Genomic DNA, 72,089 nt, shown 5'->3' with positions numbered 1-72,089 from the left:
TTGCTCTGTTGATTTCAAGCACTCGTCTTCTCTCCCCTATGAATACTGAACTGCCTCTTGTGGAGGAACAGTTCAACTATGCCTGAGACCCAAGATAGCAAGACCCATGATATCTTCTTGAGCAGCCAGTGTGCTATACTATGTCATATGCTGATGTTAGTTCAATGAAAACAGTGCCTTTTTTCAAGTTTCTCTGGAATTAATTTTCAGTGATTGTGGTCAGTGTATTTAGTTGCATATGCAATGGCCTCAGTGAAAGCCGGATTAATCAGAGGTCAGAATTCTCTCCATGTTGGATAATGCACACTGTAGGATCAAGAGCTAATGTGCCTTGAAGCACACCAACAGTGATGATATAGGACACTCTTGGCTTGATGCATGGCTTGGATCCTTTCCAGGGTTTGGGAGACCAATGGATTTTGTGGTGCACAAGAAAAAGCCAAGCACGGAGGCCAAGGTACTTCAGGAATTCTGAAGATATGCTGTCATAGCCTGCAGCTGTTCCACACTTGATGCTACCCAGCATCTGTTCCAGCTCTGCTACAGTAAATGGTACTGGCCATGGTAATGACCAGCTACCTACTTGAGTGTCACTGAGGGTCAGCTGAGTGCTGCACCACTCCAATGCATCAGAGCAGACTCCAACACTTGTGGCTGGAGCAGACAAGCATCCTCTCAGTCATCCCATCTGGCTCATCAAGCAGTATCCTATGATTCAATCAGATGGTCAGCGACATCTCACCCACCAAATTCCCTATACTGCTCAAGCAAAGCAGAAGTCTTCTTGTCAAGACAGAGGATATAGACCATTCAGCAATCATGTGGGAAGCAGTCTTCTTTGCAAACAGCACCACATAAGCCACAATAGTCTCTCTTACTGAGATATGCCAGGCTGGTATTGTCACCATACTCTTCTCCAGCACTCCCTGGATTATTGCTAGTTGGTCGGTTGGAAGTTCTACAATTTCTTTTTGTAGCTCTTGACAACAGGGAGCTGTAGCTCAGTGTGGATCAGTGAGGGTCTATGTTGGCTGTGTTTATCCAAAATTTGGCAAGGTGCTGGCTGACAATGGCCATGAATTGAACTAACCTAGCATAAGTCAGCAGAAAAGTCACAATCCCATCTAAAAGAATAGAACATGCCAAAGTGCTTCGAATTATGGATAAGGTGAGGTCATTTCAAGATGCCTAATATGTAAGTTGTTCACTGTCTATGTCAGCCTCCTTATTCCCCCAGTCTGCGTGATGGCTGTTGAAGTCTCTGATGTAGACAGGTGGGTGTGAAGGCTTGGTAAAACCTGTTGGTTCCAGCTGATGCTTGGAGTCTTGTAAACATTTGCTAGTTGGAAAGGTCCAACCTTGATTGTGTTACAGAATTCACTGGCTATCAGCTGAGTGGTGTCTGCAATGTTGGACCTGACATACATGGCTCGGCCATGCTTCGGGTGTTCCACATGGCACAAGTCAAAGCTGTCAGTGCTGTAATGCCCATCTTCAGCAGCTACCATGTGTGTCTCTTTCATATATTCATAAATTACTGTAGTGCAAACCCAGCACAACTTGAACATCATATGCTGTGGAGCCCAGATATGGGGGACCATCTGGGCCAAGGCCCAACCACTTTTTTTTTCCAGGCCAAACCTGAACAACACCAGAGCCCCATGTGCCAGGTTGCAATGCCACTCACCCAGATTTGGCCTGACTGCCTTCTTTCACAAAGGGTAGCCAGGCCAATGGTGTTGAAACTGAACAGGGTGTCAGTCCCACTCAGGTTTATGGCAGGTCACATACTTGCTCAGATTTGGAGAAGGTGGGTGTATAGGATCATTGGCTGGGGGCAGGCTACTGGTTGGGAGATAGGGGGAGTCACCTGAGAAGGAAAAGGATTATGCAGAAACTATGACACAATGTAGCCCCTGCTGAACATACACTGTGTCTTCAAAAAATGCTATATTCACATCCTGCAGGGAGATCCCATTTACCCAATGAGTAGAACTCCATTCTCAGGTATAGCACAAACATACCAGAATCAACTCTCTGTCTCCAGCTTCTTATTAGAACTAATATACCTGCCTATTCTTTTTCCTTTCTATTTTTTTGGTCTACCGTACCACATCACAAGTTGATCTAAAGAACATAAATAATGCAGGTAGCTAAATGACCGATCAATTTAAAATATGTTAAAATGCATTTGTTGAGAAATTTCTGGTTTTAAGCATGTAATGGAGATTCATATATTTAAAGTATCATACTATGGGCAGATTTGGAAATGGAAGGGCAGCTGTAATTCTGAATTTCCTGGTTTCAGTTGGTTGTAGTTACATCCTTTAACATGAGTCAGTTGGATCTACATAGCTCTCTCCCATTCAATGATTTGAAAAGTGAGAGTTAATTTTATTTTTAAATGATTTTTAGATTATTTGGGGGTTGTATTTTTAGGGTTAACTATTATAAATAAGTCTGTATTCATGCAAATGTTGTTTCTGTAAATATAATTTCATAAAGCAAAACCATCCACTATCTTTAGCAATGAAATTTAAGTGGCAAGTGTGACAAGCAAAGAAAAATGAATGCAGTTAACTTTAGCCATCCTTGCTCATCTGAAAGCTTATGTCAGTTTCTAAATAAGCTTTTCATTTTTCTGTTCAGTCTGCTGATCTTTGTTGATTTACAGCATGAGTAAGCATGGCACATTGCAACGTGTATACTATATTTTTCCTAAATAATAAAATATTTATTGCAGACCCATCAAGCTTGCTAGTGGCTTTGAATTATTATAGCAATGAAATGCCATGTTAACAACTCATTTACATTGTTGCAGAAAACTCTACGTTAACACTGTAAGTAATTTACTTCTATTTAGGAAAAAGGATGTCCAAAAACCTATCTAATGCTGATAATAAATTATAATCTGATACAATTTACTCTAATCCAGGGCTACTCAACACACGGCCTGTGGCCTGTTTGTTCGTGGCCCGTGGCGCAATTTGGGTTTACGCAGGGTACAACACATGGCCCAGGGGTGGGATCCTTTGAATGGTGAGTCAATATAACGGTCTTCTGTTGATATGCATTTTAATAGTTACATTCCTGGACTGTCATTGCTCATTAAAAGTGCTGTCATGGGTGGAAATTGGGTAAATATTGCATTTTATTAATATCAGTAGAACTGATTTAAATGAGGCCTGTGTGCTGTGTAGTCTTGCTTTAATCTTTGTATTCATGCCCATCAGTGTGAAAGAAAGCTATTTGCATATATATTTACATGTATATTCAACCAAACTTAAGTTGAGGCCCTCAGCATCATTGTGGCCCCCAGGGCTTCCAAAGTTAAATAGCCCTGCTCTAATCATTCTCTTCTCCCATGTTGGGTTCTCCCCAGTACTTCACCAAAATCAGGAGCAAGACAGAAAATGGGATGCCTTTAAAGATACATCACTGCTGCTAGGCAAGGATACCAGTTAGCCAGGCCATTAGCACTCAGTTCCTGGAATTCCATCAATAAGCCACAGAGTTTTGGAATGTTTGTTTGACATAAAGATGAAAGAGAGTAATTAGAGAAGATATAGGAGAAGAATATTTCCCAAAAAGAAACCAGAATTTTTTCTGGAGTGAAGAGAGGAATGGTCATATGAAAGGAAAGGGTACATTGTGCGGAGCTGGTAAGGTTTTATTCTTATGGAAAGGGAAGAGTTTATTGATCTGAGGCTATAGCTACTTTTACTAGCTTCGTTCAGTGAACTGATATATTTGAGATACTAAAGATCTCAGTATGTAATATATAAAGACAGGAAGTACTATATGTGCAACTAATTTTGTTTATTTGTGTAATAAGGTGCACCCCTCACCTCCCCTCCTCCCCTACACACACAAGTACCTTTTTGGCCAAGTGCACATGCCTGTACTTTCTTGCCATTTGTGGTGAACCTTCAGTGACCCAGCCCTCCAGTGAAGTCACACAGTCTGTATGAGAGATAAAAATAAAAAACCTTCCAGGATAATAAGTCCAATAGGGAGGCTTATCTCAGCACCATCTATCAGATCCCTTTATCTGCAGTCCAAACGAGAACATCTACACAGCAATTTTTCAGTCCCATGAGCCAAACCCCAAGACAGCTGACCCAGTCCAGTTGTGGACTTTTATCCCTGAGTAGACAATACTATAGGTTCCTATATAGCTTTTTAGGATTAACCTTATTCCTTTGAAATTTTTGACTTCTGTCCCAAGCCAACCCACTCCTTTGCTCAGACTCTAAACCAATAGTGTGCAAACCTTCAGCTCAAAAACAATATCAGAAATCTCAGTATGACCAATGCCCGAGGTTATAATGTCTCGGGAAGGCATGTTATCCCTATCAACATTTGTTTATAAAGCATAATAACTAACTGACTCTGAATGACAACACACAGGTAGTAAAGTAGGAGGACAATAAAAACTGTGAACAGTGTCCCATATGTAAATGAAATATACCACACCCTAGATTACTTTATTAGTACAGTAAAACCTAAAGACCCCAGCTCTGAGAGACCATCTGTCACGAGTGACTATTTAAATAGGAGACACAACACCACTGCTCACTGGTGTATAGACCTTGAAAGAAAGCACTTCTGACCAATGACCACTTTCACTAACTCCCAGGAGTGATTGTTCTTGGCAGGTTTTACTTCACACTGAAAATTGTACAACTACTACCTAATGACATCTAATAGGTTAATCTGGCATAATTTCAATGCCCCTTCCTTGTGACTATATACTTGCTTAATTTCAAATTACCCTGTTCAAAAATTATTTGAACAGCAAGGGACAAATAAGTGAGCATTATTGTTTGCTGGTTGACTAGATAAGCAGTTAAACATCTAGAGGTGAAGTGGAGGACAGTTAACATACTAGCCCTCTCAATTATCACACAATGCCCACTTCTCAGGGAATTAGAGCTATTATGATTTGTTCTTATGAATAAATAAGTATTTTAGCTCTCAAAGGGTAATGCAATAGTCTTGAAAATCTTCTTTGTGACTCTTGCTTTATCAGTTATATTTTATAGTATAAACCCCAGTTGTGTATAAGAGGATAAAGATTGCTGACAAGTTTGTAATTTTAATTTTTGTTCTCAGATGTCCTAAATGTAGTTTAACTAAAGGAAAGTCTTCCCCTTGGTGTTATCAGCAAAAAATAGCATATATTTAAAGATATAAAGATATCAACAGTGGATAGAGTTGCACAAATTCTTCATTATTATATTATTTTTCAAGCTAATGAACTTCCTGTGAAAATAATGTCTTGAGGAGACTCAGCAACATTCAAGTCCAGAAACATTTAAGGGTAAATCAGGCACAGCTTCAAAGAGACAGAAAGATGGAAAGAGGATATTTCTTTATGTACTGAATTTCATAGTCTAGGAGGACATTTGTTTGTATTCAGTGTGTACAGGAAATGTTCTTTGTGGGACATTTTGACCCAAAGTCTTTGAATTTTTATCAACAGAGTAGCTGATTTCCTTTTCAGCTGCCAAGTGTCTGAGTTCCATAGTCATCTTTCCAGCAAAAAGAACAAAACTAAATATATGACCATTTTAAAGAAGCCTGATCACAAAAGAAAGCTTTAGAGGACCCAAACAGTGGACCATATGTGAAATTAAATGGGCAAGCCATTAGCATCAGCTGTGAACATATTGTACCAACTGGGAATGAAAATAAAACATTCAACAACCAACTGTTATAAATCTGTAAATAGTCAAGCTAATTCCTATTGGTAACAAAAATACATGAATAGGGCTACTCATCAGGGTCCCATTGTCCTGTTCATAGGTAATGTGGCATTTTTATTTCTAAAAAAACCTGGAGAGAGAGGGGTTTGGTACAAAAGTCAGTTCTTGTATGTTAAAAACTCCTGGGATTTTTGAAACTGGGTCCAAAGATTACAAAGCCAAGATAATGAAATACTGAATTATTTTGATGCAATTTTTCTATATACACAAGAGCACACCACAAAAAAAATCCCCGATGCACATTATGCAAAGAATCTGGCAGAGAATACTAGAAAATTTGTAGAGAGCACCAAACTACAGAGAATTTGTGCTGTAGCTGGCAAGTGTCCTCCTACCTACTAGTTGCTTCACATTTAATAATGCATGTTGTGAACAGATGGATAGAATGTCAATAAGGCTTTCTGTATCATCAGTAGTAATGAAATACTGGAGTTTGAATACTTAATAGCACAGAAATCAAAAATCTTGGAAGAAATTTGTCAATGTCCTATTTGCAATAGTTTAGCTGTGCTTTAATAGCATCAGTGAAGGCCAAGTATTTCTTCTCCCTGGATTACTGTAGTTGAGTGCCAAAACATCAAAAAAAAGTGACACATTTTTATCTGCCCACAAAAAGTTAAGAGCAAATCCCCTAAGTCAATCACTTAGGGTATGTCTACACTACAAAGTTAATTCGAACTAACAGACGTTAGTTCGAATTAACTTTAATAGGCGCTACACTAGCGCTCCGCTAGTTCGAATTTAAATCGAACTAGCGGAGCGCTTAGTTGGAACTAGGAAAACCTCATTTTACGAGGATTAAGCCTAGTTCGAACTAGCTAGTTTGAATTAAGGGGTGTGTAGCCCCTTAATTCGAACTAGTGGGAGGCTAGCCCTCCCCAGGTTTCCCTGGTGGCCACTCTGGCCAACACCAGGGAAACTCGTATGCCCCCCTCCTGGCCCCGGACCCCTTAAAGGGGCACGGGCTGGCTACGGTGCCTGTGCCAGGTGCAAGCCTGCCAGCACCCAGCCAGCAGACCCTGCACCTGGCACAGATCGAGCCACCCACCCGTGCTGGGAGGCGGTTGGCCCGGCGAGACCCCCACCCCTGATCCTTCAGTTTCCCCACCCCCTCCTTTCCCTTGCTTCCCCCTTTCAGCTCCCTCCTCCCAGTTTTCCCCTTCCCCTCTCCCACCCTCTCTCTTCCCCTCTCCCACCTCCTTTTCCCAGTTTCCCCGAGTTTTGTTAAATAAACAGAGTTTCTAGTTTTGTCCACACGTTATCTTTATTTTGTACATCAAGAAGAGGGGCTAGGGAAGGGTAAGTGGAAGGAGGTGAGGGAGGAATGGGGCACGAGCCCCCGATGGGGAGGACTGGGCTGGCTCTCCGGGCTTCTGGGGGTGGAAGCTCTCCTGCAGCCCCCCAATTGCCTCCTCTCCCCAGATGGCACCTGCAGCAAGTGCAGCCGGGCTGATGGCCAAGTGGTGTGATGTGCCCAGTGTGGGTAGTCCGGGCAATCCAAGCCAGGACTGCTTTGCAAGTGGGGCACCCCTGAGAACTGTCTGTCCGGGGTGGGGGTCAGGACCCTTTAAGCACAGCCCTCGGCTAGCCCGAGACAGCATCTCCACACTCTAAGTCCTCCTCTGATGCCCTGCCGGCACTGCTTCCGGCCATCCTTAACCCCGCTTCAGGGTCCACTTAATGTGGACATGCTAGTTCGAATTAGCAAAACGCTAATTTGAACTAGTTTTTAGTTCTAGATGCGTTAGTTCGAATTAGCTTAGTTCGTCAAATGCACGAAGTGGGTCTTTGCCCACGAAAGCTTATGCTCCTACACGTCAGTTAGTCTATAAGGTGCCACAGGACTCCTCGCCACTTTTGCAGATTCAGACTAACACGGCTACCCCTCTGATACTTTAATCACCCTGACATCTGTTGGGAGACCAATACAGAAGTACACAGACAATCCAGGAAGTTTTGGAGAATTTGGTGATAGCTTTCTTGGTACAAGTGCTGAAGGAACCGACCAGGGGCCATGCACAGCTTGACCTGCTGCTCACAAACAGGAAGGAACTAGTAGGGGAGGTAGAGGTGGGTGACAACATGGGAAGCAGTGATGATGAGATGGTAGATTTCAGGATCCTGACCAAAGGAAGAAAGGAGAGTAGCAAAATACAAACCCTGGACTTCAGAAAAGCAGACTTTGACTCAGAGAACTGATCGTTAGGATTCCCTGGGATGCGTACATGAAAGGGAAAGGACTCTACGAGAGCTGGCAGTATTTTAAAGAAGCCTTATTAAAGGTACAGGAAGAAACCATCCCGATGCGCAGCAAGAAAAGCAAATATGGTAGGCGACCAGATTGGCTTACCGGAGACATCCCTGGTGAACTTAAACACAAAAAGGAAAGTTACAAGAAGTGGAAACTTGGACAGGCGACCAGGGAGGAGTATACATATATTGCTTGAGAATGCAAGGGAGTTATCAGGAAGGCAAAAGCGCAGTTGAAATTGCAGCTGGCAAGGGATGGGAAAGGTAACAAGAAAGGTTTCTACAGGCATGTTAGCAATAAGAGGGTGATCAGAGAGGGTGTGGGGCCCTTACTGGATGAGGGAGGTAACCTAGTAATGGATGATGTGGGAAAAACTGAAATACTCAATGCCTTCTTTGCCTCTGTCTTCACGGACAAGGTCAGTTCCCAGACAAATGCACTAAACAAAGCATTATGGGAAGGAGGTGGACAGCCCTTGGTGGGGAAAGAACAAGTTAGGACCTATTTAGAAAAGCTAAACATGCACAAATCCATGGGTCTGAATTTAATGCATCCGAGGGTACTGAGGGAGTTGGCAAATGTCATTGAGGAGCCTTTGGCCATTATCTTTGAAAACTCGTGGAGATCGGGAGAGATCCGGATGATTGGGAAAAGGCAAATGTAGTGCCCATTTTTAAAAAAGTGAAGAAGGACAATTCAGGGAACTTCAGACCAGTCAGCCATACCTCAGTCCCCAGAAAAATCATGGAGGGGATCCTCAAGGAATCCATTTTGAAGCACTTGGAAGAGGGGAAAGTGATCAGGAATAATCAACATGGATTCATGAAGGGCAAGTCGTATCTGACCAATCTGATTAGTTTCTATGATGAGGTAACTGGCTCTGTGGATATGGGAAAGTCAGTGGATGTGATATACCTTGACTTTAGCAAAGCTTTTGATACAGTCTCCCACAATATTCTTGCCAGCAAATTAGGGGAGTATGGATTGGATAAATGGACTATAAGATGGATAAAAAGCTGGCTAGACTGTCAGGCCCAACGGGGAGTGATCAATGGCTCGATGTCAGGTTGGTGGTCAGTTTCTAGCAGAGTGCCCCAAGGATCGGTTCTTGGACCAATTTTGTTCAACATCTTTATTAATGACCTGGATGAGGGGATGGATTGCACCCTCAGCAAGTTTACAGATGACACTAAGATAGGGGGAGAGTAGATACGCTGAAAGCAGGTGTAACCCTTCTGCTGGGTAGGCCTGGCAGTAACCAGGGCTGGGTTCAATATCTTGGGGTCCATCTCACATAGAACCGGCTCGAGCCCCCACCCAGTAATCTGGGAAATTCATGCACCCCTGGGCGCCTCTGAGAGGCAATGCTTCCCTACTCGCAAGCACTGAGTCTGAGTGTAGGAAAAAAACATTTAATGAAACACAGAGAGAAGTCATACAGCATTAACTTGGGGAAAACACCACAAACAGAGTTCATAACCCAAACATGAGCCAAGCCCCGCCCCCAGCCAAGAATTGCCCAAAGTCCAAAGAGTCTGACACCCCAAAAGTCTCTGTCCCTGGTCCGTGCCACCCAGAGTCCCAAAGTTCACCCGCAGGGTTTCACCTCCCCACCTGGGTAGAAATGGGGGTGGCGGGATAGATAGGGGGCACCTTATACGAAACTCCACCACGCTCCTCCAGCTGTCTCATCCCACGCCACTGGATGCTCTGCTGGGCGCCTGCCGCCGCTCCTCGTCTGCTGCCGCCGCTGGTCGCCACTCCCCGCCTGCCGCCGCTCCATGCCATGCCGCTGGCGGCCACTCCTCACATGCCGCCACGCCACGCCATGCCATGCCACTGGTGGCTGCTCCTCGCCTGCCGCCGCTCCATACCACGCCACTACTCGCTGCCACTTCACTGACTGCAATAGATCTGGCTCTCAGCCAAACCAGTGATTTCAGCTCTCAGTGATTTCAACTCTTAGCCACCAGCTGGACTGGCAAATGAATCCAGCTTTCACTGGACTAGCAAAAGAAAAAGACTCCTCAGGGAATCTGCTTTAGGTCTGTCCTTAAAACAAAGGAGGAAAGGTGCAGGCTGGGCCAGTCTTATAGCTCACACCTGGCAGGTGTGAAGCAGGCTGACTCAAGCCCTTTAACCCTTCCCCCCAGCTCAGTTCACTCAACTCTGGAAGGGGGGAGGCTTGTTCTTCCGAGACCTCTTACCATGATGGTGTTGTCTCTCCTGCAAGCACTGGTGGCATATTTTACAGTTCCCACATTTAGGGGTAGCATGATTAGTGACCCCCACAGTCCCAAATTATATACAATTCTCCATATTCCATTTCATCAGCCCTGACCCTCCATCATGGGATTTACATAGCCACACCTCATATTCTCTCATGAGCTGTATTTACATATCAACAGTTAACAGTTAATTACCTTGCAGAGCTAAACAATTGTAGTGGGCACACCCATCCCTCCTTTTAGCTGGCTGATAGCAAGCAGTAGTTCAGCCCCTGCTTACACAGGGATAGGTTCAAGATTGACCTGGACAGATTAGAGGGTTGGGCCATAAGAAATCTGATGAGGTTCAACAAGGACAAGTGTAGAGTCCTGCACTTGGGATGGAAGAAACCCAAGCAGTGTTACAGACTGGGGACTGAATGGCTAAGTAGCAGTTCTGCAGAAAAGGACCTGGGGATTACAGTGGATGGGAAGTTGGATGAGTCAACAGTGTACCCTTGTAGCCAAGAAGGCTATTGGCATATTAAGGTGCATTAGGAGGAGCATTGCCAGCAGATCCAGAGAAGTGATTATTCCCCTTTATTTGGCTCTAGTGAGGCCACATCTGGATTATTCCCCTTTATTTGGTTCTGGGCCCTCCACTATAGAAAGGATGTGGATGCATTGGAGAGGACCCAGAGGAAGGCGACCAAAATGATTAGGGGGCTGGAGTGCATGACCTAAAAGTCTCTAAAAGGAGAGACTGAGGGATTTGGGTTTGTTTAGTCTGCAGAAGAGAAGAGTGAGGGGGGATTTGATAGTAGCCTTCAACTTCCTGAAGGGAGGTTCCAAAGAGGATGGAGAAAGGCTGTTCTCAGTAGTGACAGATGGCAGAACAAGGAGCAATGGTCTCAAGTTACAGTGGGGGAGGTCTAGGTTGGATATTAGGAAAAACTATTTCACTAGGAGGGTGGTGAAGCACCACAATGGGTTACCTAGGGAGGAAGTGGAATCTCCATCCCTAGAGGTTTTTAAGTTTCGGCTTGACAAAGCCCTGGCTGGGTTGATTTAGTTGGGATTGGTCCTGCCTTTGGCAGGGGGCTGGACTTGATGTCCTCCTGAGGTCTCTTCCAGCTCTATGATTCTATAACAATACAAGTGTTTAGCTACTCATGTTACAAAATGTGCAAATTTCATAACAAAAAACCCAGGGTTCTGCTTCTATATCCTAATGACAAGCAAACATCAAGACAGATCATGTAAGCCAGTCATGTTTTACCTGGAAAAAAAGAATGTAGGGTATATCATCAGAGCCAATATAGGTTGTAAATTGAGCCTATGCTTACCCCTCCCAGTCTTTTCTTTTCAAAGACAACCTTGAATTCAAACCCACATAAATCATTTGAGAAATATCTTTATTGAAATTGATTTCTTTTGAAAACACAAGTCTTCATTCTTTAAACTTGGAGAACATTTATGATAGAAATGTTTTGCAGAAGGTATTAGTTTCTTCCAATACAATTCCATTTATAAGTGAAAACCTTTGTTGTTTTTCAAACGCTTAAGATGACGTACACTTCTTTGAAACTGTATTTGCAAATATTTTTCATCGAAGATACAAGCCTTCATATAACTGCCTGATATCACTGTTATGTGAACAGTAAGAAGTTTTGATGAATAGCAAGGTCATTTGAAGTTAAACTCATTACTAATGTAGAAAGCCATTTAATTATGGAATATTTATATTAATAGAAATTTAATTAGTGGAAGAACACAAGCAAACCCTCATCCAACTCAAGACGACACAAAAATCATTGTTCCAAAACTTTTCATGTAAAGTCAACAATTTTTAGCTGCTTGAACTAAAAAAAAGAGTTACTTGATTTAAAAAGACTTTTGAGAACTAAAGCTTTTATATAAAGAACAGTGGTGTGTGGACTCTTGTAAGCAGAATTTCATTTCCTGTCAAACTAATAAAATTGAAAGAATCTCTCAGAAAATAGACTTAATGTGCAAAGTTAGTTTTAACTTCCCTTTAATTATCTGGATTATTCCTGACATAAGAATAAGAAAGGTAATTAAAGCAATGTTGCATATTCATTAAACAGACTGTATATTCAGGAGCTGAAAGTGTTACCTAAGCCAACCAGAGTATGACAGCCACCAATTTGAATCAAAACAGGCCAGAACGATGTTTTCTCCTATAATTTCATGAAAATAGGAAGAAGAGCATAAAAGACTCTAAAATGAGCACTCTAAACACTGAGGGTACCACATTCAAAGACATATATTCCATTGTTTTTTTCGAAAGAGCAGACATTTTTTGGCATCCCTGTAAACCTCGTTTTACAAGGAAGCAGGGGTGTTCTGGAAAAACGTTTTCCCCCCCACATTTGGCCCAGTGTAGATGGGCCAAATGTCGGGAAAGTTTCTTCCAAAAAAAGAAGTGGAAAAAGCTACGTAAAGTGCGGTTTTCAATTTGCGTAGCTTTTTCCAGAAGAACTGTGTAGTCTAGACACAGCCACACATTCTTCTACTCTGCTTGGATGGTAAGCACTCCATGACTAAGAGTCGGCTCTGCGGCAGTTCACTTGTAGCTAGATAAGAAAAACAGAGAAGACTCAAGGTCAAAAAACAGCCCAGAGAAAACCTTCCCATCACTTCACCATGGATTTCTGAAAAAAAAAGTCAGCTAAAGCACTCAAAGGGATTAGATTAAAACTCTTGTAATTATTTTATTGCTATAGGACAATGCTGTAATAATGTAAGTTACTAACCATATCTGCTTTCGCTCCTCATTCTATCCGTAGTGGGTGATCCTTACTACTGTTAAGTATTTTATAATCTTTATCCTCAAAACATTTCTGTGAGGTAGGAAGTGGGTATTATCCCCATTTTACAGATTTTACTGAAGCCTAGTGAGACTAGTTTACCTAGGGTCACACAGGGTGTCTGTGGCACAGTCAGGAATTCAGCCCAGACCTTCTAAATTCCAGGTTTGTACTCTAGCCACTAGACAATCCTTCTTCTCTATTCATTTCAGCTTTCACCATAGCTATTTGGAACTCTGTGTGCAAACTGACAAGCATGCGGTCAATTTCATTCTGCTGCTGCTGCCTGAGAAAACCCTGAGAAGCAGCAAAATCAGGAATTAGAAATATCCATTGGGAAGGTAGACCAAGAAATGGAGATGAAAAATGACAGAAACACTTTCAAAGCCAAGCCAGAAAACTGTAGAAGGATATTGCAGCAGAGAACCCCACACCCACTCTCACAGTAACCAGGAAGGGCTACGGCTTTGGCAAGGAAGGAGAGGAGGGCTGAAGAGACAGAGAGAGAGAAAGTTTCTCTTAGAACAACCAAAGTCAGGTGGTTTTAATGATGGAGGCTTCAAATGTACAGGTTGCACCTCCCAAAACCAGGACTCTCTCATTCAGCAACATCCATGGTCCAGCAGGACCACCATGTTCCTGAACGAGAGAGCCCTGGGGCAGGAGAGCCCCATGCATGGCAAGGCTGGTGGTAGCGGGGTCAGAGCCTCAGCAGCCCAGTGGCGGTAGCAGGGCCATAAGTAGCGGGACAGGGACAGCCCAGCAATCCAGATGGAGCCGGGGCAGCCCATGTGTAAGTCCAGCAGGGGGGTTGTGCCACAACAGCCCAATTCGGGCGGCGGGCTGGCCTGGCAGTGGGGGCAGGGTCACAGCAGCCTGGCTGGTGATAAGATAAAATGGAGCTGCAGCAGCCCAGGAGGGAAAACCTGTCAGAGACTGTGGCAACGAAGCTGGGGCTGCAACCACCCAGCTGGGGCCACGGCAGGCCAGCAGCCATGCTGGCTGGCAGTGGGGCTGGTGCTGCTTCAGCAACCCAGCTTGGACCAGGTCAGCTCAGTCAGGGCCACAAGCCACACAGCAGCAGGTTTGGTGCCATGGCAGAGGGACCAGGGCTGCAGGCTGCTGTGCTGGCATGGGAGTGGGGCAAAGGCTCTGGCAGCAGGACTGAAGGAGCCATCAGTGAGGAGAGGTGGCAGGCTGAGGGGTGTGGTGGCAGGGGACCATACCTGTTCCGGCAAATTCCCTCATTTAAAACTGCCCAGGTCTCAGAGGATGCCGGGCCAGGGAGGTCCAACCTGTAGACTCCTATTAGACTCCTATTAGCCAAAGACTCATATGAAAAATTGAGCACCAGACCGAAGAGCAGGACCAAGGCAGAGCACTCCAAAGGAAATCTTAGCTCAAGTTCTTGAGAGAAAAAAAGGAATGGATGATCTAACAGATCTTTTCTTTCTCTAATATTTGATGCTACATGACTCCCCAGGAAGTTATCATAATGTTCATTTCTTGTGTTAATATGATATACAGCAAGAGTATAAAGATAACAAAACTGGGATTCTATTTTCAAGAAAGCATTTGAAGTAGTGGAAAGTGGACACTCCCCAGAGGGTGGAAGTTTTTCAAAGATCTGACAAATATGGCCCCATTGAAGCATGTGATTAATGTTAAGCATCTGGTTAACTCCTACTAATTTCAATGGGAATTAAGCATATACTTGTGTGCTATTTGTCCTTATTTCCTAAATATGTGAAAACACTTTTTTGGGTGTCCAAGTTTTATAATTTCACATTCATTGACATCTTGATAGCCAATTAGTGCGTAGGAGAAGGGCACATCTCAATTGTTATCACATTTCTCCAGGAATCTGACAGGTGAAAATACTACTATTCCCTGTTGATTAATAGGAACCTGCTTTACACTTGTGCTGACTTCAGTGGTGCTACCATACCGGACTTCCAATAGTAGTAACAATCAACAAATGGATGGCTTCCATCATTAGCATCCCCAGTCTAAACATTGTTCAGTACGTCTGGCCGAATCAGTGACCCGTCATGGCCAACTTGGCCACAATCCCTACCCACACAAAGCTGATGCCCACTCTCCAAGTGGTATTACAGGCATCTTTCAGGTAATCTGCAGATGAACATAACATAATTTATGTTCTTTTAGTAGAGTCTCTTAAGGATTTTAAGTCATTGAAGATTTCTGATAAATGGAGAATTAGAACCTTTTGTAAGAAAGGTGATTGTTGAGGGTCAACAAGCATGTGAACATGGTTCACCCAGTGAATACATTATATTTGGACTTTCAGAAATCCTTTGACAAAGTCCTACATAAAAGGCTTTTTAGTAAAGTAGGCAGTCATAGGATAAGAGGGAAGGTCTTTGCATAGATCAATGTCTGTGATGTGAGGAAAAAGGGGCACATAGTAAAATGGCAAAATTTCCAGACAATACAAAATTAGACAAGATAGTGAAATCCTAAACGGACTGTGAAGAGTTACAAATGGATCTCACAAAACCAGGTAACTGGGCAACCTACTGGCTGATGAAAGATACTTGTTAATAAGTACAAAGTACTACACAGTGGAAATCAGAGTCGCAACTACACATACAAAATGACAGGGTCTAAATTAACTTCTCCTACTCAAGAAAGATCTTGGAATCATTGTGACTAGTTCTATGAAAACTGCTATTCAATGTGCAGTATAAGTTAAAAAAGCTAACAGATCATTAGGAACCACTGGGAAAGGGCTAGAATGACAGAAAATACCATAATGCTGCTATATAAATCCACAGTACTTCTTCACCTTGAATATAGCACATACCACTTGTTGCCCCCTCTTAAAACAGGAATATTAGACTTGGAAAAAATAAAAAGAACTAAAATGATTAGGAGAATGGACCAACTTCAATATCCAGAGAGACTGTTCGTCTTAGAAAAAAGACCAAGCAGGGATATAATAGAGCAGGGGTGGCCAAACTGCAGCTCATGAGCAGCAGGTAGCTTTTTTATAGTTAAAATGCAGCTCACGGAGCACACACATCCACCCTACACACACAGACACTCTTTTTCATCATTTACCCTACACACACACTCTCTTATTCATCATCAGATGAACAGACTAAAGGAAAAGCGGGAAGCTCATAGCTTCTGCTCTGAAGCCAGGTAGCAAGGCTTCAGCCAAGTCTGCTGGGGCTCAGGACCTCAGTCTCAGCAGATGATCTCTCTAGGCCTGAAGTTCCAAGCCACGGCAGGCAAACCCAGCTCTCAAACTTCTGAAGATCATTGTACTCATTTGGGTGGGTCAGTACGTTTGGCTGCCCCTACAATAGAGGTCTATAAAATCATCACTGGTGTGGAAAAAAGTGAATAAAGAAGTGTTCGAGTTACTCCTTCATATCACACAAGAATAAGGCAGCAGGTTTACATACGAAAGTATTTCTTCACCTAATGAACAGTCAACCTGTGGAGCTCATTGCCAAGGAATTTTGTGAAGACCACAACTATAACTGAACTCAAAAAATAATGAGAGAAGTTAATGGTCCATCAATGGCTATTAGCCAAGATGATCAGGGATACAATCCCATGCTCTGTGTCTCTGGGATTGCCAGAAGCTGGGTCTGGATCACAGGGGATGCATCACACAATAATTGCCCTGTTCTGTTCACTGCCTCTGAAGCATCTCAAGGTAGGAGACTAGATGGACCAATGCCATATTGGGTCAGACCATTCTTATGTTACCCTCCCCCAGATTTCACTGTGTGTATTACAGCCTGGCCACCTGGCTGCCACCTCCATAGAATCAATATTTATCCTCATCTGTCTTTACGTTCTTTTTGTCCTATTGCCCTTTCTTCTTCTCCTCCCATCCTTCTTTACCCCCATAAGATTTTTGGCAAGGTTTTTTATTATTATTGTTATTGTCTGGGTTTTACAGGTGGTGCATCACCCCCTGCTGCACGAAATTGACACTTCTGGAAGTAGCGGCCTGGGAATGACTGACTAGAGCCATTGCATGCAGAAGTGTCAATTTAGTGCAGCAGGGGATGGTGCTGCAGCTGCAGAAAGAGAAGGGGACCTTATTTTATGCTTTCTTTAAATAGTACAAATGTCAGAAGTGTGGGAAGGCTACAAAACAAATAAGAAGGTAAAGAACAAAGTAAAGGAAGGGAGAAGGGAAAAGGCAAAAAGAGAATGGGAAATGGTGAGTTCAAAGAAAGATAAAATTTGTCTATTAATAGGAGGGAAGCTTTTTTAAAACTTGGAATTTCTATTCAGTTAAAAATGTATGATGTGCATATTTCACACAGTGTTTACCTACTACTTGTTTGTCTGTTTTAAACAAACAAGATCCACAAAACTTGGTTTACTACTCAAATTATTTATATCTACTAAGAAGTGTTTCTATGATAAAGTTATAACATGGAATACAGTGCAAAGAAAGGAAATGAGAGTGAGAGGTAATATGGCTCAATTTTCAATGCAGCACCAAAACAGGTATATTTCAATACTAAGATCAGCATTTATATACATAAATGCTCACTTTGTGCAGTGAATTCTTGGTTGTCGTTAAGGAGCTCACATCACATCACGAGGTGCAACTACCATCATGTGGAGGGGAGGTGAAAATAAATGGAAAGAGGATACCAAAAGGAGATGTAATTAAATAAAAATACTGTATACATTTGTCTAATAAATATTTCAAACACTAAATAGCATTATTTTATTTTAAACAATGCCTTGTGAAATATATCAGATTTTTCTCTCCAGGCCTTTGTAAAAATAGTATAGCAAATTTAAACAAGTCCTTTCCGTAGTAGATGAATGTGAATAGACTGTATACAGTAGAGTATACCTTTATGCCATTAATAAATTTAGGCCACCAGTACTTCATTGTACTAATGGTATTTTCCCCATCACTTAAAGTACAATGCTCATGGCAAATCATTTTGTCTTAATTGCCAATTCCTCACCTCCATGGATTCATAAGTTTTGTTTTGAGTTCTAATTTAAAACATAAATATTTCTGTTTTCAGACCCTCTGAGCTTAAAGAAAATAGGGGAAAATACCACACCTGATGGGTAATATTTTCTCCAGTGGCAGAGATGCCATTTAATAGTACTAGATTGTTAAATAAACACAATTATTCAGTAATGAAACCCTACCACATCTCCCCATTTCCAAGTGAACCTGAACATTCACTCCCCATTTCCAAGTGAACCTGAACCAATAATCTCAGACTTCTTTTGTCTCATGCATTTATCCCTTAGAAATGTTGCAAGGCTCTTTTTCCAAAGTTGCAAAAAAGGAAGAGACAATCCAGATACCAGATGAAAGGAAGTCAATTAGCAGGATGACTGAATTGAAATCCTAGATCCTGATTAGGAGAAAACAAGAGCTTTTGAAAAAGTAATATTCAATCTGAGTAAAAAAAAAAAAAAAAAAAACCAGCTCAGCAGTTGTGTTCAAACAGTAGGAAGCAGTTTCATGTATTTTGCAGAAAAGCTTCAATGGTCTCTCTTTAAGTATTTACCAATAAATCATCATTTTTCTAGCCTTTTATTTATGCCATCTATAGATTTTTCAGGCATTTCTGAGTACTTTCAAAAAGCATTATACCACAAGAGATGTGTACACTACAACTGAAATGTCACATGTATATAATATTTCAATTGTAATTTAATACTAGCAGTAAAATGTCTTGAAATAAGACATGTATATCTAGTGGCAAGGTATAAGGAAACTTATTTAGAGAGTGAATATTTTGAAGGGGCTTCTGATTGTTGCGGTATCTAGTTTGTCCCCTCAGTTCTTCACTTCAGGTTCAGTTCAGTGGTTTTTTTCCACCTTTTCTTCTGCTCTTCTGTTCTTCCCATCTAGACCCTTCATTATTTCTTAGCAAGCCTTTCCAGCATACAAATAAAAAGACACAAACTTTACCCCACAGACACAATTTGGTGCAGACACACACACCAAAGATAAGGCAAAAATAGTGCATGGTATAGGCAAGTTGTCTAGGAATCTAGCAGTGACCATTTTTCAAAGGAGGAGGAATTTGAAGGATGTGATTCAGTAAGTCTCAAAGTATAAATAATTTACAATGGAAATTCACTGACCTTCTACCTGCATTTATTAAACCTACCACTTCATTCATCAAGACAAACTATTTCTCCTCATCTCAAACCTTGTCTCCATTTCCATTGCTATTCATAATCATTGTTCATTTCACTTACACCAGTATCTCTTGCATGGGGTAATTCTTACGGATAATTTTGATCTAAGTGGAACTTCCGTTGACCAGAATTCTGACTCTTTTAATCCCCCCTTCATTAAATAGAACACACATACAAAGGATTTCAAAACAAAAACAAAATCTAAGTTCAAAGTCCAAGAAGGAAATACAGAACAATATCCTGCTCTAAAACACTGGCTTAGTCAATGGGTCTTCCTCAATGGGTTGGTCCCATCCACTGCAACAGTGAGTTAGTCAAAAAAGAATTCTTTAGGTCCTTGGATAGAGGCCTGTGATATTGGTGCTGAAGTATTCCAATGATAGTTATGGTGTCTGTAAGTATACAGCCAGAATTCATTACCCCAACACACTAAAATTTTATTTAAATGTTATCTTTAAGTCTTGATTTGACAAATCTGATACCAGACATAAAATTTGCATCCTTATCATTGAGAGCCTAGGTTACCAGGATCATAACAAGAGCAGTCAGAGCCAAGACTCAAAGGAAAGAGTTAATCTGAGACAGAGTACCAGAGGAATTTGTAATCAAGTTCTGGGCCAGGGCCAATACCAAGAATCAAAATCCAGTTTAGGATGAGAGGTTCAAAACAAGCAAAGATTGAAACCAGGAGGTGAAGAGCATAAATGGTCATGGAAGTTACAGGATCCACATTGTTGCTTAATCATTTCTTGGTGTTTATATTCAGGGGCAGGGTGGAGGCAATCAGGAGACATGAGGTTGCTGCCTGTCTTGAGAGGTGACCTTCCAGAGTCTGTGTCCACAGTAGGTCCTGGGAGTAGAGCAAAAGCTGGTTCCAGCTGCAGTCAGCTGGCAGCATGGCAATGTCAGCTAGCAGGCAGTTCTACCATACTTGAACAGAGGGATATTTTTGCTCTTATCCATTCACACGGTACAGCGTCATTAGAAAAAGAGGCCAAATCTATAATACAATTAAAATCTACACCTGGCATAAAGCCCAGTCTGCATGGCTTTATACGGGTAGCATGGTAGTCCATCCATTTTCATATACATCCTCTAATCTTACTTCTTTCAGCAATACTAACGTAATTGAAAAATTTTCTACCAGCAAGCCTAAAAGCCCCAAATTGACATTAAACTAATTAATCACTATCAAACTGATTTGTGCCCTTTTCATTCACCTTACTCAGCTGGCCATATTCATTTAAGTCATTGTGAATATCAGCTCACAAAGCTGTCTCATACCAGTATTGGTACAATGTGAACTCCGCAATCTAACTTTCTAAATGTAAATGCCATTTCCCTGATAAAACTCATTGCTTTTTCTAGTTTCCCTTTTGTCTTGTTTATGAAATGCAAGGATTTTTATTAAAGAACTTTCCACTATAACTACTTCTGTTATCAGATGAAGTGTCTCCATAGTCAAAGAAGGGCCTCTCTCCTTTAAATTTTACATAAAATATCTATGATGTGTAAATATGCAATGTAAAATGTCATTTTTTCTATTTGAAGTAAATGTTTCTAGTGCCATTACTTCTAGTTCCTTTGACATAGAACACACGAATTGTGATCTTAAATCTTGTGTTCCTTAAGACAGCTGCAGACATGCTTTATATTTTACCAGTAAAATTCATCTCAACTATTTCTATATTTTCACAGTTTGAGATTTTGCTCTAGAGTGAATCTTATTTGTCATTGAGATTTACAGTGGTTAACACTCTACAATAATGAAAAGATAGACTGCTATTAAAACTACAGTAGTACTTCACCACTTTGACTATCAGTTCATTGGACATAATAAAAAAAGGCTCTATGTTCACTTGTAATGCCAAAAAAAAAAAATGTTGTACTATAAAGGTACATTGTAATGCCATTTATTTTGACACATGGGTGACAAATATCATTTTCACTCTTCATGACATATAACAGATGTTAGCCATAACAAAAGACAGGACTATGCAGCACTTTAAAGACTAACAGGATGGTTTATTAGGTGATGAGCTTTCGTGGGCCAGACCCACTTCCTCAGATCAAATTGTGGAAGAAAATTGGCATGACCATATATACCAAAGGGATACAATCAAAAAAAGTGAACACATATAAAATTGAAAAATCAGATTTTAGAATGGGGGAGGGGGAGAAGAGGGAGGCTAGTGTCTATGAGATAATGATATTAGAGGTGATAATTGGGGAAGCTATCTTTGTAACGGGTAAGATAATAAGTCACTTAATGCACTGCTGAAAGGCATTCATATCACGGTGATTCATGAAGCACAAATATCTGAATAGAGCCAAATACGGCATTTCATGTTGGACAACACAAGTATAAGCCTTTCTTGCACAGTAGGGGGAAAAACTCACAATAACATACTGGATTGCTAAAATATGTGTTATGTGATGGAAGTAACTCTTGCTAAACTCAGCTACACTGGCATAGTAAAAGTTCTGTCAGTTTCTACAACACTTTATACTCAGGGGCTTATAATTCAGTTATAAAAATTCACTCCAAGTGAAAAAACTTTAGTATTCAATATTTACTTTGGGAGGCAAACCTTTTTCCTATTTTAAAACTCAGTTTTCTTCTATTACAGCAAACATGGAAATGCGCCCCTCACCCAAAAATCCACAAATATAAATGTGTACTACAAGATAAGTTCCTTTGCATGTCTTTAATACTGAAGCAAATTATTTCTTAAAAATAAATATGTTCAGTATCTTAACTTGTAAAATTAACTAATGTGACAGATAGTAAGGAGACAATGTGACCTTTATAGATGCCAAATGACCTCATCTACTCAAATATCCTTATCTCAGAAGTACCTGAACCCGACACGATCAATGTTTGAATATTTTTAAAACAACAATTTATCAAAATGGCAACTGTGAAAATTAAACAAATATTTATAAGGATTTTTGACATAGAAATATAGTTCCTGATCATGTGTATCCTGAAATAATGAGTGTCCTGAACTCCCATGGAAGTCACTGGAACTTGACAGCAATCAATTTCTCACTAGAAATTAAAGCCAAACTCAAGGGTCCCCCCACATAGAGTGGATAGGAAGACCAAGGCCTAAATATTGCCTATTTAGGCCATAACATAGGGAAATAAACAAAAGAAGCTGTTAACAGCTACTACTGTACACTAAAAAATTTTTTGCCCCATGCATATTTGCCCTAAAGACTTTAGTATTTGCATGTTTCGAGAAAACAAACAGACATACACAGGCAAAGCAACTTTCAAACATATAATTGCAGAAAACTTTCCACTATACAATTTGTTCTTAGTGACAACATAAGAATCAAAATTCTTTGCTTGCTGCTGAGGGCTTTGACACTGAGGCTATGTCGAAACTGCAAGCCTCTGTTGAAAGAGGCTTTTTCGAAAGATACTTTCCAAAAAGCCTCTTTCAAAAAAGAACATCTAGACTACAACCAGTACTTCCAAAAAAGCAGGCCGCTTTTTCGAAAGAGAGCACCCAGGCAGTCTGGCTGCTCTCTTTCGAAAATGTACAGTTTCCATTACATAGCGCCTTTTTTTGAAAGAGCACTTTCAAAAAAAGGCATGCTTCCTCGTAAAACAAGGTTTTCTGTGATAAAAAAACCTGCTGCGTTCCTTCGATTTACTTTCGAAAGAACGCGGCAGCAGTGTCGATGCAGGGGAATTTTTTTCAAAAAAAGGCCACTTTTTTCGTAAAACCCCTGTAGTCTAGACACACTCAATCTATATATATTTGTTTGTCTGTCTGTCTGTCTGTCTGTCCAAGAACTCCTCCTCAAATGGTAAGAGCTAGGGTCACCAAATTCAGTATTAAGCTTCTTCTTATAATGTACACCAAGGTAAGGGATTGGTTGGGACAGGAAAATGGGATGTTCCTTGAATGGGATTGCTTCTCAAAAAACCATACAGAAAAGAGACAGAATCATCAGGCAGGTAAAAGGGGCTGGCTAGGGCCATGTTTATGCTGGAGCTTTCTTGCGGAAAAGCATATACAAATGAAGCGCGGAGTGGAATATTGCCACACTTCATTTGCATAAGTAATGAGCATAAGTAATGGGCAGCTGTTTTTATGCAAGAGGCTTTTGCACAAAAACAAGCTTTGAAGATAGCTCCTTTTTGCGTAAAAACCCCCCTTTTGCGCAGGAGCCTTTCTTCCGCAAGAAGGCTACAGTATAGACGTAGCCCAGGTGTGCGCTCCCTCTTCTGGAACTGCACCAGCCCCGAGCCTCCCACCAGGAGAGCAGGGGAGAGGGTGCTTCCCTCTTCCTGATTCAAATGGGAACATTGTTTGCATTCTCCTTCATAAGGGAGCAAAGCAAAAGCGTACAGTTTGCTGTATTCCTCACTTTTGCTGGGGAACACAAAGGGCAGATGAACCTGGACCTGCTTTAGCTGGGGGACATGCATCCTTCTCCCAGCTGTGCCCACTAGAGCTGCAGTGGCTATGAAGAGGTGCTGCTCACCTGGCCTCAAGCTGCTGCAGTGAGAGAGGGTTGGGTTAGTCCTCTCTTGGCGGGCAGCCTACATACTGAACTCCTTATCCTCTGCCCCACCCTAGAGCAAGGATTCAAATGAAGCATGTGTATTTTCATTTTGTTTTCCTAAACTCAAAAATTAATTGACTTAAGGATCTGAGTAACGCTGGGTAAATCTTCTAGTAGATTATAATAGTTCAGAACTAGCTCTTATCCATTGTAGGCCACAATCTAACACACACTTAACTTTACTGCTCTGAGTACTCCCTTACAATGGGACTACCCATTGGCAGCAAAACATGTTCATAAGTGCTGACAGGCTCAGAGTCAAATTTGTAATTGATATGCATATTAAAGAGTTCATTGATATATGATTATGCAAACCATCATGTCTGAAGAATTTGTGCTATTTTCTTAACCCAGTTCAATAGTCCAGTTATTACATTTTTCTTTGTTATTAAATACAAGAAAAGGGTCACAGATAAATATTAATTAAAAACAAATTTAAATGTACACATTTTCCAATATAGAAGATCTGTCTCTATGCCAGATGTGGGCAATAATTTTGGTGGGGGGACATTGCAAGATTTTGGTAAGTGTTCAAGGGTCACACTTTTCTATGGAAGGAGTGCAGGATCTGGGACAGAAGTTAGATGCAGAAGGGAGTTTGGGTAGAGCTTAGTTTGGTTCCCTCCTCTGCCTGAGGGGGAGACAGTTTGAACAGCCACCTCTAAGGAGAGTGCTCTACCCAGTGGTTCTCAACAAGGGTACACAGAACCCTTTCAAGGGGTCCATCAACTCAGCTAGGTATGAGGAGAGATTACTAAAACTGGAACTTTTCAGCTGAGAAAAGAGGAGACAATGGAGGGAATATGATAGAAGTCAATAAAATCATGACTGGTATAATGAAAGTAAATAAGGAAGAGTTATTTACTTGTTCCCATAACGTAAGAACTAGCGGTCACCAAATGAAAGTAATAGGTAGCTGGTTTAAAACAAATGAAAGGAAGTATTTCTTCACACAATGCACAGTCAATCTGTAGAACTTCTTGCCAGAAGATGCTGTGAAGACCAGGACTTTAACAGGGTTTGAAAAAAGAACTAGATAAATTCATGGAGGATAAATCTATCAATGGCTAGGAATGGTGTCCCTAGACTCTGTTTGTTGGAGGCAAGGGAGGGATTATTTGATTATTCGTTGTTCTGTTCATTCCCACTGGCGCACCTGGCATTGGCCACTGTTGGAAGACAGAATACTGAGCTAGGTGGACCTTTGGTCTGACCCAGTGTGATGGGGAAACCGCTCCCTGCACTTGCACCCGCTTGCCAGCGGAGATGAGCAGCCCCAGCGACACCACAGCCGCTTCTGCGAACGGCGAGCTGGGCGCAGAGGGTGCAGGCACGGGAGGTCTAGGGTCAAAAGTGGTGGACCTGGGGACCCTGGGAGGAGTGGCCAGGATGCATGCCGTGTGGGGGCGTGTCGCCGACTGGCACAGACAAGAGGGAGGCGGTGGGGTGGGGGGGAGAGCAGGAGCAAGCTGTGCTCTCAACCCCCATGGGTAGCGAACCAGGACCCGGGAATACCAGGCCGAGAGGATGCCCGAATTGGTGAGGCGGATGGTGGAGGAGCACCCCCGGGAGCTGAGCGAGGGAAGCTGACAGCTGGCAGATGAGCGGGCAGAGCAAGGGCCAGGGTCCTGAGGCCACGAGAACTGGACTGGGAAGTGACGGCACAAAACACCCCGCAGGGACCATGAGGGGGGCTGCAATCGGGAGCCCGGACAAAAGTGGGCACAGACTGAAGGTGGGGAAAGGATAAGGAAGGACAGCCCTACCCAGCCACACCCAGTATGGCCATTTTTATGTTCTTCTTATGTAGGGACTGGGGTGCAGGAGAGGGTGTGGGGTGTGAGAGAGAGTTCAGATGAAAGGTGGGGTTGTGACCTGGGGTAGGGGATTGTGGTCCAGGTCCAGGAAGTATGGGTGTAGGACAGGAGTCTGGCCAGGGAGAGCAATGTAGGAGCAGGTGCAGGATATGGGAGGGAGTTGTGATCTGGAGTGCAGGGGGATGAGGGTTCAGAAGCTTTGGGTGGTGACCTGGGCCAGGGAATTTGGGTGCAGGTACAGGAGGCGATATGGGTATAGGAGATGATTGTGGCCTTGGGGAGTGGTGTCTGAGGGTGTGCAGGGTCTGGAAAGGAGATAGGGTTGGGGGGAGGGCAGTGTGCTAGAAGCAGGCTCTGGCCGGGGGGTGGGGGAGGGGAGGGCGCTTAAGCAGCTCCTGGCTAGCAGCATTCTCAGGAAGCCTTCCCTGGCTGCCAGCAGCCTCAAGCCAATCACAGGCTGTGTTTACATTGCACGCTTCTTGCACAAGAACAGCCGTTCTTGTGCAAAAACTTGCCGGCTGTCTACACTGCACGTGTGTTCTTGTGCAAGTAAATTTTCAGTATAGTGTCGGAAAACAGGGCTTCTTCAAGAGGAATAAGCCCTCTTGTGCAAGAGCTCTTCCACAAGAGGGCAGTGTAGACAGGCAACATGAATTTCTTCCACAAGAAGCCCCTATAGTTAAAATGGCCATCAGAGGTTTCTTGCAGAAGAGAGCGTCCACACTGCCATGGATGCTCTTGCGCAAAAGCACATGGCAGTGTAGACATGCTCTCGGGGAAGATTTTTTGCACAAGAACTCTTCCGCAAAACAGTTCTTGTGCAAGAAGCCTGCAGTGTAGTTGTAGCCACAGTGGCTGGCTCATCCATGTGGCTTTCTGCACTGCAGGGGGAGGTTTCCACACGCTGCTGGAAGCTCAGAAATTATACTGCACTGCCCTCCCCGCTCCCCAGCAAAATCTCTCAACTTCCATTGGCCAGTTTCTGGCCAACAGGAGTGGAGAGATTTTGCTGGGGATAGGAGCAACATGCAAAGCCTCTCTCCTCCACCAACTCCCCAGGGCAGAGAGACACAGGGAGCAGCCAGCCGCCTTGAGCAGCCATTGCTCCATGCCGCAGGGCCAGATTAAAAGGCTTGTCAGGCTGGATCCAGCCTGCAGGCCCTATCTTGCCTGCTTCTGCTGTATACATACAGAGAAAATGGAAAATGTCATAAAATGTGATTTTATTTTCCACCAGTTAAAAAAAAGAAATATTGTTGTATACTGCTTACATTTGGTTTAATTTCACATTTCTGAGAACAACAGAGTAAGTTTCTTTCCTTCAGGATGGAGGAAGATGTCCTAATAGCAAAGATCCAATTAAAATAATAGGGCCATTCATTTCAGTGAGATTTTGTGAGAGAAGGTTCTCAGTTCATTTATAGTATATGCCTGCTCCAATGTGAAAACTTTGGCTCTTGTATTATAATGGCATTACTAACAAGACTCAAGTATATATCTTACAATCGGATGAATATGTGATTGTGAGAAGAATGATAATGGTTCTTTATCCATAATACATTCATCTCAAGACTCACGGAGTATAAACATATGCAAGTGTAAGTGGTTTCCCCTCCTCTCTTCCCAGTTTTTCAGAAATATACACACAAGAAAGCATCTATGTTCTGAAAGACTGTAAGTGTGGTGAGTTAATAAGGACCTATGAGAGGGCACAAAAAAGGGAAAGACAGCTGCTTATCACAAGTAAATGAAGTGAAAAGTGCAGGTATAAATATTCCAGCTCAGACACTGTTGGATACACATATAGGAGCTTCTTAAAGGCTACCTATGAGCACCTTTTTCTCCCCTCACCAAGAAAAATGACATTTATTTCAACATAATCTTTAATCATGAATGCAATGAGTCAGAGCAGTTTTCTTTTGAGTTTTATTGGGTTAGAGCATGGGTTTGCTGCAAGTCCTGCCTTAACAATGGCACATTGCTGATCTGCCCCATGGGGATCAGCTGTGGGGGAGGTTGTGACTGTTCTAAGCAGGGAGTATTCTGAGGCTAGTCTCTATCCAGAACAGTAGCCACTCCCTGAGGTGGTGATATCGTTGGATCACCGGGCACACTGAGAAGACAGAGCCAGCTGCACAGGGGGGTGACTGGGTGACTCTGCAGAACCTGCCACTGCTCCAGCACTGTGACCAGTACTACAGGTAACCAGGGCAGAGACATGAGAGAGCACCCTCTATCCCCATACTGCCACGTAGTCCCGGGTATTATTCAGCCATGGTGTTTGTGGGCAAAAAGTTCATTTTGAGCTGAACATTTGGAAAAAGTTGCTGTGGTTTACAGTGATAGGTTACAGTCTCCAACAGGCAGACACCAAGATAACACATAGGAAAACACATGAAATGAAACACTAGCAGAGGCCTCTACCAAACTAGCATACTTGTTCTAGCCAGTAGTACTGGATTTTCTTAATCTGCCCACTTGGTAGTGAAAAGGAGCTAGAACAACAAAGGCAGAGAGGACTGAGTGCCAAGGTAAATTCAGCTAGGACTGAATGTCAGAGTGAACATTCTGGCTGCTTTTACAAGATCCTGATTCCCAATTGTGACCAAACCAGTACTGGCTGAAACCCTCATCATTCCTCATTTTTCTAATGAGTGACCAGTCAAGGAGAGACAAAGAACACTTTTCTATAGAGGGGAGTTGGGGTCTGGCCACACTGACCTAGGCCAGCCCGCAGCTGGGATGTTTCATACCAGAAATGCAATGAGAATTCCAACGAATACTGGCATCAGCACCACAAAGCTGTTAGAATGGGCCTAACACAACTGCTTTTCAGGAGCCATGCCCTTTTTTATTTCTTGTGTCTTACCACTCAAGTAGATGGACATCTGCCATTATTTCTGCTAATGTTAAATAATGAACATATCCAAAAGCCCACAGTTCCAGACAAGTGCTCATTTGCTAACCAACATAACCCCTTTTTGCTGTCTGCACCATGAGCTTCTGGTCAGAATTTTGGAGAAGTATCCTGTGTGTTGGGTAATCTATGGTCTACTTTGTCCTAGAAACAAGATGCATTAACTCATTTAAATTGATTCAATCTATGAGTTTTAATTTCAAGTAAAAGGAAAAATTGTAAACATTAAAATTGCAATAATAAAGACTCTTCCATTTTAAGAATAAACCCGATTACGTGAGAAGATAGGCCTGAAAGAAAAAAATCATTGGAATGATGGACTATGACATTCTTCCAAAGGTATCCATTTTTAACATCTTACAACCTCAATATCTAGTGTCAGTATAATTTGGAACCCTGTAAAATACAATTAAATCATATGTTGAGTATATAGTAAACTTCCTTGAACATCTCACTGCATTTTGTTGGACATTAATTACAGTACTGAAGATTTTTTTTTCTCAGTAGATTTTTCATTTTATATGAATACATGAATATCCCCACCAAGCCATAAGGAAAATATAATGCAAAGATTTGAAATGAATGAATCCCTAAAGAAATAAGCTAAATAATTCCAAATCATGGGCACAGTTCCATAGCACCTGTTGAAATTCTCAAAATTATGTCCATCCAATTCAAGCTGGAAACATAAATGATGTGATCAGGCATTTCAAAAAGAGCACAAAAGGGACAGACATATAGGAAAATGTTGGCCTCTGAATACTTTTTTCTCCACCACACATCACTTATAATCCCACAACTAAAATTTACACTATCTTGTATATTCGATTGACTCCATATGGTTTTCATCTAAATTCAAAACATAACTATGTTTAAATATATTTGAACATTTTTATTGCATTTAGTTATGAGACATGAATTCTTATTGATAGAATCAGGGCACAGAACATTGCTAGATCATTCCAAACAAGTTAATTCTGAAATGGGCTTGAATCAATAACACAAAAGAGGCATTACAGCCAATTTTTATGGTAGTCATGGTTGTATAAAATAAAATCAAGACGGTTGGAATGAAAGCTCCCTGCATCACAAATGTAATTTGCAATCTACTCTAGACACAAAGAGGAAATTGATAGGTAGGTGAAAGATATAGATAAAAACAAATGAAAGATATGTAGGACTATAGAATCTGGCAATATAGAAAGAATGCAGAGTAATTGGCAGCCAATACAGAGAGGGGAAGTGACCAAGCATGCCAAATAAGTAATCCATGGGTAAACAGAATGCTTTCCTTTCATTTGGGCTTTTTGAACTTTTATGGAAAGGCTCTCTTTAGTCTGTGTCTGTAACTCATAGACGGATGGGAGCTGTATGTACAAATAAGTCTATCAGTGCAGTACTTTGCTTTTAATGAAAGGGATTTTTAATTATGGAAAAAGCTATATTTTATTCTGACTTGCTCCATTTCCAGAATATCAGCAGGAGATACTACAGCAAATGCACTTGCTTTCTGTGTCCTTCACTAAATTCACAATGATGAGGTGTGCAAGTAATGGTAGAAATAGTGTTACTATTATATTGCAGGGATATAGAAAAACTCAAGTCTTTTTATTGTTTTTATTGATCTTGAAGGGCTAGATGACACTTCTGCATGTTTTCTGACAATAAAACCCTACGTATGTTAACTTGGACTCCATCTGCATAAATAAGCTCTAAAGCACCGAGCTGTCCCTTTTTGTTTGTCTCTTCCTCAAGGACATTTGTTCAAAGTGTGCTGTTCCTCCCATTCCCCAAAGCAGACATTGTATTGAAGTGGTTTGAATGAACCTCTAAGCACACAAACACCAGAGGATTTATCCCACAAACGTAAAAAGGCAGAAGGGAAAGAGACTGACAACAACACATATCCCTACTCTCTGGCCACAAAGATTTCTCCCTTCCAATGTCACAGTTCCTATACTGGCATGGAATAAGTCAGTCATTCTTAAGAGTATACATGTATAAAGAGGCATGTTACGGGGGAAGACGGGTAGCAAAAATGGGCATTTTCCCATTTCTAACATTAGCTATATACTAATTTCAGGTAGTTTGACAATTATATTTATCTAACGTTATCTATTGAACAAAGGGTCATTCCATCCAAGCCCCTGCCTGTCCCCCATCCTCTCATCCACCCCTCAGTAGACACATTTACTCTTTTCTGGAATTATATGTTTTAAGGTAGTTCCAAGCCTTGGGACATTATATAATTTGTTTGCCAAAAAGCAAGACAGCATTTCAATTTGTCTTGGGCCAGGAAATTCACTTCACTTTCAGCATTTCTAAGGTATGTTTTGTTCTATGTACACTAGTTCAAGGAGGCAGAATTTGTTTTCCACGTGACAATTATTTTTACTTTTTCTCCCAAACACTAAAATCTTTGAGCATGGGAGCAAAAGCACTTAAAGTATAATTTCGCCTTAAATATGATTAAGGAGCTAAAGGTTGGAGCTAAAGGTTGTGCTGGTGGTAGGTGAAATCTAATGTTCACATAAAACTAATCTCCTATTATCAATGTTTTCACAAAAAGCAGCTCAGAAAGGGAACCAGATCCAGTAGCCTACCCACAATCTTTTATAAAATATCTCTGTTTTCCTGTCAGCCACTCTCAAACCTGTCCATTTTCCATTCTACCTCATGGGTTATATGGCAGAGATTACCAGTCTTTATTTTCCATGGGCCTTCCCTTTCTTCTTTCAGATCACTTCTAAAACATCATGACATGTATGTGAGATTTTGAGGGAGGGTACTGGGAGAGGAGAGAGGGTAAATTTATGAAAATCCTCACTGAATGTATCAGATCAGAATCTCAGAAAAATATAGCTAAAGGTAAAAAGCTAGCTCAGGGCACAGGCACAGAACAAGCACACGTCAATACTAGAATTAAATAAAAAGTGGGACAGATAAAAATAGCATGTAACTCGAGAGTGTGACTGCACAAGGTCTGCTATATGCAGAAAGGAATGGAGCAAGCACGCCAATCAACTGAGAAACTTCTGGAAGTTGTGTGAGGTCATAAAAAGAGGCAAGCATAGGTGCTAGAGAGCTGATTGCAACCTTCTCAATTCTGTTCACGAAGAAGATAGGAAAAAGATGTGTGCTTGCCTGGGTCCTGAATGTTGTTTATGTGAAGCAGGCAGGGCTACAGGCCTAGAGGGCAGACAGAAGGTATCAAGTGAAAGAATCTGGTCACAGCAGAACATTCTGTATGCTGATTCCCAAACCTGACTGAACCAGAATATTCTTTCATCCTGGATAAGCCACACATACTTCAAAGACTGGAGCATTTTACAATGAATGATGCACTATCTATGACAGGAACCCATATGCTGCAAGAGAAGCTGATCAGAGAAATGGAGTTTCAATTTAGGAGGAGCAATTCAGTTATGAAAAACAAAAAATACAGGGTGAGACTGATGTTCTGCAACAGAATAAGAGCAGAACATTTTTGCAAAAGGATGTTGAAAAAGCCAGTGCTGGAACTTACTTCTTTTGATGAAGTTTTTGTGTGAATTTTCTGTCCTACCTTAGATACATCCATCATGGCAATATTTGTGACTAGAGTCCATATTGTAGTCCAACAAACTGACCCTAGCCTTGGGTGAATCCTGCAGTTCTACTAATTTTATTAATTATACCTTCTTTCACTTAGGGCAGAGTTTGTAACTGTAAATACAGTTTTAATGTATTCTTTTCAAGTACCTTAATTAAATCACAGCAATTCTCTAAAGCAAATACCTCTTGCCCTGGGACTATATTTGTTAATTCCCCATTAAAATGCATCCTTTCCTCACTAACATGCCACTTTAATGGTCATGCCCACTTATAAAATCATTATTAAATATTGATCAAAAACATAATTGTATCATAAGCTGAAGCACTGGGTAAACTACAGATCTAGAGATGGTTGCACACTGAATGTGCTTTAAACATATTTCAGTGGTTTCCTAAGCTAATTATATAATGATTACTCAGTATACATTTAAAATTTATGTTCACTAAATTAAACAGCATTTAAATTTGAAAGTCTCACCCTGCAAGTTAAAAACATAACTGTTATTTAGGGGTTTTAGAATTTGAAATTGTGGTAATTTAATTTGTTACTTTAGGTGGTGTTCAGAATAAATTAATGGGGATAACAGGAACAGTCAGTTGTCAGGGACTGTATATTGTTCAAAATACACCTACTATCTATCACAAGTATAGATTCATCATTTAACACTCATAACAGGGCTGACAAAATCATTTTAGAGTATGGAAACATCAGTATGTTGTCTTCCTTTTTTCACATTCCTCTCCCTTCCCCCCACACCCTCTTCTCTCTCTTTCACTTTTCTTTCAACCTCCCTTCTCTTCAAATAGTATCTGTTCCTTATGCCAGTATTGTTTAAGTGGGACAGGTGAAGATAAAACACATGATCTTAGCCAAAAGGTCTGGATGGGAGTATAGGCACTTCTGTCATGAACGCTTGCATGTACCAATTTAAATGGATGCAATCAGTGTGAAACATAGCCAATTTTCAAATGTGCTAAAAGTAACTGCAGGTATTTAAGGTATTCTGGCCCAGAGTTTCTATGCCCATTTTTTATGATTTTATGATCTCATTTTTCTATTTTAAAAAAAAAAGTTTCTCATTCCTCTGTTGCTGTGTGAAAGAGGATCAACCATACACCAGCAGTGGGCAAATAACTGGTCTGCAGGCAGACGCGGTTCACCAGGGTTAGCCTGTGGTGGACTGCTAGCACTTTATTTACTTGTGCCACCATAGGTACTGCTGCTTGTAGCTCCTATTCATCATAGATCATCATCCCCAGTATCCCAGTCCACATCTCTTCTGCAGTTCCTATTGGCCAGGAACAGCAATCCACAGCCAATGGGAGCTACACGTGGCTGCACCTGCAGAGGCGCAGGTAAATAAAGCACCTGCCGCCCTCCAGGAGCTAACCCTAGTGAACTGGCTCTGGCTTATTATCCATCTCTGCTCTCCACACATCATGGTAAAATGCATAAAATTTCACTGCAATCCTTTGAAGTGTTATATGAACTGTGAGTGTGTGTGTGTGTGTGTGTGTGTGTGTGTGAGTGTGTGAGATTTAAGTGTAATGTTGCCTTAAAAAATCAGCTTACATAAATATTTGTGCAAGCAATCTTGAAATTCTCTTCCTGAGAGCAGTGACCAATCAACACAAACTGCATAAAAGTTTATGCAAAGTAAAAACAAAAGTCTAAATTCTCAATTTGTGCACCAGTAAGTTAAAGCATCTTAAAGCAGGGGTGAGGAATCTCCAGTGCCGCACTTAGTTCATCAGGGTTAGCCATGGGCAGGCTGCCAGATGCTTTTTTTACCTAAACATCTGCAGGCATGGCCACTCACAGTTCCCAGTGGCTCCAGTTCACTGCTCCTGGGCAGTAGGAATGTAAACAAAACTGGCAGCCTGCCAGCAGCTAATCCTGCTGCCCTGTCAACTGGAGGTTCCCTACCCCTGCCTTAAAATAAGAAGAAATTACACTTACCCTGCCAGAGCAATCTAAAGAATCTTTAGTAATTAAGAATTCAGGCCCAAAGGTGCACAGTCACAACCAAAGAAAGTTCATGTTGAAGTCTGAACATTGGTTGACTCATTCTATTAGCAACACGTTGCTACCAGTGTTAATGTACTAAAATTTATCAAACTGCTGCTCATGAAGGAGGTACAGAAATGATGCCTGAAAACCAGTGATTCTCCTTTTCTTTTCCATTTTCAGAACCCTAAAATTTGCAAATAGATATGCAAACCCCATGGGACTCTTAGTCTGTGAAATCTACAGACCATAGGTTGAGTAGCACTGCCTTAAACTACAGGGCTGTGTCTACACTGGCCCCTTCTTCGGAATAGGCATGCTAATTTCGAACTTTGGAATAGGGAAATGCGCGGGGGATTTAAATACCCCCGCGAGATTTAAATAAACATGGCCGCCGCTTTTTTTCCAGCTTGGGGAAAAGCCGGAAAAGAGCGTCCAGACTGGCGCGATCCTCCAGAATAAAGCCCTATTCTGGAGGATCTCTTATACTTGAAGTAGGAATAAAAGATCCTCCGGAATAGGGCTTTATTCCGGAGGATCACGCCAGTCTGGACGCTCTTTTCCGGCTTTTCCCCAAGCCGGAAAAAAAGCGGCGGCATGTTTATTTAAATCCCACGGGGGATATTTAAATCCCCCGCGCATTTCCCTATTCCAAAGTTCGAAATTAGCATGCCTATTCCGAAGAAGGGGCCAGTGTAGACGTAGCCCAGGACTCCTAACTAAGCTAGGTTAGTGCTTCACCAAGAGGCTGAAATAACGGTAGTCAAATGCATATGTAAGTGTTTTATTATAACCTATGACAAAATCAGCACTATAACAGTGATTAATTTTTTTAATAATCTCAGAGCTTCAAGACTCCTGTAATAATAGAGCAATCACACATCACTGTTGTTTTCCAACAGAACTATTATTCTTAGAACTGTGTTAGTGTAATTACATCCTAATGGTTTACACTATTAAAATAGCATTAATTTTTTCACTAAATGGAGTACAGTATATAAAAGTTAAATAACTCCAAGCTTTGAAACAGTGCATTCAGAGATGTAAAGAAACCTGTTCCTATGTCTTTTGAGTGAGGGAAAACAAAGCTATCAAAATGGTTAGAGGCTCTTTTGTTTGTCTTTTTAATAAGGTGGAAGCAGTATAATATTGGAAGCAGAAATTAAGTAATTATAGCATAAAAAACCATAAGTAAAATATGGAAAAAATCTTGTGATATTTTGATACTGTGATTTAGCAGCCTTGCTTGATTAACATTGTGAAATTATCAAAGAATATAAAAAGACTCTAATTAGAATCTATTTTTCATTATTGCACATATTTCTGATCTAATTTTATTAAACTACTAACAATGAGCCATCTGATAATATTGCATCATAACAAGTAATAAAAATAGTTCTGAGTTTATTACATGTAACATCATCCCAACTACTATGCAATCACCAAGTATGACAGTAAGTTATATTTCTGAAAAAGTATTATACAATATAGCTAGTCTCTTCATGAATATAGAGGTAACAATCCAGTGATTATTATCTCAGTGTTATATATCCTTATCCTTACACATTTCAATAGTTCTTACCTAAATCAGGGGCGGGGAACCTCTGGAGAGATGGTTGCATGTGGTGTGTTGGGCTTAGCCACTGACAGGCCACCAGATATTTTTTGTCTGCAGGCATAGCCATTTGCAGTTCCCAGTGGCTGCACTTCACCATTCCCAGTCAATGGGAGCTGCAGGAAGCATCATGAGTTGGGCCACCACTTTCCAGGAACAGCAAACCACGGCCACTGAGAGCTGCAAGTGGCCATACCTGCGGACACTCAGGTAAACAAAGCATGTCAGCCCACTAGCAGCTAACCCTAATGAAACATGTACAGCCCACAGGTCGAAAGTTCCCCTCCCTGATGTAAAAAACCACATAATTGACTGAAGTACAAAGGCTACTCACATGAGTAAGGATTTGCTAGATGAGGCCATTAAAATACATAGGAATAGAACTAAAGACATCCTATAGAATACATTGCAGTGTTCCAGTAAATGTGAAACATTTCTAGAGCGTCCATTGAGACAACGCTAAAGGTCATAATATTGGTGCTGGCTGAACTTTCTAAATCAGTTAAAGTAATTTTGAAAAGAAAAGCAATGCTTCTTTTAAACAATGCTCTGTTCTTTTGTTCTTCCCCCATATTTTGCTTTATTCACGATTTTGGTGAAAGACTGGTTTTATAGTAGCAACATAGATTTCCAGGGTTGGTTGGTTGGTTCAGAAAAAGTTTTCCTGGAATCCAAATATATTTTTGTTCAATTTTACTGGACAACAAGACCTGTTTTTTGTTTAAAAAATGATCATTTCATTTGGAAAATAAGATCATTTCTGTTAAAAAATGTATAGAGATATCTTCCACAAAGTTAGGCTTATTTTCTAATTCACAACAAATGTAAAAAATGGCCTTCTTTAAAAATATTTTATATAGCAGCAACTCTATTGAAGGAGTTTCAATATTTAGCTTGCTTTCTTGGCAGGATAATAGCACTATTATTTTAAACCACTACAAAATCAGCTTTGATTTTTATTCTTTATTTACCATTATTTGCAAATTCACTATTTAAAATCAAGTTTACAAATAGTATATTAAGTACATCCTTGTACTAAATATTCTTCCACTATGTACAAATATGCAAAAAACTAGAATTATCCCAATAGGTGTATATGTCCTTTCCTTTTCCTTTTGTTGAGTAAGACCCCAATCCAGCACACACCTATAACATTTTGCATGCAAGCAAACTCACTGAGTTCAACAAAGGTATTAAATTCATAGATTCCAGGGCCAGAAGGGATCATTGTAGCAATCTAGTCTGACCACCTATGCAACGCAGGTCATGGAATGTCCCAAAAATTATTACTAGAGCCATTCAGGTATTTGTCATTGACACTTATCCCATCAAAAATGCTGTTTCACTAAAACAAAAAAATTATAAAATCCTATCATTTTGTTGTCATTATGGAAAAAATGAAAAAAAAAGTTTCAAATAGCAAAATATCACATTTCAATGCTTTCAGAATGAAAATTTTTTACTTTTTTTTAAAATTAGGGTTTATATATAAAACGAAAAGGTCAAAATAATATATTTCAATAAGGCCTAAATTTTCAGAATTTTCATTTAGACAAAAACGTCAATATGTTGGCTTTTCATCCCAATTTGGGATGAAGAAAAAAATGAAATCTTGAAATTTTTCCTGGGAAAACAATTGCTCTAAAATTGCTTGTGTGTGTGTGCAGGAGAATAGTCCAAGTTATTATTTCCCAATAGTTTTCTGACATTGCATGCTGTGAGGTGATATTTAATAGTTTTTATAAACTGGGTAACTAAAAATGAAATTCCTTGTCTATCACCCTCATTGTTTTGTAACTCATAACCATAATCCTTATTTAAATTATTTGCTTCAAGGTAGCAATTTCATTATGCCTACTGTGTCTTCAGAGTAACTTATGTTTGTGGGTAATGGAAATTTACCAAGTACAGTACTCACTGAAGCTTGTTTTAGCTGAACTAATCCTCCATGGTGTCTCCTGGTCTTAACTCTCTGGAACCTTCATATTCTGCATCTGCAGAGGCTAATTCTAATTTTTCAGAAGAAATCATAATCTTTTACTCATTTTTGACAGCTGCAGAATAACACATAGATATACAGCCCTGCCCCATCCTTAGAGCACAGTGTTCAATTCTTCCCCCACCCCAACGATATAACCATAAGTAGAATTTTTTAATTATACAAAAACAAAATAAAATCAAGAACATACAAAACAATTTTAAAAATACTCAGTGTTCCTTCTCTTTCTTGGCCCCATTACAAGGTCATATTTTAGATAGATAGATAGATAGATAGATAGATAGATAGATAGATAGATAGATAGATAGATAGATAGATAGATAGATAGATAGATAGATAGATAGATAGATAGATCCCTCCATTCAGGTATTTGTCATTGACACTTATCCCATCAGAAATGCTGTTTCACTGAAAAAAAATTATAAAATCCTATCATTTTGTTGTGATTATGGAAAAAATGAAAAAAATTTCAAATGGCAAAATATCACATTTCAATGCTTTCAGAATGAAAATTTTTGACTTTTTGTTTTAAAATTAGGGTTTATATACAAAATGAAAAGGTCAAAATAATATATTTCAATCATGCTATCTGAGAGGGTCAGTGTAAATTTAAAATGAGGGCCCAAGAAAATAATTCTATCCTTTCCAGATTAACGCTGCAACTATTTATTGATTGATAAAGCTGTGTGCATAGCTAAATGACTTTTCCATTGATTCTATTAGTCTAAATCTTCTAAATTGTAGCATCACTTGGAGCTATGTTCTGTAATTTTCCTGAACTACATGGCCACGTCTACATTGCAGACTTCTTGCGCAAGAACTGTTTTGCGCAAGAGTTCTTGCGCAAAAGGTCTTGCGCAAGAGCGTGTCCACACAGCTATGTGCTTTTGAGCAAGAGATGTGCTCTTGCACAAGAGCATCCATGGCAGTGTAGGCGCTCTCTTGCGCAAGAAAGCTCTGATGGCCATTTTAGCCATAGGGGTTTCTTGTGCAAGAAAACCCTGTTGCCCGTCCACACTGCCTTCTTGTGCAAGAGCTCTTGCTCAAGAGGGCTTATTCCTCGTGGGGATAGGAATAACTCTTGTGCAAGAAGCCCTCTCTTCTGATGCTTTACTGTAAATTTACTTGCATGAGAACACGTGTGCAGTGTAGACACTCTGCAAGTTTTTGCTCAAGAACAACTGTTCTTGCACAAAAAGTCTGCAGTGTAAATGTAGCCCACAAGGCTATGGATACTGAAATCTGTGTGCTGACAGTTTAAAGTTAGGATCAGCAACACTGATTTAAGTTTTTTCTGGCCTTAGTGTTTTAAATGCCCAAATTCTTGAGAGTGGGGGGGGCGGGGAGAGCGCGCATATGGATCCTGTACTCTTCTCTCCAGGCAAGAAGCTGGGAGCATCAGCCATTTATCTGAGGATATAATCTACTCCCTGCAAGGCCCAATAGCAAATTTCTTCCCCTTTCCTCTCAGGAGCAAGTAAAGAACATGATAATTAAAGCACATTTTCTGGGCTGCTCCTAGGGAGGCATAACTATGTGTTATACTATATTCAGGACCAGAAATAAAGAGACAATCCATCCTGTAATAAGTAGAATCAGCTTCTGATGGATATTTAATGGATACAGTTTTTAGAAAATAATAAGCAGTATAAGCAGAGAACTATGGAACTGTCTGACATTCTCATACAACAGGCTACCTAATTTCAGTGATAGACTGCTCTAACACTTGTCATTTCATTATTAATGATTTCCAGATCGTCTCAAGATATTTATCTTTTTTAATAAACAGAAAGTGTTGCTGACAATTCAGAATTTTGGGGGTTTTAATAAAAGAATAAACTACTGAAGAACAGCAAACATATCCTTTGGTTCCTATCTCTCTAACATGATGGATGTTAGTTTAGGACTTTGTGTGTCACATTCCTCCAGTTTTTAATCAGCTAGATTGTTTAGATTCTGTAATAAAATGAAAATAGAACAATCTATTTAAAAAACTTTCCTTTTGCCCTTCCTACTATTCCTTACCTCCCCTTGGTGAAGAAGTTGTCATATTAGGGCTGGATATGTAATATACCTAGTGTCCAATGGAGGTTGAGGGCACAGCACTTCAGAAAACTGGGTTCATCATGCTCATTTCATTTTCTGCCAGAGCTATATTACACTACTAAGGCTCAGACTGGCAGCCACTAAAGTCAGCAGGAGCTTTGGCACTTTTTTCAGCAGTAGTGAGAATCCTAGATTACTTTTGTACATTGAATACAGTGTGGACACCTGTGAATACCAACACCATCTTTTTCATACTAACTTTCTTGAATATTGCCTACTGTTACTGTGTGCTTCATTTACCTTTTTATTTAAGTTGGCTTCACTAAATGCCTGTTTATTTAGTGTTATATCAAAACACCATCCTTACTAAATATTTTATCAGGAAGGATCACAAAGTGTTTTCCAGGATGACTATATACACTACTGAAATGTAGGCACTTCTGAACCAATAAACACTTCATAGCCCACAACAAAGTCACAAGAGTGTTTTCAGAAGGAAAACTGAAGTGCAATATATCTAATTTGTCGAAAACACAGAGACCAGAAACAATGCCTTTGCAAAATGTCCCAGGGGATCTTTAAAAACCCTCAAGTACACAGGAAATTGGGTTTTACTTTTCAACTGCCTCTCCAGTAGCATTGTTCCTGCTAGTGCCATGTAAAAGCTTTAACTCAGTATTGACTCTCAGGTAAAAACACTGCCTGAGTATCCAACACCACTCCCCTGCAACACCATTGTCATTTATGAGATCTGACAAGATAACAAGGCTTAGGTGGTATGGCTGTAGGCCATCACATATTGCCTTGGAGGGATATTTTTTTCTTTCCTAAAACCTGTTACATCTGGAAAAAGCCTTTTCATTTGTATTCTGAAAAACTTTAGGACATGTCTATGAAACATTGCATTTCCCACACTTAGATTTAAAGGCTTCTCACTAACATACTCTATTTGGTTTAAAAAAAAAGTATGATTAGTATCTTTCCAAATGCTTTGAAATGTGCTACACAAAAAGGGGAACAACTTCCTTAGATGTAGAATTAAAGTAATGAAATGCCTTTTAAAATGCAATTGTACATTAAAACCACCAGGGTTAACAGATGAAAGCATAAAAGTGAAGGGCAATAATGAGTCAGATAATACTAAAACCAAGAATGAAAATATATGTATCAGGATTATCAAAGAAAATTAACTGATTGTTTTATAAAAGTAGATAAAAATTGACAGGAGTGTAAAAGTCTCTCTGAGCTTTCCATGAAGTTATTGTTAATACATTTGGAAATCTAAGTATGATTTCCCTTAATAACAGAAAAATAAACATAGGTCAAAAGTAAATCTGGTGGCATATTTGATGTCACCAAGGAATGCACACATATACAAAAAGGAATCACTTCACTCATCAGTAAAATGCAGCCACTTTTAAGGATTAAATAATGCAATGCCAATTCAACACAACACTTGTTATGACTTTGGTTTTATGTCTTACCCATAACTTTCAGTAGCAAAATAACTCATAGCAGGCTTTGTCTTTGATTCACTACAGATTCAGTGACAAAAATGCCTCTTAATGAATGTACTTCCCACGGCACCCCATGCTTCTTTATTTTGATTTGAAATGCATCCACCTATGTCTAAGGCCGTACCTACCAATACGCAGCTGTCCTATCCCTCTGAGCAACATGGCCTGGTGGATTAGTGGGAGGCTTGGTGCTAGCAGCAGGAGTGGGGCCTGCACCCACATTCACCAAAAATAGTGGGGGGAGGGGAGCAGAGCAACACAGTTCCAGCCCGCTCTGCTCCGTCTCCTCCTAGCTGTGTCTCTCTTTCCACTGCCGGTGAGTGCAGAGGCAGGCCCAACCTCTGCTGCTTCCCTGCCCTGCTCCCACCCTTTTCCACAGATCTGGGCCTGCATCCAACAGTTGCTGCCCCTAAAGCCCTGAGAGCAGTCCCCTCCCGGAGGGTCTGGCTCCCCCAGAAACTGCCCCCCCCCCCCAGGGTCCTGCGTAAGGCACCACAATTTCTAGAAACCGCCCTGTCTACGGCTCTGAGACAACATGCCTTATTATCCATAAATCTCACATTATCTTTATAAATATCTCAAAACTACAAACTTTCCAAAAATCCCATATCTTTCCACCACAACTTCTATCCACTCAGTCATTTCTCCTGGGGGAGATCTCACTCAGATACGGACCATGAGGCCTGTCCTTTTAGCTTTAAATATCTAACACCACCACAATCAATAGTGTTATGGTTGTGGGCTATAGAATATACACAATGTAGTAAAAATCTTCAGCTATCATAAAAAACATTACCATTTTGACAGAAATTAGAATGTCTCTATATAAATAAAATAAGACATGAAGAATAATTTACACACTATTTCCATATTACAAATAGAAGTAAATTAAGGATGCCAATGTTAGCTTATTAAAACAGGCATATACTTTCAGAATATTTGGGAAAATGTTTGTGTTACATTTTAGCATGAAGTTAATTATGAAATGAGGATAATAGTTATGAGATACCTAAAGTATGCCTGTGACTTATTATCCAATTAATTGATAACAGTAGATTGGAAACATCAAGCTAAATGACAGCTAGTGACTTCACAAAAGGAAGGCATAAATCTGAATAAAGGGTTTTCAAATAATCAAATCATTGAAGAGGTCTGGCTTTGTTGAAGCTTAAGCACAGTAGGAAATATTTATATTTGCACCCAGCAAAATAGGAAGATGTACATGTATATACACTGCATTCAAAAGATCATTTAGTATATTGTGGGTGTATTGATACTGTGGAGATTTTAACTGTAAGAACAACCCAGGAATTTGCTGAGTTATCTATATGCATTTCCCTCTCAAGAGAGGAGGAGAATGAATCTCTCATATAAAGAAGTAACTCACTCTGTGCAGTAATGATGGTTCTTCGAGATGTGTCCCCCCCGTGGGTGCTCCACTCAGGTCTCGGTGCATCCTTGCATCGCTAATCAGAGATATTTGCCTAGTGGTGCCTCCTGTGCCACGCATGTGTAGTAACTGTCTTGCATCTTGTTTTTGTCCGTTAGGTGCACCTGCGACATGAGCCTCCCTCTGTTCCTTTTCTACCAGAAATCCAATAAAGGACTCCAAGTAGAGGAGAGGAGGGGAGGGTAGTGGAGCACCCACAGGAACACACACCTCAAAGAACCATAATTACTGCACAGGATAAATAACTTCTTCTTCTCCTTTGAGTGTAACTGTGTCCCTGTGTATACTCCACTCAGGTGACTTAGTATCAGTACCCATCATACAGTGCTGAGCATTATAGTCATTTATGTGAAGAAGCAAGGACCGCATCTGCTAGATTGGTGATAGATATGGGTCCTTTCAGTAGAGCATAATGTTGTGTGAAAGTGTGATTGGAAGATCATATCACTCCTCTGCAAATGTCCACTAGTGGCACAGTATGTAGGAAAGCAGTTGATGTGGCTATCACACATGTAGAGTGTGCTCTAATGGTCTGAAGTGGTTCTTTTCCACAGAGCTGGTAGGACGTGTAAATGCAAATCCACTTGGAGGTCCATTGCACAGAGACAGCTGTTCCCTTGTGGAGTCCAGATAAAGAGATGAAGCCTGTCTGATTTTCTGGACTCCTTGGTCCTCTCTAAATAAAAGGCAAGTGCTTATCTAGCATCTAAAGTGTGCAAGATGGATTCTCTTGGAGAGGCTTGAAATTTAGAAAAGTATGTGGGTAAGAATATGGAATCATGCAGGTGGAAGTCTGATACAACTTTAGGGAGAAACCTGGGATGAGGTCTGAGCATGACCCTTTCTTTAGTAAAGGTAGTATATGGTGGGTGAACCATCAGGGCTGCAATTTCACCCATTCATCTTGCAGATGTTATTGCCAATAGGAAAGCCAATTTCATGGATAGGTATTGCAGTGGGCTAGTGGTTCAAAGGGTAACCTAGTGAGTGTGTCAAGTACGAGGTTAAGGTCCCAAGAAGGTACACATGGACATAAATTTGGACGTGTTTTCTGCAAGCCTGTAAAGAGACACTTTGTCCTGGGGTGTGCGAAAAGGGAGAGATCATTGACTAGCTTGTGGAAGGCCATGATAGCAGAAAGATGGACTCAAATCGAACTGATGGAAATGTCTGCATTGCTGAGATCCATCAAGTACTCCAGTATGGTAGGTATGGAAGCGGTGTTTGGTTGTAATTGACAAACTCTACACCACTCCTGAAAACGATTCCATTTGTTTTGGTAGGTGTATCTTGTGGAGAAGCATCAACTATTCTGTGCTTAATTCTCTTTGAGCAGGTAAGTTCTTCATTTTGGAACCATGGAAAAGCCATGCTGTGGTTTCAGGGTTTTGATGTTCAGAGTCTTGCCCCAGTGTTGGATTAGTAAGTGGGGACTCATGGGGAGAGGAATTGGTTGGGCTATTGATAGGTCATGTACGTAGAGGAACCAAGGTTCTTCTTCGAGTGGTTGCTCATGTACATTCGAAGTAGGTGTGCGCGCCGTGTGCCCCACGTCTTCCGGAGCGTTTTCCCTAGCGGTACCCGTAGCGCCAGCGGGGCGCCCCCTGGAGTGGCGCCACTATGGCGGGGCATAAGTATCCCTGCCAGCGCTGCCCCACCTCAGTTCCTTCTTACCGCCGTGTCGGTCGTTGGAGCATCTCTGTCTCTCTATCTGTTAGACTTAGATAGTTACTGATTCCCATTTCTCACATTGTAAATAGTTTGTGTAGTTAGATAATTAGGTTTTTTGTTTTTTGCTCCTTCCCTCCTTGGGGGTAAGGAATGCCAGGGCCGCAAGGCTTCAAGGCGTGCGCTGACTGCGGGAAGTTTATGCCCAGGGGCGACCCACACGACAGCTGCCTTAAGTGTCTGGGTGAGGCTCATCTGGCAATTGCCTGCAAAATCTGCAAGTCTTTCAAGCCCCGTACGAGGAAAGAAAGAGTTTCCCGCTTGAAGCTTCTCCTCATGGAGACGGCGCTTCAACCGGTACCGCCGGACCAGCCTGCGGTGCACAGCGCACCGGCCTCCACGCGCGAGGCCGCACACCGGCACCAGGCATCGACGTCAAGATCCCGGCACCAGTCTCACTCTCCACCATCTAAGAGGGTGAAGAAGTCCCAGGACACCCCCCACGAACACATCCTGTTTCAGGAAGTAGGGGCACTCCTCGAAAAAGGAGCAATAGAAAGGGTCCCCCTGCATCTGCGGGGCAAGGGGTTCTACTCCCGTTATTTTGTCGTCCCAAAACCAAAAGAGGGAGTTCGTCCTATCCTGGACCTTCAATACTTAAACAAGGCGGTTGTAAAACACAAGTTCAGAATGGTGACTTTAGCCTCGGTCATCCCAGTGCTACAACTGGGCGACTGGTACGCGACTCTCGATCTGAAGGACGCCTACTTCCATGTGGCTAGCAGGCCCGGTCACAGGAGGTTCCTCCGGTTTATGGTGGACTGTTACCATTTTCAGTTTACGGTACTCCCCTTTGGGTTATGTACTGCACCAAGGGTATTCACAAAATGTATGGCTGTGGTTGCCGTCTTTCTGCGCAATCGAGCGGTACACGTGTTCCCGTACCTCGACGATTGGTTAATCCGAGGTCACTCGTACGAGCAGGTAGAAGCTCACGTATCACTCATAAGAGCTCTCTTCCTAAGGTTAGGGCTCATGATAAATGTCGAGAAGTCATCCCTGACCCCCTCCCAGAGGATAGAGTTTGTGGGAGCCTTCCTCGATGCAAAGGTGGCAAGAGCGTTCCTGCCCCACAGCAGGTTCCTCTCCATAGTGGAGTTGATCTCAGAGCTAACTCGGTCCCCCATCACGACACCTCGGGTCTGCTCCAGGCTCCTGGGCCATATGGCGGCATGCACTTACAGGGTGTGACATGCCAGGATGAGGATGAGACCTCTGCAGGCGTGGTTGGCGAAGGCCTTCTGCCAGTCCAAGGATCTATGGGACTCCATAGTCTCAGTGCCCCAGACATTCTAGACTCTCTACTCTGGTAGACTCAGGAATCCGTGATGTGCAGCAGGGTTCCCATCAGTGCCCCTCCCCCCTCGCTGACGCTGGTCACCGATGCGTCCGACCTGGGATGGGGTGCACACCTTGGGTGCCACAGAACTCAGGCCCTCTGGTCCCTTTCCAAACGGTCCCTGCACATCAACGTCCGGGAACTGTGGGCGGTGAGAGGGCCTGCGAAGCATTCCTGCGGAGGCTCTCCCACCGCTCCATCCTGGTACGTATGGACAACACTGCAGCGGTTTTCTACCTCAACAAGCAGGGTGGGACGCGTTCGCCACCCCTATGCAAGGAGGCCCTGCATCTATGGCATCTGTGTGTCACGCACAATATCACACCTCAGGCAGAGTACCTACCCGGGTGCAAAAACCTACTTGCAGACACACTGAGCAGATCCTTTGGAGCCCACGAGTGGTCGCTCAAGGACTCTGTCCTTAGCCAGGTTTTCCGCAGGTGGGGATATCCCCACCTAGACCTGTTTGCCTCGGCACGCAATGCCAAGTGCAGGAACTACTGTTCCCTGCTGGGGCTGGGGAAATATTCCCTGGGGGATGCCCTGACAACCGTGTGGCCAAAGGGCATTCTCTATGCTTTTCCCCCATTTCCACTAATTTCCAGGGTATTGACCAGAGCGAGAACTTTCAGGTCCTCGATTATCCTCATAGTCCCCAGGTGGCCCAGGCAGTTCTGGTTCCCCATCCTGGTGGACATGCTGACCCAAGACCCTATAGCACTCCCTCCAGTTCGGGATCTGCTAACCCAGCCTTGGGACGAGGGGGTAATGGTTCACCCGGATCTCCGGTCTCTTCACCTAACGGCCTGGTTTATCCGTGGTTGAACCAACCAGAAAGGGAATGTTCCGACAAGTACAGATGGTGCTCCTTAGTAGCAGGAAGCCCTCTACTAGACGGTCGTACGCTGCCAAGTGGCGGCGCTTCTCGTCTTGGGCGTCCCAGAGAGGAGTACAACCGTCTTCGGCCCCTATTCCAACTATTCTCGACTATCTCTTTCAACTCCGTTCTACTGGCCTGTCCTTTTCTTCTATTAAAGTCCATGTGGCATCTCTCTCCGCCTTCCATGTTGGTACGGCAGGAGCCTCTCTTTTTTCTAACCAGGTGGTTAAAAGGTTTCTTACTGGTTTGGACCTCAACCTGGTCCTTCACAGGCTTATGTCCCCTCCTTTCGAGCCTTTGGCTACGTGTTCACTGAAGCACCTTTCACTGAAGGTTGCTTTCATAGTAGCCATTACGTCTACTAGAAGGGTATCAGAGCGAAGGGTGCTGACTATAGAACCGCCCTACCTTGTTTTATCACATGATAATGTGAGGCTATGGCCTCATCCGGCCTTCCTTCCAAAGGTGGTTTCTCCTTTTCACCTGTCTCAAGAGATTTATCTACCAGTGTTCTTCCCTAAACCACATGCATCCCCTAAGGAGCATATTCTACACTCCCTGGATGCCAAGCGAGTGCTGGCATTCTATATTGACCGAACCAAGCCCTTCCGTAAATCCCAACAACTGTTCGCTGCATTTGGGGATAAGGGGAAAGGTTCACCTATTTCTACGCAAAGGTTATCAAGATGGGTGGTGCAATGTATAGCAGAGTGTTATCAACTGGCTGGTAAAACCCCACCCAGGGTGAAGGCACACTCTACCAGGGCGCAGGTGTCCTTGTTAGCCTTTGGTGTCCAAGTACCTATCACAGAAATTTGCAGGGCAGCCACCTGGTCTTCCCTTCACACGTTTGCAACACATTATGCGCTACCTCAACAGGCCAGGGAGGATGCAAGGGTGGGCTTTGCAGTCCTCAAATTTGTGATGTAAATATGTAAATATATAGATCTGGTTGTCTTCATTCTGGGTTGGTGACTTGTCATGGTTTAATTGTTCAAATAAATCTGTTTACTGTTCACCTTCCTTTATGACTCTGATGCTATGATTGTTCCGACCCCTCCTTCATGGGGTTAGCTTGGTAGTCACCTACTTCGAATGGACATGAGCAACCACTAGAAGAAGAAAAGAACGGTTACTCACCTGTAACTGTTGTTCTTCGAGATGTGTTGCTCATGTCCATTCGACTCCCATCCTGCCTCCCCATCGTTGGAGTATCTGGCAAGAAGGAACTGAGGTGGGGCAGCGCCGGCAGGAGTACTTATGCCCCGCCATGGCGGCGCCACTCCAGGGGGCGCCCCGCCGGTGCTACGGGTACCGCTAGGGAAAACGCTCCAGAAGACGTGGAGCACGCGGCGTGCACACCTACTTCGAATGGACATGAGCAACACATCTCGAAGAACAACAGTTACAGGTAAGTAACCGTTCTTTTGTCTTAGTCAGAAGGGAGCTATCAGAATTACTGAGGCCCTGTCCAAGTAGATCTTGTTGATTACTCTGGAGAGTAAAGGGATCAGTGGGTAAGCACAGAGTACGGGAGCAGTGCAACAGATGGTGACGGTGTCTCCCTCGGTCTTCTTGTCCTGACCTGCTCAGGAGCAGAATCAGGAGCATTTGCAGTTGGTTGCTGTCGCAAATAGATCTATAAGCGGGAACCTCCATTGTCAGAAGATTGGGAAGAGAATGTTGAGACTGAGTTCCCACTCATGTTATTTGAAGAAGTGTCTGCTCAATTTGTTGGCCTGGTATGTAAGCAGCAGTTGAGGTTATCTGGTTCTTGTACCACCAATTCCAAAACCCGACTGCCTCTGCACAGAGTGAGTGTGTTTGGGTGCCCCTCTGTCAGTTGATGTAAAGCATAGAGGGTGTTCTGCCCTTTAGAAGGGGGAGAAAGTGAGTGAATGCTTTGTAGATGGCCCTGAATTACAGGAGGTTGATATGGAGGTTCATCTTGGGTTAAGACCATCTGTCCTGTACCGTTCTTGTGCCACAGAGGGTGCCCCATCCCAGAAGTGTTGCATTGATCGTGACCACTACTACTGGGTCTAGGTGATGGAAAGGTACGCTGACTAGTAGTAATATCTCTCCAAGGCAATAAGTGTTGGTTGGGCTGCACACTGGGCTCCTGGGCCACCCCTGCATCAAGCCAGGCTCCCACCTTTCCCCTCTACAGCACGCTGGGACTCTCTGATCCTGGAGCATCCATTATCCTGCCTGGCCACAGATGCAGCCAGACCAGAGAGTCCCAATTTGTAGAGGTGCAACCTGTGTTTTACTTAGAACTCAGTTACTTGTCTTGCCATTCTTCAGGGGATAAAGCTGCTTGATACCAGTTATATTTGTCTAGTGATGCTATTTTACAGAGCGTTTGCTTGTCTTTCAGCAACTTGATGTAGAATGCGGTACAGTCTAGAAAAAAGTTAATTTGCACACACAAGACAGCCTTCAAGGGGGAAGACATTCAGACAGGATTTTTCAGGAGACCACACATCATTCATAATTGAAAAGATTTTCAACTTTCACTGTAGCACCAGGCAGACGCTGCACCAATTCCATAGCTGTGTCTTGAGCTGTGTATTGTACAGAATTATAGTCCATCTCTCAAAGTCTTCACCTTTCAGTGATGGGTGTTCTCTGATGGTTCCAGTCTGAAAGGCAACTGGAGACAATTGATTTTGTACTAGAACACTCAAAGAGACAATTCTCATCCAATATGTTTAAAGTGGGAATTCCAATGTGGCATGCAGCAAGGCTGTCTTGAATTTGCTCCCACTACAGCATAAGCCTCAACAAAGCCCACTCAAACTTTTCAGTGCACTCAAAGGCAGGTCTCCAGTGCTCTAAGTAGAACAGGCAATGTTGTGTAAACATTTTCAACTGCATGGTAAAACACTTTTTCTTTCATTTGTCTGCATTCTACAAAAGTGCACACTAGGTTCTCAACTTCTGTTGTGACAAATTTTCTACAGCCTCTCTGATAAGGTAACGTGCAGGGAACATGTTTGCAGTGCAAATTTTGTCACTGACAAATCATTTTTCTCTATCATCTCTGTTATGTTTTGGAATGTGGTAGTTTGTTTGCTGGCAAATAGAAGCCACATTTCAATGAAAGTATCATCAAAGAGCTCAGTCAGCAAAGGTGGGCATTTATCTTGAGAAAGAAAATATGCTTTAAGCCCATTGAAAAAACAAAATCCTGTATATTGTGAGTCTCACTGAGAAGAATCATGTGCTGCCATGCTCTAGTAAGTTGGTATACTTAATTTCAACAAATTGACAGAAGTCTTTCAGCTCTTCGATACACATCTTGTAGATAAGAAAGCAGTTGTGAACCTTTTACAGAAAAGCTCTCCACCTCTAAAGGAAGACAGTTGATGACAGTTTGGAGGCAGTTACACACAGCATGTGCACCACTCTCAATGCCAAATACCTGTTTTCCTAAGTTGGCTTGGAGCTTTTGCCACATATTGGTTTTCTCACAACGTCTGGCACTCCCAAAGTTCATTATCTGCACAGAATCCAACAATCTTGCCACAGAGGCTGTGTCTAGACTACACCCCTCTGCCAACAGAGAGATGGAGATTATGCACTTCGGAAGTGCAAATGAGCCTGGGATTTAAATATCCCGGGCTTCATTTGCATACTCACATTCCAACGCAGTGCCAATCAGGCTGTATCAAAAGTGAAAGTAAAGTGTAACTGCAGTTCTACAGACAACAGGGAGCTTTTTCGGCCTCATTTTTTGAGGAGTACAGGATCTGCCGAAAAAGCTCCCCGATGTCAGCAGAGCCCCGGCTACACTTTACTTTCGCTTTCAACACAGCCTGATCGGCACAGCGTCAGAATGTGAGTATGCAAATGAAGTCCAGAATATTTAAATCCTGGGCTCATTTGCACTTCTGAAGTGCTTGATTTGCATCCCCCTGTCGGCAGAGGGATGCAGTCTAGACGTAGCCTAAGAGAATACTTCTCAATCACTTGCAAAATGAATGCTGACTACAAATCTGATGGTTTTCTGGGTAGACACATAAAGTTAATAATTTTTACGCAAACTCCACTTAATGGGAGAAAATATATAAAAACAGGAAATAGTTTTTGCACCTTTTTGTTCACTCCATCCACTCTAAACATAATACAGGAACACGTGCCCAACCCAAGCTGCATTGCTTCAATGGATAAAGGCGCTATGGCATTGCAAATGATTACCTTTGATTTTTTGCAAGCAGGTGAAAACGTAGATTGGTGCAATTTCCTAATTAACTGTCATGTACAGTCACTCAACCAGAAAGTGTGTCCATGCCACACTGAGTGGTAAACAAACACTCCCTCAATGGCAAAGATTTTGCAAAAAATGCCCCCACACAAACTGTTGATTCTTCTAAGGACATGGCTATGTACGAGCCCTCCCCTACAAACACACAGACACACACGCACATGCACACACACACACAGGGAACAAAAGCATCACATGGAACATCATAGGATTGACAGCAGTGCTATCTTTACAGCTGAGCAACGGAAAACATCAGCGGCTTGCTGGGTTTCCTAAATCTGAAGACAGCACCCCCTCCAGCAGCAGCACAAAGCTAAGGTTGGATGGTGGTATTGCCATTCTTACTTCTAACAAAACCAGCCCCAGACAAACAAAAATGTGCGCAAAAAAGGAACTGTCTATGCTCCTTATAGAGACTTTTTGGACACATGATGTCAAGTCTACCTCTGGCTGGGACCCTGCTCTTGACTCCCCGGTTATATCTACATTGGCAAGATTTTGCGCAAAAGCAATTGCTTTTGCGCAAAATCTTGCCTCCTGTCTACACTGGCCGCTAGTACTAGCACAAGAACACTGATGTTCTAATGTATAAAATCAGTGGTTCTTGCGCAAATACTCTGACTCTCCCACTCAGGGATAAGCCCTCTTGTGCAACTGTTCTTGTGGAAGAGGCCAGTGTAGACAGGCAACGTTAATTTCTTGCGCAAGAAAGCCCGATGTCTAAAATGGCCATTGGAGCTTTCTTGCGCAAGAGAGCGTCTACACTGGCACAGATGCTCTTGTGCAAAAGCACATCTTTTGCACAAACCACATGCCAGTGTAGACGCTCTCTTACTCAAATACTCTAACGCAAAAACTCTTGCGTTAAAGAGTATTTGCACAAAATCTTGCCAATATAGACGTAGCCCCGCTGTTTTGCTGAACCAGTCCTTGCCATGGACCAAGTTAATCTTCATGTCTAAGGGCTTACACCAGTGATCTCTATACCCTGGTAAATCTGGTACTGAAACATTATGCGATGTCTACACTACAGGGTTTTTGCGCAAAAACCCACTGAGCGTCCACACCTCAAGTGCATTTATGCGCAAGAAAATTTACAGTAAAATGGCAGAACTGAGGGCTTTCTGCAGTGTAGGTATACCTCTTTCTATGAGGAATAACTCCTTTTTGCGCAAGAGTTCTTGCTCAAAAAGACATGTGTGGAGGCTCAACAGGGGTTTCTTGTGCAAAAAGAGCCTAGCACAAAAAGCACAGCTGCTCTGACAATCAAAGCTTTCTTGCGCAAGAGTGTGCATGCACTGTGGATGCTCTCTTGTGCAAAAGCACATCGCTTTTGAGGTGTGGACGTGCTTTTGCACAATAAATATTTGCAGAAGATCTCTTCTGCAAAAAGCTTCTTGCGCAAAAACCCTGCAGTGTAGACAAAGCCTCAGAGTAAAATGTATTTCCAAGTACTTCTTCAAAGGAATTCTCTGAACATTAGCTCAGCCCGGCATCTGAACACACTTTCGCTATGGCAGGCAGCCTGTTTGGCTCAGAGGGACTCTTAGCTACCACAAAATGTGCAATTAAAATCCCTTCCTATTTCAAACTGTCTCATTGCTCAAGCTCCCAAGGTAGGCAAACATTGGAGCTGTGAAGAGACTATCATGCCGCTTTCAGCCTGCAGCTGCACAGCAACTAACCAAAAAAAATAAAATAAAAAAAAAATCAGTGCTTACAGATTAGAGCACTGCCATTAGCCCCTATAGGATCATCTGCATGCAGCATCCTTCAGCCCAGCTGATGCTGACAATCCACTGAGCCATGTTCTGTGTCCATCAGTAAGTGGGGTTACCACCTTCTTGTTGCTTACCTTGAAGAGTGGATAGGAAAATTAATTTAGTGCTTCCAAATAGCCTCCTGGCAAAGTTGCTCAAAACATCTTATCTTGAGCCTCACAGTAAGGGAAGGTTCTGACTCAGGTAGCACAAAAGGAAGGGTAGCTGTGCCATGGCACCCTTCCTTCTTTGCTCTGCCTTGCCAGCAGTAACTTTCTCAGCTGCTTCTGGTGGTCAGCACTGCCTTCAGAGCTGACACCCTCCTCCGTCCCATCAGCAGCCACAGTTTTACCCTTTACACATTTCAGCCTACCCTTTATGCAGCCTGCTACATGACCAGAGACTGCAGTCACTGAACTCTGGGAGAAGTGCACCATTCGAATGTGTGCAGCACACTCATTTTGCCAGAACATCAGGTAAGGGGTTATAAATCTGAGGCACAATCCTTTTAGTAAATTCCTCACTATTGCAAGTAGAGGTTGCATTCACCCCAGGTTGTATGAGCCCAAGAGCAGGGGGCTGCTGACTGGGGGGAACTGGTTTGAAAGCAGCGCTACCTGCCAGCAGCAAATTTCTCTTAATTATGCTGCTGGTTTGCATTGCTGCCTTCAGAACTGAACCTGTCCCCCCACTCTTGTCAGCAGCCACCACTCTGTGCTCTGCAATGTCCTGGAGAGCCAGGGTTGCTGCCTGAGGGGATAGCTCTGAAGGCAGTGCTGCCTGCACAAATCAGGGATAAATGTTCAATTTTAGTGAAAAAAAGTAGGATGGCCAGAACCGAGCTGAAAAAGGGGACTGCCCTGGCCAAAATGGGCATTTAGTCATCCATCTTCCCAATAATGTCTCAGAGGACATTTCACTAAAATTGGACATTCGTCCCTGATTTGTGCAGGCAGCACTGCCTTCAGAGCTATCCCCCTGGGCTGCAGAGTCGTGTTCATCTGTAATTTTAAAAACACAGCACATGCTATGAATGAGACCACATCCAGTCTGACTGAATTAGCTTCATTAACACTAGTCCTACTGTTGACAGGTAACTTCTTTTGCTCTTATATGTACCTCAGAGAGTACAGCTACACTGTGGGGTGGGGGGCAGAGGGGTTGAAGAAGGTATGCAAACTACACTCACATTTGCATATCTTCTTCCGATTCTTTTTCCAGAAGAAGATTTTTCAATATTTGGCTCATCTACATGGGGCCAAATGTCTGAAAAAACCCGAGGAATAAGGGAGCTTCCAAAAGAGGGTTTTTTTCTGAAATTTGGCCCAGTGCAGATGGGCAATATCGGAAAATCTTCCTCCGGAAAAAGAATCGGAAGAAGATATGCAAATGCGAGCGCAATTTGCATACCTTCTTCAGGAAAAAAAATACAGTGTAGCCATACTCAGAGTCTGTAATTTCCATTCTAACTCATCTGATGAGGTGGATTTTACCCATGAAAGTTCATGACATAATAAATTTGTTAGTCTCTAAGATGCCACAGAATTGCTCATCATCCCAAAAGAAAGAGCACCTTATATTCCAGTTTCAGGTATTCTGTTTTTGAGGCTGCTTATATGCTGCTTTGGAACATAAATTAGACTTGGGAGATCTCAAAGGAGATGTAGAGTTATTTTAAATGTTACTTGCGATTATTACTTAACTCTTATAAAAATTCTATTTACTATTTTATAGAAATATAGAAAGACATGGATGGGGTTTTAGACCTATTCTTATGCATGCTACCAAGATTGAATAAAGTGGATTCATTTAATCAAAAATAATGGGAAATACATACCTCTCTAGAGGACAAATATGAGCTCTCTTTATAAGTTCAAAACTGGTCAATTTAGAAGGGAAAATCTATTAAACACTCAGATTTTTCTTTCATTTTAATGTAAAAAACAGTGCTCATAAAACAAAGGGTAATTAGCTGCTCTTAAATATGGCAGTCATGCAGGTGTCCCCACTTCACTAATTATGTACCTAAACCTGACTGCTACTCTTGTGTGGTGAAAAGCCAGATCGCATGCAAGTTTCAAGGATGTTAACAATGGCCACTGACAGTTAAGCTGTTCTATGAGAAGGATCAGTCAGATGAAAGAAAAAATCACCACTGCAGTGTCCAGATATGTATGTTAGCTCATTGTTACTTACATTTATAGATGCTCTCCTGATTATTTCTATATTACGTATTTGTCCAGGTGATTGTATTTTTCGAACTGTATTTCATATTTTGTGTCTCTATCTCTGTAAAAGTAACAATAAAGGCCTAGGCTGAGATTTCACATCTTGGTAAAGCTGTACAATGTAACCCCAACAAGGAGTCTGGTACCTGAGAGAGAAAATGGGAAAAGAATAATGTTCTTTAAGAGTGAAGACCTCCCGAACATTTTGCAGTGCTAAAAATACCCTTGGGACTTGTTTTGATCACTTGTAATTATGCACACATAGCCTGATTTATGGTGCATGCTATTCAGCTCAAAGAGTATGCATTCTGTGTGATAGTTTGCCCTATTTAAGTGTAAAATGCTTGATTCCATAATATCATAAAGGACAGAATAGGCTCATTGCACATATTACTATCGATTTCATATGAACACAGGGCCTAATCTAATGATCCTTTTCAGCGAAGGATAAATATACACAATTTAGCCTTAAACAGAGTCAGTGTCAGATTGTTTCAACTACTGCCTTTGAGAAATGTGCCTGTGCTGCTCAAGATCCCCCCTGTCCAGCCTCCTTCACAAGGCTATTGCAGAGTCAGTGACAGGAAAGTGAAAATAAGATAAACCAAAAAAGGACAAGTTAGGTTGAGCTAAATGGCTTTTCATGCCAAATTTTCAAAGTGATCTGTAAGTTATTACTGCTACTTTGTGCATATGAAACATCGCAAAATTCATTTTCACCTGTTAGTTTATGTATCTCATTTATAAAAATTAAGACGACTAGATTTCTGTGTATCTGTTAATGGGAACTCATAGAGGGTTGAGATAGTTTGAAGATAGGATTTTAATAGTGGGAACATGAGGTGGTATGTGGGATATTTCAGTTATGTTGGCCTGCTGACTGGATTGAACGAGATGTAATTTGGAGAGAAGGAGAAGTGCTGATACTTAGGAGGTTTTATGATGCAACTCCTGTGTTATAGTGTATTTAAATGTAAATATGGGGCTGATTTTTGTAGATCAAATTAAAATAAGTATCATCCATTTAAATAATGGAACTTATCACACTTAGGGACACACAGTTCCATCTCGGAAACATGCCATCTTACAATAAAGATGGTTTTACAGTGAAGCACAGACCTGAGAGTCAAGACACCTATGGCGTATATCCAGTTCTGCCACAGTATTCCCATGTGACCCTGGGCAAGTCACTTAAACTATATCTATGTCTCAGCACTCCAATAACTAAAATAGAGATAAAACTGGTCTACTTCACAAAAGAGTTTTGATGCTCAGCTCATTAATCATTGCAAAACTTTTGAGATCTTCTCATAGAAAGGCTCTATAAAACTGCAGTGTGATATTATTTCTTTTAAAATAGTGACTTTAATATTGTAAGGCAAACATCAATTTCCTGATGCAGAGGTACATCTTTATATTTAACGCTAATGTTGTAACTTATTTCTTTCCACATGTTTTCTTCTCTCTTTCTGTTTGATGTGTATAATACAAAGTTTAGCATACAAAAGTAGAGGATGGAAGAACAAGTCACAGCAAAGGAAACAGGTGTCTATGTATTCTAACATGAGCAGCTGGAACTTACATGAGCTAACAGTGGATGCTATGATCACACTATGTAAGAACTTCTATTGCAGCTGTGACAAAACAGCCCTTTTGGGGGTGTTATGTACAAACAGAATCTTTCCTACTTACATATTCAAAGTCAAGCTCTCTGTCCCTTTTTGTAAGTCTTCTATTTGCTATACATCATGTACACATGCACACATTCCTTCTACAGAAAGAAAAAATGTATTACAGTATTAAAAATGCATTTGAACATGAACCTTTGAGGACAGGAACTAGCATCATTAAGACTCCAATCCTGACTGAGGCTTTATCAGCAGTAATAGAGTGGTGCCTAAATAATGTATCAGAATTTCTAAAATTAAGCCAAACTGTATTCATATACTGTTACTTCATTATTTTAGTTACTTCTTATATGAAAAAAATACCTGTATCCTTAGTTCCTGCTGCACTATTCCCTGTAGCTTGTGTGTAATTTACATGCTGTTAAATTAAATATAGTATATTTCTATCATAGTAATGTCCACTTCTGTAACATGATTGCAGTACATGGACAAGGCCATGATTCAAAACATTAGGTATTCTTGGTGAAATTCTTGCCCTTAGGTGCCCTTTGCTAACCTTGAAATTCATTATGTATCAATAAGGATAATACAGGCTGCTTTTTTGTATTACTCTCCTGTATTCTCAGTAGGGCAATCTCGTTCACTCAGGGTATTTCTCAGGCATTTATTGCTATGCATATGGCTGTGGAAGTGGTTTGCTAATACTCCTCTTGCATGTGGCCAGTATACAGTTAACAGAGATTTCACTGGCCATTTTAAGTATTGTGTAGCTAAGCTTAATTTTTAAAAAAACTTCATTAAAAAAATTACTTCCTACTCATTTCCTTTAATGACTTGCGGTCATTGAGGGTCTTAAGGCACTGTTTTCAGAGCAGAACAGAGACATTAACTTCTGTGATCTGGCTCATTCCAATTTGATTTATTATCTTTTACCTACCTACACTTTCTTTATGGGTACATGTGATGTGGCCACTCCCCTCTTGTGTTTCTCCTAGAAGCTGGGTCTGGTATCACAGTCTTTTCTCCTCACTGGCCCTGCAGGCTGCCAGCTAACTTGACAAGTTTTCAATGCTTGGCCTTCCGACCAAGTCACAAAGTCAAATTTGTGGGTTAAAGAGGGTTAAAGAGTCTAATAACAAGTAGTGTATTTGCCCTCAGACTGGCTTCAGCCCTTGTTCTGGGTCATTTAAACTTAGCCCTCTGTTCTGGCTCCAAAATAAGACCTGTCCTTGTTTGGGGGTTTACATCACTTTACCTATGGCCTGTGGTCCCCCCCAAAGACCTATACCCACCAGTCATGTACTGTTTATTGCAATCCTCTGTTGCTATTTCCCCAGGGCCTCTTTCTATCTGACCACTTTTATCTATGGCCCTACCTCAGAGCTAGAATCCTCTGGTTCTTCTCTATTGCCAGATCTGAGAAGAGCACCCTTCTTCTCTGGTCCCAGACAGAAATTGAGCTGCCAAGGCCTTGCGGCTTCTTTTATGTGAGCTTTATAGGCTCTGATCTCTGCTTTTAGATAAGCCTGGAGAACTCTCCTTTCTTGTCACTTCTCTGCTTCTTGGGACAGGTCTCGATAAGACCATGGGGCCTTCAACAGGAAGCTACAACAGACAAGTACAATCCATCACAGAATGGCACTGTTGTGTGTTATAGGGTGCCAGATTTACACTCCAGATTGGCTACATTTCTGTTTTGGGTGAAGCTGTAATATACATGTTTATATTGGATTAAAAGAATTATATTTTCCAAGTACAGTTTAAAAACAACTAGCATTTCTGTTATTAGATGTTTTTGCCTAGACATCTACTGATGAAAACGCCAAAAGATTGCCAGAAGTGCAAGTGTAGCTACAAAATATGCCTCTCAAAAATACAGTCAAGACCCAAACAAATATGACAAAGGTTGGATAACTAATGCTGTAAATGGCATCTTCCTGTAAAAAGTCCTCTATCCATGTTAACCCTGAAGAAGCACTGGTATCACAGGTCTCCTTCAACTTCATGGCTACTGAGATATTTTCTAAATCAAACAACAACCAAACTTCAGAAGAACAAGAGACAGAGTTCATGGAAACTACTGGCTGCCAAGAGGGTGGGATAAGTGTTATCAAATGCCTTGTAAACACATTAGGATCACAATGTCAAAATACTTTAACAGGAAATTACTATTTGCCTGCTGCATTGTATGTTAAGACAAAACTTGACTGTATATATTATATATGTTAGATTTAAAATAAACTTTTAAGGAAACAACCAAAACAGAACCTTATATGACAAATTTCAATATTTGTGTACATTTTTACTCTCAAGTTATATATCAGGTAAAATATAACTTATTTTCTAAGGCTTTGTCTACACTGCAGGGTTTTTGCGCAAGGACTTTTTTGCAGAAGAGATCTTCCGCAAAAACTTCTTGCACAAAAGTGCATCCACACCTCAAAAGCGCATCACAAAAGTGATGTGCTTTTGCACAAAAGAGCATCCACACTGCATGGACTCTCTTACACAAGAAAGCACCTGTACTTTTTCTGATAATCTCTTTTTGCACAAGAAACCCCTGTGTAGCGTCCACACATGCCTTTTGCACAAGAGCTATAGGAAGAAGAATAACTCTACCAGCAAAAGCCCTCTGTTACTGATTTTTTTTTTTTTTTTTTGGCACAAAAATGCACTCGAGGTGTGGATGCTCCACCGGTTTTTGCGCAAAAAACCTTATTGTGTAGACATTGCCTAAGTGAACCACTAGCAGGATTTGAACTATAGCGGCTCTACTGAACTTTCTACAATAAAACAACATAGTTACTACTTTTCTAATCAAAATACCCAAAAGGCTTTTTTCTTCATTTTGAAGCTGGTATAAAAATGCAATTTCACTCAAAGGAATATTTTCCCCAAATGTATAGGAGCTATAAAAATGGCAGAAATGCAGCAAAAGATGGGAGTATTTTCTACTTTGTATATACTTTACGTTTTTACAACAAAGAACATGTTTATAGATGTTTGCAACCAGCCAATGCACTGTTTATATACAAATAAACTGCAAGTACTGACTGGTGCTCTAACACAAGCAGAGGACCAACAGGCCCCAGGCCTGTAAGGCAGTTTGCTTGGTATCACTAATCAAAGCCTATGTTAAAGCTTGATGAAGCAACTGCCAGGCAAGTGATCTTCAAACACCTGATGAACCATAGCAGCAAACATGTGTAACAAGTTAGTTGACTGGTGTGAAGCAAGAAAAGGCAAACATGTGTCATTCATATTTTAAGATACTGTTTAAGAAATGTGCATAAAAAATGAAGAAGGTTTAACCGCAATAATGCTACATCAACTAATTGACAAAAATGTCAATGATTATGAAGTGACTAGGTAATTAGCCTACAGGAAGTGGTGAACCCTACAAGAATTGGAGTTTGGAACTTCATAAGAACATAAGAACAGCCATACTGGGTCAGACCAACGGTGCATCTAGACTAGTATCGTGTCTGCTGACAGTGGCCAATACCAGATGCCCCAGAGGGAGGGAACACAGCAGCTAGTCCTTACATGATCCCTCCCACTGTTACCCACCTCCAGAGAAAGAGAGGCTAGGGATAGCATTCCTACCCATCCTGGCTAATAGCCATTGATGGATCTAACCTCCGTGAATCTACCTAACTCTGTTTTGAACCCTGTTAAAGTCCTAGCCTTCTCCACATCTTCTGGCAAGGAGTTCTAGAGGCTGACTGCATGCTGAGTGAAGAAAAACTTCCTTTTGTTTGTTTTAAATCCGCTGCCTATTAATTTCATTTGGTGACCCCTAGTTCTTATGTTGTGGGAATAAGTAAATAATTTTTCCTTATTCAATTTTTCCACACCAGTCATGATTTTATAGACCTCTATCATATTCCCCCTTAGTCTCCACTTTTCTAAGATGAAAAGTCTAAGTCTTTTTAATCTATCTTCAATATTGGACCCATTCCAAACCTTTAATAATGTTTGTTGCTCTTTTCTGAATCTTTTCCATTGCCAATATAACTTTTTTGAGATGAGGCAACCACATCTGTGCACAGCGTTCAAGATGTAGGCATACCATGGTTTTATATAGAGGCAATAAGAGATTCTCTGTCTTATTCTCTATCCCTTTTTTAATGATTCCAAACATTCTACTTGACTGCTGCTGCACACTGAGTGGATGTTTTCAGAGAACTATCCACAGTGACTCCAAGATCTCTCTCTTAAGTAGTTGTAGTTAAATTAGTCCCCATCATATTTTATGTATAGTTGGGATTATTTTTTCCAATGTGCATTACTTTACATTTATCAACATTAAATTTCATTTGCCATTTTGCTGCCCAATCACTTAGATTCATGAGATCTTTTTGAAGCTCTTCACAGTCTGCTTTGGTCTTAACTATCTTGAGCAGTTTGGTATCATCTGTAAATTTTGCCACCACTGTGTTTACCTTTTTTTCTAGATAATTTATAAATAAATTGAATAGGATTGGTTGTAGGACAGACCCTTGAAGGACCCCACTAGTTACCTCTCTCCACTCAGAAAATTTACCATTTACTCCTATCCTTTGTTTCCTGTCTTTCAACCAATTATCAATCCATGAAAGGACCTTCCCTCTTATCCCATGATAACTTACTTTACTTAGGAGCCTTTGGTGAGGGACCTTGTCAAAGGCTTTCTAGAAATCTAAATATACTATATCCACCGGCTCCTCCTTGTCCACATGCTTGTTGACCCCCTCAAAGAACTTTAGCAGATTAGTAAGGCATGATTTCCCTTTACAGAAACCATATTGACTTCCCCCACCAAATTATATTCATCCATGTGTCTGATAATTTTATTCTTTACTATAGTTTCAACCAATTTGCCCGTAACTGATGTTAGAGTTACCGGTCTAATTGTCAGGATCACTTCTAGACCCTTTTTAAATATTGGTGTCACATTAACTATCTTCCAATCAGTAGGTTCAGAAGCTGCTTTAAAGGATAGGTTACAAACCACAGTTAATAGTTCTGCAATTTCTCATTTGAATTCTTTCAGAACTCTAGGTCCTGGTTACTGTTAAGTTTATCAATTTGTTCCAAAACTTCTTCTAGTGACACCTCAATCTGGGACAATTCCTCATATTTGTCACCTAAAAAGAATGGCTCAGGTTGGGAATCCCCCCAATATCCTCAGCCATGAAGACTGCAGCAAAGAATTCATTTAGCTTCTCTGCAATGACTTCATCATCTTTGCGTGCTTCTTTAGCATCTCGATTGTCCAAGGGCCCCACTGGTTATTTAGCCAGCTTCCTCCTTCTGATGTACTTAAAAAACATTTTGCTAGTAAAAAGAAAGAGTTAACTTATCATCCATATATATAAGAAAGTGAATGTGAATGTGCTACATTATGAAAAATATAATAAGGTGCCACAGGACTCCTTGTCGATTATGAAAAATGTTTCCTGACCTCGGGGCTGCAATAGACTCGAGGAAGATGACCACCTGCTGACACCTGGATTTCCCAATAAAGTATGGAGTGAGTAATGCAAACATTAGTCATTTGGTAAGATCCTTCTCTTTTTTGCCAGACTGCAGAGTATGTATTCGTGTTTAATTAGCTATTTAAAGTATTAGTTACAGAAAGAGCACGGTGCCATCCCTTATATTGTGGGGTCCCCAAATTAATTAAATCCTCAAGTAGGGGCAAACTCTTGCAAGATTACAACCTAATAATTTACACCATAACTTCAGATTAGGCTACACATGCATTCAAGTTTATAAAATCAAATACATACAAGTAAAAAATGTCAAGTTTATATTTAATAACCTATTTATCACAAGATTAACATTTTATATGCATTACTTCTGGTGTGCATGTGCTCCGACCTCTTTTTATGATGCATCCTAGTGTTCAAAATTATTATTATTAATCATTTCTTCATGGGGAACCTAGAAACCCAGCCAAGATCATTGTACTTGGCACTGCACAAACAAATACTAAGAGATAGTTACTGCCCTGAAAGAACTGCCATTCTAAACAGGCTAGATTAACAAAGAGTAGAGGGGAAGGAAGTATTATTGGCACCATTTTACAGAGGGGAAACCGAGGCACAGAATTCTAACTACTTGAGAAAAAAATCACACAGGATATGTGTACCAGAGATAGGAATTGAGTACCGATCCTTAGAGATCCAGTTCAGTACCTTAACCCCTAGAACTTTTGCCTGCTGCACTAAATAATTATGTAATCAGTAAATGCAAAAATCAGTTACAGTAAATGTCAAAATGTGGAATTTGTGGTGTGAGGCTGCCCCTGAATAGCACTGAACTGGAGCAGCATGTGCACATATTTACAATGTTCTTTAAATTCGGATAATACGCTTGGAGTTGGTGTGCCTACAAAAATTAAAATCCTGTGTCAGGCATATTATATTAAATTCTTAAAAAGCAAAAGATTAAACACACTGGGGAAATCATTTAATACTATTGGTTCCTTTCCTCATCCTTTGACTTCCAGTGCAATCATCTGAGCAGCTTTTTCCTTAAAACAAGGCCAAAAAGAAAACTAAAAAAACCCCATTCTGCATCAACCTAAAACAGAAGAGTTTGGCACACAAGTAAGCAAGCTGTTCCCCTTCAGCCATCCATGTTTCTTCTCTACATTACTTACTACAGGAGTGTACAATAGATACTATTTTAATAGCAAAATTGCCTACTGCACATTGGAGTTCTGCTTCCAGGAACAGAAGTAATAAGATAGTCACAGCCAGAATGCTTTTCTCTCTTCCACACCATTTCCCTTCACATGCATTGGTGCAAATTTAGGATAAGAGTGTGGTGAGGAGCTACCTCTGTTGTATGTGGAGTACCCTTCGTTCACACGAATATGTCAATGCTGCACAAAATCTCTGTGCAACAGGTTGTGCCCCATGGAGACCACATTTGAGTAACAGTAGAAAGCAGGTAATGGTCCCTTAATCTTACTGTTTGATTTTCATGGTTTTTTAAGAAATACCCTGTATATTTTCCAAAACAACCAGTTCTTCTTTGCAGGTAGATTTAGCAGATCCATAACAATGATCTAATTGCCACTTGCAGCTCCTTGGAGGCAGAAACCAGGCCTGTCAATCAAAGCAGGTTGGGAATGGCCACACTGCTGAAAACCCAGCCAGCTGGTTTGAACAGCCTCCGGCAGCTGTGGGAAAGTTTCCCCAGACCTTGGGCTTATGGCAACAAACCAAAGCAACCAGAGAATGAGGCTTTATATTTTTAATATTCAGTTTATTGAATTCAGTCTTACTGGGCTGTTACTTAGCCTCAAGCACTCTACACCAAGGTGATACTGGGGTCATAGGCTGTAGCAAGAACAGCATGTCTAGGCAGGTGCCTGAAGCAGGAACACCTCAGAGCCCCACACAGAAATATAGTCTTTGTCAGAAGAGCATGCAACAATAATGCCTGGGCTTACTGAACTCCACTCGCCATGGGTGGGCCCTTTAAACAATGCTGGAGCGTCACTGAGTGCTGCCTTTAAAAAGGAAAAAAAAAATCTAAGGAAGCTTTTGAGCTCAAAAGGCTCTGTAGACACTGCCAGTGGCAGCCCTTCCATAGAGGCGAACTAGGCAGTCGCCTAGGGTGCCAAAGTTAAACGGCGTTGAGGGGTTTGGAGGTGGGGGCACCAATCACACGTTTCGCCTAGGGCGCCAGTTGTTGGCAGCTCGTCTAGGGCCGCTCCTGGACACTGGGTACCTTTTTCTTCCAGCTAAGAGTATATCTCTGTGGAGAGGTAGTGCTGGGGTATACATCTAGTTACCACATGATGGGCTGTTGTGGACCCTACTACTAACCCTAATAGTTTTGAATAGCTATAGGCCAAAGAGAGCCACAGACCTTTTAGTGTGCCACAGCAAGGTCCACACAGTCACTTAGGGTACGTCTAGACTGCTGGCTTTTGTCGACAGAAGTTTTGTCCACAGATACTGTCGACAAAACTTTTGTCGACAAAGCGTATCTATACTACTTCCAGTTCTGTCGACAAAGCAAGCCACAGTGTAGATGCAATAACACCTTCTGTCGACAGAGTTCTGTCGACAAAAGGCGTTATTCTTTGTAGAATGAGGTTTACAGCCATCGACAAAACTGCTGAGTTCTGTCGACATTATGTCGACAGAACTCGGCGGCAGTGTAGACGCTGGTATAGTTTTGTCAACAAAACCCTGTAGTCTAGACACACCCTTAGCATCCACCATGCTACCATGCTATAGATTTGTGATGGACCGCCTCCTCCGTGCTTTATGAAATGTATATACAATGATGAATATACATCACTCAAAGGTGCTTTGAGTGAATTATTTCGTATAACGCATCAATCTTCATGTCATGATCTGCTGGTTCGGTTTATCTTACCTTGATGTATGTATCATTTTGTGTGTGTGGCGGTTCAGTCTGGCCCAGAGCCCCTACTCTTGTGTCCTAGCAGGGTCCAGTGCCCTCTGATGCGTTAGCATCCCCCTCCCCCAAATTCCCGTGAGTTTTTTGTTACCCTGCACCCGTAAGTTCAATAGTCAGATTTGGGGTTTTATAATCCCCTACCATAGATAGTGAAGACACCTGTACACTGGGAAGGGATAAGGGGGACCCGGGCCCTCCCTCTCCACCGGGTCCCAGCCCAAGACCCTAAGACATAGGGATGAGTGATTCCCTAGCCGGCTGATGGGGTACGGCCCCAAAAATCGTCGGCCCATGGGCACCAATACTGCCCTACCCCAGGCTGCTTCCTTCCCCCTTCACTGTCTTTGCCTTTCCGCCCACCAGCCGGGGTTCCTACCAGGTTCTCCCAGGCTTGTTCTCCCTTGCGGTGGCGGTCCTCTCATGTCAGCCGGTCCTCCCCTGTGGCTCCAGGGTGAGATGGCCCCTTTTCACTTTGGGAGCTCTGTGGCTCCCCAGCTTCCCCCCTGCTCCACTGGCCCTGGCTCTTTGAATGGCCCCACCATGTTGCGTGCCAGCCAGACGTTCCGCTGTGCCAGCGTCACGGCGTCCTGCCATGTCACCCCCTCCCCGGTTTGGCCCGCTCTCTTTCCCCACCAGTGTACGTGGAGGGTGGGGCCGACATGAGCAGTATGGTGTCTCCGCCCCCGAGTGGCCTCCCTTGCCCTCCGGAAAAGCAGCAGTGGCTTTTCCGATGCTAGTGCAAGGCCCTGTGGCCCCATCACAGTGTGTAAAATTATTCATGTGGACTGGGGAATTTTTGTGGGTTTCAAATGTGTGAATGAGAGACATGGAGGGTATTACCCTCAAAGTCTTGATGAGCAACTGTTAAACAATTTCTTTTGTCCTTAACTCTGAGCAGGGATTGGCAGGGAGTTGCCTGCCTCAATTCCTTAACAAAAAGAATAAGAAAGCAGAGGCTTTGTTCTTTTGTCTAGGCTGCACCTGAAAGAAAGGAGCCAAATACCTCAGGGTGGGGAGACAGCCCTGGTTTGGGTAGCTGGAAAAGGTTTTAGGGTGAGTTTGAAAAGTTTGTACTGAGGTTTCAGTGTAGAATTAGCCAAACGTTTTTGTTATATTTGATTTGTAATCTACTTTGCTCTGCCTGTTCTCACTTATTACCACTTAAATCTTACTACTTGTACGGTAATAGGAAACTTGGAAATGACAGAGATGCTTAATGACTTCTTTGTTTCGGCCTTCACCAAGAAGTCTGATGAAGGAATGCCTAACATAGTGAATGTTAGTGGGAAGGGGGTAGGTTTAGAAGATAAAATTAAAAAAAAGAACAAGTTAAAAATCACCTAGAAAAGTTAGATGCCTGCAAGTCACCAGGGCCTGATTAAATGCATCCTAGAACACTCAAGGAGCTGATAGAGGAGGTATCTGAGCCTCTAGATATCATCTTTGTAAAATCATGGAACAGGAGAGATTCCAGAAGACTGGAAAAGGGCAAATATAGTGCCCATTTATAAAAAGGGAAATAAGAACAACCCAGGAAACTATGGACCAGTTAGTTTAACTTCTGTGCCAGGGAAGATAATGGAGCAAGTAATTAAGGAAATCATCTGTAAATACTTGGAAGGTGGCAAGATGATAGAGAACAACCAGCATGGATTTGTAAAGAACAAATCATGTCAAACCAATCTGATAGCTTTCTTTGATAGGATAATGAGTCTTGTGGATAAGGGAGAAGTGGTGGATGTGATATACCTAGACTTTAGTAAGGCATTTGATATGGTCTCGCATGATATTCTTATCAATAAACGAGGCAAATACAACTTAGATGGGGCTACTATAAGGTGGGTGCATAACTGGCTGGATAACCATACTCAGAGAGCAGTTATTAATGGTTCTCAATCCTGCTGGAAAGATATAACAAGTGGGGTTCCTCAGGGGTCTGTTTTGGGACTGGCTCTGTTCAATATCTTCATCAATGATTTAGATATTGGCATAGAAAGTACACTTATTAAGTTTGCAGATGATACCACGCTGGGAGGGATTGCAACTGCTCTGGAGGATAGGGTCATAATTCAAAATGATCTGGACAAATTGGAGAAATGGTCTGAGGTAAACAAGATGAAGTTTAATAAAGACAAATGCAAAGTGCTCCACTTAGAAAAGAACAATCAGTTTCACACATACAGAATGGGAAGCGACTGTCTGGGAAGGAGTACGGCAGAAAGGGATCTAGGGGTTATAGTGGACCACAATCTGAATATGCTGTTACAAAAAAAGCAAACATGATTCTGGGATGCATTAACAGGAGTGTTGTGAGCAAGACACGAGAAGTCATTCTTCCGCTCTACTCTGCACTGGTTAGGCCTCGGTTTGAGTATTGTATCAAGTTCTGGGCACCGCATTTCAAGAAAGATGTGGAGAAATTGGAGAGGGTCCAGAGAAGAGCAACAAGAATGATTAAAGGTCTAGAGAACATAACCTATGAAGGAAGGCTGAAAGAATTGTGTTTGGTTAGTTTAGAAAAGAGAAGATTGAGGGGGGACATGACAGAGGTTTTCAGGTATCTAAAAGGGTGTCACAAGGAGGAGGGAGAAAAATTGTTCTTCCTGGCCTCTGAGAATTGAACAAGAAGCAATGGACTTAAACTGCAGCAAGGGAGGTTTAGGTTGGACATTAGGAAAAAGTTCCTACCTGTCAGGGTAGTCAAACACTGGAATAAATTGCCCAGGGAGGTTGTGGAATCCCCATCTCTGGAAATGTTTAAGAGTAGGTTAGATAACTGTCTATCAGGGATGGTCTAGACAGTATTTGGTCCTGCCATGAATGAAGGGAACTGGACTCGATGACCTCTCGAGATCCCTTCCAGTCCTAGTATTCTATGATTCTATGATTCTACCTCATAAAACCACTTTTTATTTTCTATCAAACCCAGCGTAAATAATTGTTACCTGGGGTGGCAACCAGTGTGTTCATTCCCCCTTTCATTGTTAAAGGTGGCTTACCCTTATCTAATCATTTGGGGTTTGATCCCATCTGGGGAGTGGTATCCCAAAAAACTGGGCCCTAAACTGCACTCCCCTTTGACCTGAAGAAATTCAGTGTCTGTATTGCTTCTCAGTGGGGGCAGGGACCTCAGCTCGAGGCCTTGGCTGGCCCAGCAGGACTGGGTATGTGGAGCTCCAGACAGTAGGAAAGCGAGTGGCAGTGGCTGTGTCAGCACCCCAGGAGGCACCCCCAAGGGGTCGTCTGTGACTGCGCCCCATCACAAGATTTACATCCCAGCTTCTTGCTCGGTAATTCTCACTACAGACAAACTATAAGAAAATTACATGAGGGCTATCCAACAAGCTGATCAAACCAATACACCAAGTAGCACAAGTATCAGAGCTGATACAGCAAGAAACCCCTCTGCATCTTTCAAGCAAGCATGAGTATCTGCTGACTCTGTACGGTGTGGTTCCCCAAAGTGGTAGGAAACATTTTAAGAGGGATAAGGGATCTTTCAGAAAAGGCTTTATTTTCCGAAAGATACGCGTATAGACTGGCGCTTTTTTCCGGCAAAGCTCCAAGCCGGAAAAAAGCGGAAGCCATTTTTATGCTAATGAAGCGGGGGGGATTTAAATCCCCGCTTCATTTGCAATTGCAATATGTCTAATTTACTTCCCTTTTACGAAAAAGGGATGCAGTCTAGACACAGCCTAACACTTTAGAATTAAATGCAATTTCAAAACCCAGGTTACTGCCATTGATATCTTGGCTTCATATGCAACAGACTACATTACCAATGTCCTGCTTTAGCTTTTGTCCTTGCTTCTTCCTTAAGCGTGTTTCCCAAAGTCCTAATTAACATTACTTTGGATTTAGGCAGAAAAGGGTTTGAGTATACCCATGCCAAAGCATCCTGACCATTGGAGACTCCTTGTTGGAAAAGGGCCCATAAAACATCAGTCAAATACTTCGGATTATTTTCTGGAACCACACAGATTTGCCATCACAAACAACAGCTGATTGATGTCACATATTCAATATTATTTCTGGGGATTTGTCACAGATATTAATCTTCCCAGGACTGTGTTTGTATGAGTGGACAGATTCAGAAGTTGGTGGCCACCAGACATAATAATCACTCAGACCTGGTCTACACTGGGGTTTATTTCAAAATAACCCCCCTTTTTCAAAATAATAAGTGGAGTGTCCACACTATCAAGCCCATTATTTCAAAAATTCGGAAAAGTGGATGCGTTTTTTCAGCATCCCTATAAACCTCGTTTTAAGAGGAAGAAGGGATGTTCCAAAAAAGGGATTTTTTTTCTGACATTTAGCCCAGTGTAGATGGGCCAAATGTCAGAAAAGCCTCTTCCAAAAAAAGAGTTCTCAATTTGCGTATCTTTTTCTGAAAAAAACCCTACAGAGTAGACATAGCCTGAATGTGGCAAGCCCACAGGAAGGGAGGAGAGGTTTGGCACACTACCCCCACCCCCAGCACAATCTCACAGCTCCCATTGGCCAGTTGAATAACAGGCAGCACATGAAGTACCCCTCACTCCCCCATGTGGGCTCTCAGCTGTTCACAGATACACATGACCCCACAGACAGCTGCTCTGAGTGGCCTGCTGGGGCATGGAATGCAGGGAGCTTAGCTAAGGAACCGGCTGCCTCTGGCACCCCAATTGCTCCTTCCCCCCAATCCTCTGCCCCCGTCCTACACTCCTATCACATGTAAAACAAATCCTCTGCACTCCCACTCCTGGACCCTTACCTCCTTCCAGATCCTACACCTCAACTCCCTAATTCACAACCCAAACACCTGCACCCCTACCAGCACCCCAGTTCCACCCCAGATTACAACCCCTTCCTTCACCTAAACTCCCTCCCAGATCCCACACCCACTTCTGCACTCAATCCCTTTTCCTAAGCTCCCTTCTGCACCCAACCACCATATCAGACCCTGTACCTCCTCCATTAATATCATGGAACAGTGCAGCCCTTGACCACTTACCAAATTCTTGGAGTGCCCCCCCCCCCAACAAAAATTATTGCCCACCTCTGACCTACAGGGACATAGGAGGAAAGGCGGTTGAGGCTAGGAGAAGGAACAAGATGAGAGAGCTCATGCTTCCCTGTCTACTCCAGCTCATGGATTTGTTATATATTGCCAGAAAATAGAACTAGAATGAGAACTCAAACTTCCAGACTATAAATTCATATTAATCCCACTAAACATAGCAATGGTATAGGTTTCATTTTGGCAATAGTACAGGTTGGAAAATCAAGTACTCATGACATTACTATCTATGAGCATACAACTCTCTGGGCTTTAATTGGTTTCAAGTCAACATCTAAGAGTTGTGACTGATATTCAAACTTTACTGAGCCACTCCAATCTATGAATCCTCTAGGGATTCAAGTGCTTGCATTAAGTCAAAAGTGCAATACAAAAAGTCTTTCATAGTATTTCACATCTGAAGTACAATTGCAGAAGAAGAAGGACACTTATTAAAAATAATTACCTATTGAAACATCGGATAAGATTTGATCTTCTATTTGATGAATTTTATTTGATCAAAACTAGTTCACCTCACAAACAAAATTTGCTTATTTATGCAAATTATTTGGCTACCTAGACTATGCTTAGTGGATCCAAAAATTATAAAACAGACATTAATGGCTTAAAGTTAGCAGACACTCTACATAAAGAGTTTTTCCATGTCAAATAAAAAATAAAATAAAATCACCATTTTACCACTTAATTTATTATTTCTATAGTACTATGATATAAATGTCACTTTTCAGAAAAAGTCAAGAAGACAAAGTCTCTCATATGAAACAAACAACAACTTGAAGGCCTTAATGTCATCTAGTCAGGATTGGGGCCTAAACTGCACAATATATGGATGAAGGAGCAGAGATGTGGATGTAACAAAGTAATTTGAATGTATTTGTAGAGTTTATGTTAGATAACAGGATGAGTAACAATTTTTGCTTGGAAGGTATGATACATTAGCATTAGAAAAGTCAGTATTTTGTAATAAGTGGCAGACCCACACACTTAATGTGCAAAGGATACAACTACTTTGTAATTCATTCAATGGTGTGGTACTTTACTGAATAAGCAGAACCATTTAGACTTTACATATTGAGCAATGGTTCCTCTGCAGAATGTCAGAATGCCAAAAAAGCAACAGAGCAAGTTACAAAAGAATATCAAGTTCCTCAGATAAGACTTAAAAGCAATATACAATATCTCCAGGATTATTAACATATATTAATAGCTGTGGCAAAGTCATAACATTATTTTTCAATAGCCTGGACCAATTTTGGAATGAATGTGAGTTTATCTTTTCAGTAATTTTACTTTTGAACAATAACACTGAATCAAGTCAAGCAGTCTTCAAGACACTTTATTTCAAGCCTACTTCAGTGACTAGAACTGCCATTTGAATAGAAAGTGAGAGAGCTACTGTTCTGTATATTTTAAACTATTTTAATAGTTTAAATAAATTAAAGTTATTGAAGCCAGTTTCCAGAATTGGACTTGAATCATCTACAAATGTGCTGTTTCAATAAAGAATGAGATCTGAAGCATAGAAGTGAATTATGTGAAGAAAGCAAAATTTTCCAAATCAGACAAAGATTTAAAACTCTATTGCACTGCCAATAATCCTTCTGGGAATCTAAGTAAATCTATTATATACAGAACACAGCAAATGAAAAAATAAATACTTGCTATTCCATACCGCAATGCGAAGAGCATCACGGACATGGTGAATTGACACGAAAGCTACAGTTAAGTCCAAAAACAACTCCCAAGGGTTATGTAGTACATTTGTACCAAGTATCATATGAATGTGTCATCAAAACAGGATGTGACAGAGTGCAGGGGCACTATCTACTCCCCCATGAATATGGAGGTGACTCAAGTAGTTCCTTTCTCTGCCTGGTCTTCATGGCAAGGACAATGATTATTTAGGAGACAGTGGGATATCACAGAAGAAGAATGATTTTATGAAGTTTATAAAACAGTTTAACTCTAACCTAGGGAGTTCAT

This window comes from Pelodiscus sinensis, chromosome 9, assembly GCF_052426305.1.
Source record: "Pelodiscus sinensis isolate ZL-2025 chromosome 9, ASM5242630v1, whole genome shotgun sequence".
In the NCBI taxonomy this organism is placed as follows: domain Eukaryota; kingdom Metazoa; phylum Chordata; order Testudines; family Trionychidae; genus Pelodiscus; species Pelodiscus sinensis.
The sequence above is the reverse complement of the archived record's forward strand: the minus strand, read 5'-3'. Positions refer to the sequence as shown.